Source organism: Ochotona curzoniae, unplaced genomic scaffold, assembly GCF_017591425.1.
Source record: "Ochotona curzoniae isolate NIBS_2020 unplaced genomic scaffold, NIBS_Ocur_1.0 scaffold_4812, whole genome shotgun sequence".
Classification (NCBI taxonomy): Eukaryota; Metazoa; Chordata; class Mammalia; order Lagomorpha; family Ochotonidae; genus Ochotona; species Ochotona curzoniae.
This window is the reverse complement of record NW_024467124.1, coordinates 742,856-814,090: the sequence shown is the minus strand read 5'-3', so window position 1 is coordinate 814,090 and position 71,235 is coordinate 742,856. Positions and strand designations below refer to the sequence as shown.

Below are 71,235 nucleotides of genomic sequence, written 5' to 3'. Positions count from 1 at the left end.
ATGAAAATAAATTTTTTAAAAGTATCTGTTCCATTTTTTTTGTTAATGCATGTAAAATGTGTGGAGTTCAGTGGCCATAGTGATGCTTACAGGGAGGGAATGGCAACTGGACCAAGACCCAGACACCCGGTCCTGAGGAGCACTAGTCCGGGGCCTTGAGGGGTGCCACATGCTCCTGGGGTGGGCAGGTACCAGCAAAAGCAGCCAAGGAGCCTGGCGGAATTATGGAGCACTTTGCAATTTTGAGACCAGAGTTGAAATAAGAGAAGACACAACTCAGTCTTGACCCCATGAGTCAGAATCTAACCTGAACCCATTCCAGCCCTGGTCACCAGGCTAGGGGCCCCCTTATTATGTCAGCACACTGCAATGAGATGAACCACCAGAGCAAAGTAAACAGTCATTACAGCCAGGGCCACACGGAATCAGGTGAGCTTGGAACTCCGGGGTCACTTGTCCCTCGGGCGGAGGAGGAAGAGGAACAGCTTTGACTTTTTGAATCCGTACACTTGATTGAGGTCCTGGTAATCTGCCCTTGGCTTGCTCAGATGGACCACAGGGCTGGACATGACCCCATTCCCACCTCTCCCAGTCCCTGGCACAGCCATCCCAGGAGCCTGGGCTGGGGTCAGATCCTGGGTTCCAAGAAATGTGGGCAGCCACTATTTTCAAAGGCTCTCATCCCTTCAGTCCAGCCAGCCAGCAGGGCCCAGCAGACACAAGCATTGACCATTGGACATGTCCCCTAAACGGTGGGACAGCTGACAGTTATTTCACTGTCTTAATCGCATCCTTTTCCTTGCAATTACAAGTTGAGCATTTCTGTCTCAATTGTTTGAAATCCGTAGTTTCAAATCTGAAACTCGGTTTTCTGGATTGGGAAGGCTCAGCTGCTTCCCCCCGTCTGTGTAAATACTCCAAACTCTGAAACCCATCAAACGCAACAGACTAATTGGTCTGAGCATCTAGGATAAAGGATGCCCAACCTGCCTATGCATAGTCCCAATAAACACACCCTCTCTTTGCAACTCTAGCTTTCTGTGAAACTCTGGTTTTCTCTAGTTTCGCCTGTGGCAACGTTTGCAGCAAGACAGTCCAATTACTCTGAGAGTGGATCAGACTTCGTTTCTCAAGCAGGAAAAGCTTCTCAATGCTTCTCCTAAATTAGAAAACTGTTTATACCTCATTTGTGGAATAGTAGGAGGTCTCTCAGAGCAAAGCAATTTCTTGCTAAGCCTTACTTACCATTTTCTTAGAAAATCCTGACATGTGGGGATAAACATGACTAAAATGTATTCAGAGGTCATGTTTATTCTAAGCAAATTGGAAACATCTACAAAGATTTCTTGAATTACTCTCCCCTCTGTCAACATTTTCAGTCCTGTATATCAGCCATTTACGCTTGATTTCGCGTAACTGACAGATTCAAAGGCACTCACCCCCGTGATCTGCTTTTGCAATCTGCACTAGTAGCAGCACCAGCAGCAGTGCAGGCCACTCAGGATTCTTCACGCATCTCTTTTCAGCATTTCTTAAATGCAAAGAGCATACGTGTGTAGCCTCCCAATAGATGGGCGAGCTCAGTTGGGTTTTGTTGTTATTGTTGGAGAGGCAGAAAAACAGAGTCAGGCACAGAGAAAGACCCCCCTCCCTCCCATTTGTTGATATTCTCCTCAAATGTCCACAAGAGCCAGGGCTGGGTTGGGTTGAGGCTGAAAGCCAGAAGCTCAGTCCAGGTCTTCACAAGTGTGACAGGGACCCAATTACATTGGCCATCACATCCTGCTTTCCAAGATGTGTGTGAGTAGGAATCTGGGACTGGGAGTGGAGCCAGACCCCAGATCCCAGATACCCCAATACAAGGTGAATGCATCCCTACAGGCAAGACAGCCACAAGACCAAGCGCCAGCCCCACAAGCTGAGTTTCCAAAGCATTTAAAAAGTTATATTCCAATACATATACACAACTGTGAGAACTAATAAAATCAGCAAAGTTGCATGATACAAAACTGACAAAAATTTGTTGGGTCTCTAAACTAACAACGACCAAGCCAAAAACAAAATTAATAGAACAATTCCTTTCATAATGGCAATAAAAAGGATAAAATACTTGGCAATAAACTTGACAGGTGAAAGACTTGAACACTTCAGACTACAAAATGCTAGTGAAGGACATGTGAAACGACATTGATATGTGGCAAGACTTCTTGCGTTCATGGCCTGGAAGATTCCATGTTCTTCAGATGTCAATAGTGCCCTCAGAAAAAGAAAACTCCATACTGGGCCCAGCATGGTAGCCAAGTTCCAGCTGTCCCTCTTCTGTTCCAGCTCCCTGCTTGTGGACTAGGAAACCAATAGAGGATGACTCAAAGCCTTGGGACCCAACACCCATATGGGAGACCTGGAACAAGCTCCTGGCTCCTAGCGCCTAGCTTCAGATTGGCTCAGCTCTGGACATTGTAGCCATTTGAGGAATGAACCAGCAGATGGAAGATCTTTGTCTCTGTATCTCCTTGTCTCTGTAAGTCTGCCTTTCCAATAAAAATAAATACTTTTTAGAAAATAGCCAGAGACCTAAATGTAAAAATAAAATGCTTAGAAGAAAGCATGAAAAAAAAAAGCTTCAGGATTGAATCTTACTATCTGCCTTATATCATTTTTGAGCAGTTTAACAACTATTTCCTTGACATGAAACCAAAAGTACAAACAACCAAAGAAATAGATAAACAAAACCACATGAGACATAAAAACATCTGTGCATCACAGAATGAGAAAAAAATATCTGCAATTCACATATCTGAAAAGGGGTTAATATTAAGAATATTTAAGAATATCTACAACTTGGGCCCGGCGCAGTGGTGCAGGGGTTAAGGTCCTCGCCTTGCACGCCCGGGATCCCATATGGGCGCCGGTTCTAAACCCCGTGGCCCCGCTTCCCATCCAGCTCCCTGCCTGGGAAAGCAGTCAAGGACGGCCCAAAGCTTTGGGACCCTGCACCCGCGTGGGAGACCCGGAAGAGGCTCCTGGCTTTGGATCAGCATAGTATCGGCCGTTGCGCTCACTTGGGGAGTGAATCATCAGACGGAAGATCTTCCTCTCTCTCTCTCCTCTCTGTATATCCGCCTTTCCAATAAAAATAAAATAAATCTTAAAAAAAAAAGAATATCTACAACTCACCAGTAACCACAATAAAATTAGAAAATAGGCAAGGAACTTAAATAAACATTTTTCCCAAGATGACATACAAATGGCCATCACACTAAGAAAAGGTGGTCACCATCACTAATCATTGGGGAATACTTCCTCTCAACCCATTACCCATATGATCAAACAAAACAGTATCAAAAACAGTCGACCCTGGTGAACATACAGCGAAATCAGAACCATTGTGAATTTTTGATGGGAATGTAAAAGTGGTCTAGCCACTATGGAATACAGTCTGATAACTCTTCAGAAATTGAAAAATACCATCATTACCTGATTCAGTAATTGCACACCTGGGTAAATACTCAAAAGAATGTCAGGGGAAGTTTCAGAGATGCCTGAACCCTCATGTTCAGAGCAGCATCATTCATAATGGCAGATGTGGAAATTACGCAAATGTCCACTAGAGAGGTATGTTCAGCAAGGCGTGACAAGGTGTGACACCAAGCCCCTAAACAGAACGTCCAGTGCAGAGGACAGACGCCAATAGGTCCTGGCCACCTGCACTCTCCCAACCTCACTCGTATTTTACAGTTCCCTTGTCCTGAGCTTGTGATTGCAAATCACTCTCTTACTAAAACCAGTTCTCTGAACTGAGGGAGTGGCACAGCCAACCCTCCATGGTCATTGCACACCAGACTTGGGACCTCCTTTCTCTCCACATGGATAACTTCTTTTTTTTTTAAAGATTTATTTTTTATTATGTTTTTGTTGGAAAGGCGGATATACAGAGAGGAGAGACAGAGAGGAAGATCTTCCATCCAATGATTCACTCCCCAAGTGAGCACAACGGCCGATGCTATGCCAATCTGAAGCCAGGAGCCTCTTCCGGGTCTCCCACGCGGGTGCAGTGTCCCAAAGCTTTGGGCCGTCCTCGACTGCTTTCCCAGGCCACAGGCAGGGAGCTGGAAGGGAAGCGGGGCTGCCGGGATTAGAACCGGCGCCCATATGGGATCCTGGGCGTGCTAGGCGAGGACCTTAACCACTTGCGCCACCGCGCCGGGCCCCACATGGATAACTTCTTGATGTTCAGTCTGTTCTTGAGGGCTTTTTATTTCTTCCCGTAAAATGTAACTACCACCCTGGGACCTCCTGAATCCACTTTGCCATCATCAAAAATTCCTCCAGAGCACAATGTCGGGGCTGGCACAATGGCTCAGCTAGTTAATTCTCTGCCTGCAAGTGCTGGCATCCCCTGTAGGCATTGGTTCGTGTCCAGGCTGCTCGACTTCCCAACTAGTTCCCTGCTTATGGCCTAGAAAAGCAGTGGAGGATGACCCAAAGCCTCGGGACCCTGCATCTGTGTGGGAGACCCAGAAAGAAGTCCTGGCTCCTGCCTTTGGATCATCTCAGCGTTGGCCATTGCAGCCATTTGGGAAGTGAACTAGAGAATGGAATTGAAGATCTCTCTCTCTCTCTCTCTCTCTCTCTCTCTCTCTCCTCTCTTTGTAAATCTTTCACATGAAAATGAACAAATCTTAAAAAAAAAAAAAAAAAGAGCCCAATGTCATGGACAAATGAAAGAAGGACCATGAGCAGACAAAAGTGTATCAGAATAACTTGTTGTTTTTTTCCCCTCTAGAATAGAAGCTCTATGAGTTCTGATACTTCTACATCCTGGAACCCAATATTCAGCAAATATAACATGAATGAGTGACTTAGCTAATGGACAACCCACTCAACCCAGTGTTCAACTTTGAGGACAGCAACTGATTCTGCCCCAAGTTAGAGTTAGGTTTGTGCCTCTAAGTTTGGGCCAGTTGTCCCTTGAGCACAGGAAAATCTATCATGGCAGCTTGATTGAGCATGGCATCTCAGCTTGGCACACACAGCACAGTGATGGTCCCCTCCCTGCTCCATGTCTCTGACTTTGGCCTTCCTTTTTCATTCCTTTCTTTTCTGATAACCTGGATGCCAGATTTCACACCTTTGGAGAGGTGCTAGTGGCACCATCCAGACCAGCTAACTGGGTCATCCTAGGGAAAGAGCTTCTCACAGCTTAAGAACCTGCAGATGTCTTCTGGGCAGAGGACGAGGGAGAGGGGTGAGCACCTAAAGAGGTGGGGAGTCAGGCCATGCAGGGCTTCAGCAAAAAGTTTGCTGGCAGTCTGAGCTCCTTTGCTCGCTACTGACTTCCTAGCCCACATCATTAGCACTCTGCAGCCCCACTCCTGCCTGGCAGCCAGCCAGCTGTCAGCAGGGTCTGTGGTGAAAAGCACATCACGTGGTTATATCTAACAGCCTAGGCAGGCGCCCGCACAGAGTGGTGGTTCAAAGGGCTCCTGAGTACAGCAGGGAGGGTTTGAGTTCCCTCAAAGTACCCACCTCCCAGCTCTGTATCCTTACCAAAAGCCCCTTGACTGCTCTGTGGTCCATCAGCTGCAGCTGTTCCCCAGCTCGAATTTAAGGCCAGGCCTCAGGTATTGAAAAAGGATTCCAAGTTCTTGCCCAAAAGTATTAAGAGAAATGTTTGCCCTGAACCAAGTCCCTAAATGCTCATACACAAGGACTCCCTGGCTGTGGGCATATCTACACACAATAGCGCTTTGTTCGCACTAATGTGAGCATTCATCATGGCCCTCTCTAAGTTTTCCTAATAAATGCTTCTGACTGATCACTCTGGTGTTTAGTTGGATTCACATCTCAAGAAGGGCTTGGGAACTCCCTGGCTGGTACTTTTGGAGTGACTCCAGTCTAGACTCAAAAGGCAAAGCATATGCACTTGGCTTCTTGATAGGGTTGTTGCAAAAATCTGTTTCAACATATAGAGGAGCATCTGTGACAGTGTTGTAATATCCCACGCTGGTAGCTCAGCCAAGTGCCACATCCAACCAAAGCACAGCCCAGTTCCCCCAGAAACCCTAAATTGCACAATTACATTTCCTCGAATCTGCTTACCCATCTTTGAAGCCCCTTTTATCCATCTCAAGGTTACAGGCAGAGCCTTGTGTGAATCTTAGCCCCAGATCTCCCATCCCTCGACTCTCTTCCTTTCCCTACATTTCCTTACACTGTCAGCCCTCCTCTTGCCTTCCACATCTTATTTTATCTTTCCCCTTCTTCCCAATGGACTGCTCCCCTCCACCCTTGAACCTAAACAGCATCATAAATAATGAGCAGCATGGAGAGGAACACTCAGAGTCTGTAAGAGTGATCAGGAAGGATGAACGGCTGTCCAAGGTCAAAGTACCATCCCTCTTGGTTGCGAGGCTGTGACGCTCAGGCCCGAAGCCGCACTGAGGCCCTCTGGGACTCCCTGCTGAGAGCTCCGTGCTTGTGGGCCTCTGTAAATCATCACCGGAAGCTATTTAAGCACAGCATTTCTTCTGACCCAGCCCAGGTTTAAGTCCACGATGGATAGTTCTGACTGACTATGGTTTAATTTACATGATTTTTCAACTGTGATCAAAAAGTGTACTCAGAAAGTCATGCTGTTTCTCACTGCCAATGTGGGCTGCTACTAAACTGTGTGAGATGTTCAACGTTCTGTCACAACATTGGCTTTTGTGTGAGACGATTCTGCCCAACTGTAGCCTACAGCAAGTGTTGTGAGGCTAAGCTGGGACACATATTAGAGTAAGTGCATTAAATGGATCTTTGACATAGGGTTTCAGCTTACCTTGGGTTTATTGGGATATAGCCTCACGGTCAGTTGAAGAGCAGTCGAAATTGAGTGGAGTCCCCTGCCTTCTAATATCTCACCTTTTCAAAAGTTAGGGGAACATCATTCAAAAGATACAAGATGGTTACAACTCCTAGTGACTGAGACCCGACTGGGTGCTGGTCTCTGTATTAGCAGCAAAGTAGCTGACATTTCACTGAGGATTTTATAGGGCAGGAGACTGCTGTCCAGAGAAGTGGAAGGCTGAGGGACCGGCCTCTTCTCCTGATTGGCTGAGGGACCGGCCTCTTCTCCTGATTGGCTGAGGTCGGGTTCCTTTGAAAGGAATGCGGTCTTGCTTGTTGGTAGAGCTTGCAAGGACTTGTGAATCTTTGGTGCCTGTTGGAAAAAGTGGCCCGAGGGTCCTTCAAACAGCACTTGGAGAAAACGGAAGTAAAAAAATAAGCTTATTTTGATGCGAAGCATTTTGAAAACCATGCAGACACAAGGTGTTCATTCATGAGAAATGTGTATTATGCAAAAAGCATGCGTGGCTTTCAAAAAATGTTTGTGTCCAAATAAACTTATCTTTTAACTTTGTTTTTCAGTAAACTTTCTGAAGTGCCCTCACATCGCCTAGGAGCCTGCAGTGCTCATAGCAAAGAAGGCTTTCTCAGGGACACTTCCTCACTCTGTTCCCTCTGACCACTGACAATCTCCTTGGGGCTGCCAATGACTCTAGGGGCAGTCATGAAGAATAAAACAGAAGAAGGGTCCGGCGCAATAGCCTAGTGACTAAAGTGCTCACCTTGCATGCGCCAGGATCCCATATAGGTGCCGGTTCTAATCCCAGCAGCCTTGCTTCCCATCCAGCTCCCTGCTTACGCTGTGGGAAAGCAGTTGAGACGGCCCAAATCCTTGGGACCCTGCACCCGCATGGGAGACCCAGAAGAGGCTCTGGTTTCTTGGCTTCAGACTGGCTAAGCTCCAGCCATCAGACAGAACATCTTCCTCTCTGTGTCTCCTCCTCTTTGTATATCTGATTTTGCAATTACAATAAATAAATCTTAAAAAAAAAAAAAACAGAAGGAAAGACTGGTTATATATTCAAATTCAAATCCAAAATCAACAGTCATTTTCCATGAAATCTTGTACATTCTGAAAAGTCACTTGACCATGAGAACGGTGGTTGTTTCCACTGTCGATTTTTAGCTCGTCTGTGAGGACACTTCCAGATTATTTTGGTTGTTTCAATTTATTACGTTGGCGCTTGCTGTTCTTTTCAGTGTATGTCTCATAATTCACAAATATAGAACATCGATCTGGAAGTGATTCATCATATAGACAAAACAGAATTTGAAAAGAAATGTGCCAATCCAACTCCGAGTGAAAGCAAAGCATGAGCTTAACTTCAGTACCAGAACAAAAGACTCTCCAACTGCAATGATTTATCTTAAGATCTCAAGTGTCCAAGTTACAGATGGGGCTGCAGGGGACCTGTGCTGCAGCATGTAAGGTGTCACCAGGAAGGCCCGTCTCCCCTGGTGGAGTGCTTCCGTCTGAACCCTGGCACCATTCCCAATCCCACTTCCTGCTGATATGTGCCACGGGAGGCAGCAGAGATGGCTTCGTTGGTTGGGCCCTGCCACCCACAGGGCAGACCCAGCGCTCACGCCCCAGCCCGGCTGTTGTGAGCAGTTGGGAGAGTGAACTGGAAGATAGGAGATGTATCTGCATCTCTCTTATCTTTTACATAAATAAAAGAGATAGAAAATTTAAAATTGCAAGCAGACGATGTACTGCATGTGCTAAACTTTACCAAATGGAAGCATGAATCCACTGAGTCCGTCATTTCATCATTAAGGTCCTATGATCTCTTGAAAAACCTCAACAAATTTCCCCAGGATAAGCTCAAAATAATGGTTTTCAGTAAAGACAACAAACAAACAAACAAAAAATGTTGCTTATGCAGAAAAAAAAAGGTAGAACAAAATGGTGCTTTTGGAACTGCATTTGAAAGACCAGTCTTCATAGCAAAAGTAGATGCAAGTCACAGGGTTGTTGAGAAGTTTGGGGAGGGCAATGTTAGAGTGAATGATATATGTTATGCTCAGGGGAGAAAGGAAAGCTACTTGGAGAACCCCTGTATCAAAGGATGCATTCGAGGGTGGCTCGTGTCAAAGGCAGCTGGTACAGAAAAGTGTTTGCTTCAAAGTTCCTTCTAACAAACATCACATTCTACAATTAGACAAGGCCATTCATGAGCAAAGAGTGAGCCAGCACTTGTATATACAGGCAGGACACCTTCATGCAGAATTATTGACTGGCATTTTGTTGTGTTTCTCACTGGAAGCACACAGCAACAGCAGACATCTTTGTTTCAGTAACTATTATAAGGGGAATTAAGGACATTGAAAAACATGCATCAGTGTCTTGATTTATAGACACTGGCACCTGTGGCTGTTGGCTTTTTGATTATTACAATGAAATACTTGAGACAAGTTCGTAATGAAGGAAAGGTGGCTTATTTCAGCTCACTGCTTGGGAGATTCACAGTTCAAGATCAGGTAGTCCCACTGGTGTGCTAATGACAAGGGTAGCTGCAGTAGAAAGCAGCAAATCAAAATTTGATAGCAAATCAGAAAACAAGGAGAATAACACTCAAACTCAACTCAGGCTTTCCTCCACAACCCTCTCTCAGGAATCACCTTCAGAGGGCTTTCCCCCACTGACCTGAGGTCCTACCATAGGCCCACTGTCTAATTTGATTGGATTATGTTTCCGCCCTCTTAGTGTCATTTATTTATGACTTTGGAGTCCAACTGTCTGTACGGGTTTGGAAGCCAACTCTTGTTCAGTCCCCATTAAGTGCCCTGTGTGCCAGTGGGGAGCAGTTGGAAGCAGCCTGCTCTGTCACAGCCCTTTAGGGCTCACAAAGTCTCAGGATCCAAGGACACCCCGAAGATGCTCAAGTTCTGTTTATAAAACAGAATAGTAATTTTTTTTTTCATATATCCTGCACACATCCTGTAGTTACTGGATTACTTAAAACACCTAGCGCAATGAAAGTGCTATGTAAATAGTTGTAATGCTGCACAGTTTAGGGACCAATGATAAGGGAAGGTTTGTACATGTTTGATTGCAGACATAATCTTTTTCCAAATATTTTCAGTCTTCAGTTAGTTGAATCTACAAATGCAGAAACTAACTGTACTTTCAACTCTTGGGCACAGAACCAAACATTATCTACTCTCCCTTCCTCCTCTGGACCTCGCTGGTGATTGAAGCAAGGAATGAGATTACCCTTGGGTTTCTCCAGAGACTAGTAATACCAAAAGACCAATTCCATGGTTTCAAGAAGCAGTTTAATCAAGTGACACGGATCAGCTTTACAGACAGAATCTCAAGTATCCCAGAACGCTCACCTTTGGGCTGGATGCTATGGTTCGTAAAATTGGGGGCAGGATATATAAAAATCCCTTAAAAAAGACAAAGGAAAGTTTTGCTGGGTATGTTATCCTAGGCCGACAATTTTTTGCTTTTAGAATCTGGAGTAAGTCTCCCCGTTCTTTTCTGGCCTGTAGAGTTTCCCGTGAGAGGTCTCTTGTGAGTTTAATTGGCATTCCTTTATATGTCAGTTGACTTTTTTTCACGTGCACACTTAAGGATCTTTTCCTTAAGTTCAATTGAAGAGAGCTTGATGATCATGTGTCTTGGTGAAGATTGCTTTTGGTCAGGCCTGTTGGGAGTTCTGTGTCCCTCCTGGATGTTGTTTCCCAATTCTTTCTCTTGATTAGGGAAATTTTCCCTTATTATTTCATTCAATACATTTGTCAACCCAGCTTCTCCGGGCTCCAGTTGGTATAATTCTAAACACAAAGTGGGAAGAGGGGCTGAAAGTGGAGCAGAGTCAAAGTACTAAATCCTCACTTGCAGATCAAGGAGTTTAGCAAGGCTGTCTGCGGCCCATCAATTCAGAAATGCTCAAGAGTATGCCATCCTCTGCTTCCCCTGCATCCCTCCTTCCTCCCTGCGCCTCTTCCTTTTTGAGTCTTTGTCATCTTCAGTATTTGCTTCATTAACTGAAAATATTTTTTAAAAAACAGCATCAATATTGTAATATATGCTGCCAAAATCACATTATATTCATTAAAAATAGTCAAAATAGTAAACGCTCTGAAAAATAGAAAGGAAACAGGGCAGTATTAGAGCTGGAATCGTCTAAGGGCAGAGCACTTAGGTGAAGGTGCTGGAGACACTGGGAGTTGCTGGTGCTCATGAGGCCACTGAGTAGCCATTTTCCTTCCCCAAGGGCCCCTGCTACTTGACCCATCATCTGCTGCCTCCCAGGGTATATACTGGCAGGAACCTGCCAAAGGCAAAACTGGGGGCCTGGCACAGGAGCCTAGTAGCTAAAGTCCGAGGACATGCACATGCTGAGATCCCATATGGGCACTAGTTCTAATCCCAGCTGCTCCACTTCTCATCCAGCTCCTTGCTTGTGGCCTGGGAAAGCAGTCAAGGATGGCCCAAAGCCTTGGGACCCTGCACCCACATGGGAGACCCAGAAGAAACCCCTGGCTCCTGGCTTCGGATTGGCTCAGGTCTGGCTGTTGCAGAGTGGAGTGAACCAGCAGATGGAAGATCTTTCTGTCTCTCATTCACTCTATAAATCTGCCTTTCCAATAAAAATAAATAAACCTTAAAAAAATAAAAGCAGAGCTGTGTCCTACTGTGAGTGTGAGAACCAGGACTGGGGGCAGACCTAGCTAAACATTCAGTGGCACACCGCTGGCATGAGTGTGGGCTGGAGGGTGGAGTCAGTTGGGTTGAGTTAGGTTCCAATGCTCAGTGATGTGTACAAGAACTGAATAGGAAGTGGGACAGACCAGACCAGTCCAGTGCGCATGCTGGCAGGCATAGGAACTAGGCTGGGGGCTGGCCAGTGGGGGTTATTGGAGGTTACTCTGACTGGGCTGCAGCTCTTAGCGGTATATGTGAGGGCCAAGTCTGTTGTGGGCAGGGTTGGGCAGGGCTGTGACACTCATTGGTTTGGCAAGAGACCTGGCTGGAGATAGATCTGAGCTAGCAACTGCAACTATCATTGTGTGTAAGCTGGTGTGGGTGACAGAATGAGAGACTCTGTACTGGCAGACACATACAAGAGTCAGGTCTGTGATCACCTCGGACAAGGTTTCTTTGAGGATCTGCAAAACTAAACCGAACTTAGAGTGGAATGAAAGTGTCAGAACTGAGCCTCCTCAGTGGCTAAGATGGAGCAGTAGACAGCATACCCAGATGCAAATGGAGGATATGGTAGTCCTTTGGGCCTCGCAAAGGGCATCTAGTACCATATCAGAGGAAGGAGGGCAGAACAAATTGGTCAAATACCCCAGTCAAACATTGACAGCAAATATCTGGGCAAATGCAGGTTGTAAGATCAACTCTCAGCCAATGGACCTTGGAAGGATTTACTCATCCTTGGATTGGCAAGATAAACAGCATTTCAGAATTATTGAACTATCAAGACCACTTGAACGTAACCCTCGGAGCATGCTCCACATCGGGGACCCTGGGATGACATCAGGTGACCGTTCTCCATCCGCAGGTACTGAGGCAGTTGGGAGGGTGGGTATGGCTTCTCCCCTTATCTCTTCCCTCCCCCCAGATACAACAAGAAGAAAAAGAATATGTGGAAATAATGATTTCACCACTTTCCCCTAATCCTCAACCCTTCCCACTCTAATTACCTATGTAAACATCATCAAAAATAAAAACAAAAACAAAAGCAGAGCTGGCACTAGAACTCAGGGACCCTGATATCCAAGGAGTGACTTAGTCACCATGCCAGATGTTCATCCTGGTCCCTCTGTTTCTAGCTTCTCTGACAAATGGTCACTATAGCCCTGGCCACTTGAATGGTACATGGGGTGCTGAGAGCACGTGACTGCTGTGGGATTGCAAGGTCTGCATCTCAGTTGGATTTCTTTCTTCGTTCTGCAGTGCAGCCCCTGCTCTACAGCCTGTTCCTTCCCTGTGTGCTTTAAGAACACAGGTGCCCTTGTAACTGTCAATCAAGGAAGGGACTTCAAAAACTACATGGAAAAATGAATTGAGTAGTAAGTTCATTTTTTTAAAAAATTATTTATTTATTTATTTATTTGAAAGGCAGAGGGAGAGGAGAGGAGAAGTGAGAAGTGGAGAGTGAGAAGAGGAGGGCAGGGGAGGCAAGGCAAGAAGAAAAGAAGCACAAAGATATTCCACCTGCTGATTCACTTTCCAAAAGGCTGCAACGACCAGGGTCAGTCCACTGAATCCAGGACCCTGAAATTGTACCTGGGTCTCCCACGTCAGTGGAAGGGGCTCAAGTACTTGGGCCATCTTCTGCTGCCTTCCCAGATCCATAGCAAGGATCTAGATTGGAAGTAAAACAGCCAAGACTCTGACCAGATGTCAATATGGAATACTGGCAATACAAGCATTGGCTTAGCCCACTGAATCTTAAACCAGTCTCAATACGTCTATTTTGGTGCAAAAAAAAAAAAAATGCATGCATAGTGCTTTTTGCTCATACACATATTCCATGGATATTTTGGAAACTTTTCATATGCACAGATTTCAAAAAATTGGCATCAAAATAAACTTACCTTTAATTGCATTTCCTACCATCTTTTGAAAGGACCGTTGTATTGAAGGGTATTTTCTCCCCACCACTGTTCAAGGAGGCCTTGAGCTCCCCTTCAAAGCATCATGAGGCATTGCTCTTCCAGGCAAGAGACTGCTCTGCAAAAAGGGAGAGATAGTCGTGGCATCACATCCACAGACGCAGCCGTCGGCTGTTATTTAGTCACAATTTTCATTTGGCATCAGTTTCGAACAATGAGAGATCTCATTTATTTATCCAGATCTGTAAATAAGTTTTTAAAAATAAATAAATGAAGCCGTCAGGTTGCATTGCCAGTGAGCTGCCAGACTCTCCCTGCACCATGGCCATGATGGGAACTGCCGGGGCAGTGGGCAGGCCTGCCAAGGGGTGCAGTGTAGTTAACGCCTTAATTATGATTCAGGCGGGAGCTGTCATGGGCTCACGGGTCTTGTTTCTGTTTGCCCAGAACACAGCTTCCTTTGGCCTCGTTTCTTCTGGGCACCAAGCCCTCTGCCCTCTGCTAATTGACTTGGCTGTTTGTCTGCCTTTTGATGTCGGAGTGTTTCGATTTGTGCTGCACTATGCTGTTTCACATTTAGATCTTCACCCCGCTTGGTGGCACAGACTACAGCAGAGTTTTCTGTATTTCAGAATGAACATGAACACTGCCAAAACTTTCCTTCAGTTGTGGATTGCCAAAAACACTTTCACTCCAAAAATTAGTGGAAGCTACAGGCATTTGCAAGATGATAATGATAACTTAATATTAAAAAGAAATGTGTGGATTTGGATTAGCTATGTTTTATGGTTGGAAAATTAACAGATTGAGATTGTGGGGCGGGAGGAAAGGAGAGCCAGTGTCTACGCTCAGCAGCCAGGCTGGGTGGGAGGCAGAAAGCTGAGCCTGTGCCACTGACCAGGGCTAGATACTAAAGGGACTGGAAACCACACTGGCCTGGAAAGCCACAAAAGAAACTGGGTTTCTTTTGTTTCCCATACTACTGGGAGGTGGCTGGACTCAGAAAAGATGGAGCCAGTGGGCAGTCACAAGACAACTCCTCCCCCACTCCCTTTCGGCCTCCCCACATGACCTCTCCCGCCTACAGGCACTCCTGCCATTCACCAAGAGATGACCCTGTCCTGGGGCCCTTCCCAGAGCTGGTGCTGTGCTGTTTGGATGCTCAGTCTCCCAAATGGAGGAGCAGATAAACATATTTTCTCTGTAAGAGCACAGCCTCAGGTATTTTGTCATGTGACAGGAAGCAGATTAATTCAGAGGACAGGCTGAGCAGTCCAGGTCCCAAGCCCTGGGTGAGGCCGGGGACAGGGAAAGGGGAGGCCAGCAGCCCTGCACACCCATCCCCTGCAGGATCAGAGGTCCAGCTTTGGCTGAATCCAAAGCACAGGTGCGCACTCCGCATAGATTCAGCTTAACCATGTATGAGGGTCACCAGGGGCTGGGAGTGGGGTAAGATGCTGATGAAAGAGCACAGAAGTCAATAGAAGAATAAACTTTAACGTAGTGTGGGGACTAATGCATAACAGTGCAGTGCACCTTCAAAATGGCGGAAACAGGATTTTCAATGGTTTCAGTACAAGTAAGGTAACAGTATGACAGGTGTGTTATCTGATTTATTCATTTCCCATCAAAAGCATTACCAAAGCATCACATTGTATATACTGTAATTACATACAATTAGTATGTGCTAAATTTTTTTTGTTTTTATTTTATTTATGTATTTATTTGATGATGTTTACATAGTCGGGAGAAGCCGGTATGATCACTGTTTCCAAGCTTTCTATTTCTTATTTACGTTTCTATGGGAGGGGAGAGATAAGGGGATAGTCCATACTCAACTTCCCTACCATCCCAGTACCCAAGGATGGGGAAAGGCCACTCTATATCAACCCAGGGCCACAATGGTGCATGTTCTGAATGGGCTGCCCAGGTGGATGCAATCGTTTTGCAATGCCGTTGATATCGCCGATCTATGAATAAAGAATTCCTTTCAATGTCCATTGGCTGACCCCATTAACCTTATAGTCTCCAATCATCCAAATATTTGCTATCATCGTGTGGTTGGGGTAGTTGTCTATATGTTCTGTTCTCCATTCTCCACTATCATACCAAATGTCCTCTGCAAGTCCCAGTGAGTTACCCTGTCCTCCATGTGCACCATGGTCTGATGTCCAGTACTCCATCCTCTACACTGAGGAGGACCAGTTCTCCTAGGTGGGTTCATGGACCTGAGCCAGGAGCCCTGAGCCATGCCAGACCTCCCACCCCTGGGGCTCATGGATCCAGCAACCATCTTGCAGGTGGACCCATGGCCCCAAGCCATGCAACCTGGGACCTCCTGGAACCCCCACCCCTGGGGCTCACAGACCTATCACCCATGTTGTAGGCAGGCTTGGTGACCTGGACCAGGAAACCCAGGCCCTTTCAGGCCCCCGCCCCTGAGGTTCATGGATCCAGTGCCCTCCTCACTGGCAGGCTAAAGGAACCCTCTGTCCCTGGGGTTCATGGACCCGACACCCACTGCCCCAGACTGACAGGGCTCATCTTCCCTAGGCATCCACCAGTGGGTGCTTCAGCAGCCCCCAGTTCTGGCTCGAGTGTGAACTGGCTGGTGATGTTGGCCAACTCAGCCACTCCCACATATCCCGGTTCTTGGACCTGTCAATGAATATTAAGACCTGGCCCAGCCTGGCCTACCCCATGACCTCACCCACATGTATGCCTCTGGATACTGTAACCTGGTCTGATTTGGTCCTTGGTTCTATATTTAGCTGCAAGGACTGCAACCTGACAAAGGAGTTCCCCAAGCTCCTCTGTCTGGTCTCTTTCCAGTGGCAGATCTTGCACATATAGTGGGTCCCTGGCCTGGGTTGACTTTCTCCACCTATTGACCTGGCAGGAACGATGTCCCTGCCCAATCAGCCCATACTCTTTCTAGTTCTTACTGTTGAGTGTTGCAGCCCATCAACACCTGGTCCATGCCCAGACATAGCTCTTACATGGTTCAGCGGGAGCCAAGACCTAGCCCAGCTCATTCCATACCCTACCCTGACTCTCACAAGTACCTGTAGGTGTGGAGTCTATCCCAGCCTAGCCCTCCCCAGACCCAGGCCACACTTGTGCCAAGGGAGATTGTAGCTATGTTCAGCCCAAGATAATGCACCAATTTTGTCTCTCGCATTCACCAATGGAAATTCCAGTCCAGCCAGGCATCCCCTTAACTGCCCAACCAGATCTATTCCTAGCCACAGTTCTTGCACATGCCAACAGAAATTGCTGTTCCACATGGGTGAGCCCGCATGTTCCCGTGCAGATTCTACCCCAAGACCTGATTCACTCACATGTTTGTCAGCCTCATAGAACCTGTTCTCTTTATTGACATTCTCTGGTGGCTTCCATATGGCAGCCTTTCAAGTAGAGTGGCCTTGTCCGTGGAAATTCCAGAGAAGTCATTCCTCATCTGGACATGAACTCTAAGCTCCCTGTTCATCCCCACCTGTGCCTTCTCCCAGACTCCCTGTAAGCCCACACCCTCAAGTTTCCAGAGTGCAATGCTGGGCAGCTCGCAGACTTGGCTCACCTCCATTGGGGTCCAGGCCACCTGGCCCGGATTCTCCCAGCCACAGCCACATGGCTGAGAGATTCAGAAACCTGTGCCTCAGCCCAGAGTCACCTGGACCCCACCCACCAACATGGTGGTGGTGGGCAGAGCCAGGGTCCTGAGCTTCCTTAGAGTTGCCTGAGATCCTCCCACAGTATGATTGCTGTGGACAGAGGAATTCTTGGGCCTCTGGCCTGGACAAACTCAGGACAAGCTCAGGATGGAGCTAGGATCCCCAGCAGGAAGCCTGGCCTGGGTTTCCCCAGCCACAGCCACATGGCTGGAAAATTCAGACACCTGTGCCTCACCTGGACTCCTCCAATCAACATGGTGGCCTAAAAAATTTTCTAATTAATTTATTTTTATTGGAAAGTCAGATCTACAGAGAGGAGGAGAGACAGATAAGAAAGATCTTCCTTCCACTGATTCACTCTGCAAGAGGCTGAAATGGCTGCTCTGGCTGAAGCCAGGAGCCAGAAGCCTCCTCTAGGTCTGCCATGTGGGTGCACAGTCCCAAGGCCTTTCCCAGGCCACAAGCAGGGAACTGGATGGGAAGCGGGGCTGCCAGGACACAAACCAGTGCCCATATGGGATCCCACGCACGCAAGGCAAGGACTTCAGTCACTAGGCTACCATGCCAGGCCCAGTGTTAAAATTTTTTGGTAAAAAATACTAGGCTGGTGCTGGCATTGTGTAAGCCCACTAAGCTGCCACTTGTGACGCCATCATCCCATGCCAGTTCGAGTCTTTGATGCTCTGCTTCCAATCCCACATTCTGTGATGTGCTTCGGAAGGTGGCGGATGATAGCCACAGTACTTAGATCCCTGTCACCCATGTGGGAGACCTGGATGGAGCTCCTGGCTCCTGACTTCAGTCCGGCCCAGACCTAGCTGCCGTAGCCATTTGGAAACTGAACAAGAGGAGAGAAGAGCTCTCTTTCTTTGTCTCTTTCTCTCTCTGTAGCTCTGCCTGTCAAATAAATTAAAAGTATATATTTTTTTAAATATTGGACTGATACACGAGGTTACCTCAAAAACAGGTTTTGTAGGGGAAAATGGTATTAAAGGACAATTTCTCAAAAACGAAGTGTTGTTTGTTCCCTAGCATGGAGCAGTCACAGGTGTCTTACCCACTGCCTCATGGCCTCCCTGCTGCCATCAGATGGAGGGAAACCCAGAAATCCTCCCTTGTGATAAGGAACATGTCCACCAGCGGCCTATGATCTCCCCAGAAGGTAACCAACCAACAGTAGGATGTTTAGCCTGTACACTGAACAAAAACACCACACAAAACACTTGTTTCTTTTTATGAATATCTTTTGTGTTCCATGATATAAATATTTATTTCAAAACTGGAAATTTTGAATAATTATTATAGCAATTTTCCAGGAGATGATAGTCATGTCTTATTTTAGCAAGATTAGTAAGCATTGAAAGTCATTGATAGCAGAAATGTGACTTATTCTTGTAGTGTAGAATATGACTTTTCATTAACTTGTGAAAATGGAGACAATAATGAAAGACTTTTGATCTAATTCATCAACATAAACACATACTTTCAAAAAAGAAATTGTGCTCCAATCTGATGTACTAACCAGTGAGCATTTTAAAAAAGTTTTTTAGGGTGGGTGTTGTGGTATAGCAGGTTAAATTGTCACTTGGGAAGCTTATATCCCATGGCAGAGGGCTGATTCCAGTCCCAGCTGTCCCACTTCTTATCCAGCTTCCTGCTAACGCACTTAGGAAGGCAACAAATGATGGCTTTACCACCTGCATTCTTGTCATCCAATGGGAGGCCTGGATGAAGCTGCAGTTGCTTGAGAAGTGAAGCAGTGGATCAAAGACTCTCTCTCTCTCTAACCTTGTCTTTCAAATAATTAAATAAAACTTTAAAAAATGAAAAAGCACATACATACAAACACAGAGAGACACAGAGGGAGCAGGGAGACAGAGAGAGAGTATTAGAGAGAGCTCCCACCCAAGGGTTCATTCTGGGCTGAAAACCAACAAACTCAATCCAAGACTTATGCAGGCGCCCATCTACACAAGCCATCACCACTCCCTTGCAGAGTCTCCATTTGTGGGAAGCTGGATCAAGGAGCTGAGCTGGGACTGGAACCCAAGTACATGAGATATGAGTCTCCTAGGTCAAATCCCGCTCCTGCCTCATCTTTGGTTTCCACTGATGGGAGATGCAAGGGGTAACCATGCCTCCTCAACCTGAAAGAGGGTATTCCTTCTTTCCCCAGACCACTGGACCCCTAAAATCTTTGCCTTCTTGCTTTGACCTCTCATGTTGAGAATTCTTGCCAGTTCATACCCAGCAAGTTCTCAGCATGATGTGGGGATCAACTTGACCAGATTGTCACCATTTTGGATGTCACCATTATCTTGCCCTTTAGTTAACCCAAAACTCTGTGATGAGGTAAACAAAGTTATTAAGATAAACTACAGGGCTTATCTGGGCTTGGCTTGCCAGTCCAGACCCTGGACTGTCCTTTATATAACTGTTAGAATGTTAATATTTCTTGAGAAGGTGCACTTAGGTGAGCCCTGGCCTGTCTGGTTGACATAAATACCTTACACAGAGTGCAGGAATTCCTTGTCTTATGACAGCCAGGGTCCACACTTCCATCTGTAAGCATCCCTTGTGTTAGTGAGCTACATGCTGTGTAGTCTTGAGTACGACTTCCCTCTTCAGTCTGTTGGCCTCTTCTATCTTTGGTGGCCAGGTCTCCTAGATTGGGCTTCCTATTTGTTCCTCTGGATTCTCTTATGAAAGAGAACAAGATGGTCACCACAGCCCAGTTCAAGAACATGTTGGTGTGCCTCCTTTTCTACTATGGTGCAATTTTAGTATCATTCTAATTTTATTAATGACCAATGGGAGGGAAAAAATCCCTCAGCAGACAAGTGGTTGCATCCAAGTGCTGAAAGAGGTGTTAATCTGTTATAAAGAAGATTTCACATCCAGCAAAGCCCATGTAATTCAGTACCATTTGTTTATGTTCCCATGATCTTCTGGCATCAGCTATGATCTCTCTGGGTTGTACAAGGGCCACATCTATCCTGTCTTTGTCTTCGTTGGTGGTACAATACCCCCAGGTTGTGGTGATACTGCTTCTGATGTCTATCTTACTTCAACAATGGACTAAGCTCTTTGCATCTAGATCACACATGCACAGGAGCTAAGTAGGTACCTGTCATGGTATCCAAGAAGCCTTGGGATTGGAGGTGCAGTTCTTTCCGTGGACCTGTGGAGAGGCACTGCCTTGCCAGGCTATGGCTTTTCAAGGCCATTCAGAGCCTGCATGGTCCAGGGAGCTGTACAGTAACAGGAGAATGATGTGGAACTGAGAAGATTTGAAGTGGCTCCAGGGACATTCAGTGCCCTGAATTCTTAGCATGCTAGGGCAGTTGCAAAAAGAAACCAGTCTCTCCCCCCAGCTGTAGGCAACTGCCTAGGTTACCTTGTACCTAGGCAAGTGTTATACTGCTTGGAGAAAAGTGGCCAACACCTGGAGGGCGTTCTGGGCCTGGGTAATGCCAGATTTGTGTTAACTATACCAGTATGCCAGCATAGTTGCTGCTGCTTCTTCTTCTTCTTCTTCATCTTCTCCTTCTCCATCTCCTTCCTCTTCTTCTCCTGATAAGTGGGGAAGGCAGGGAACTCCATGCCAGAACATGCCACACTGGCCACCAGGTAGAGTGTGCTGCAGATTGCTCAGGGAAGGGGTTCTGGAAACATATTGGAGTGGAAGCAACAGAGGGTGTGTTTGACACAGAAGGAATGATTTCTGGGATCTTCCACTGACCAAGCCACTGTACTTGCAGGTAGGTAAGAAGGCTGAGACAGACTGGTTTAGAGGGGGAACAGTAGAGGGAATGTCTGGGTCAGGCCGAGGCATCCACCCACACGGGAGACCTGGGCTGGGCTAAACAGCATCGCCCACCACCAGCTTGTGGGTTGCAGAAGTTGGGACTTGAGGGATATGCCTGGCTGGACTAGGACTTAGTACCCAGCTGCAAGTGTCGGGGCAGGGGGTGGGCCACATCAGGCTGGGCCACATCACCCACGAGAACACGACAAAACCAGATCTGGGTACAAATTCTGTAGTATTGTGGGCTTGCCTCTGTGGGAATTCAGCACCCACAGGTTTACTTGGAGAGTTGGGGTGGTGATGGGCTGAGCCGGGCTGGACCACCTAATACTCGCTGGAACTGGGACTGGAGGCCAGGTCAGGCTGTAACACCCTCCCCTCCACACAAAGACTAAGACCAAGGACAAAGGAAGCCAAGCAGAGACTGGCACACATGAGATCCTGGGCCTGGAAGTAGAACTAAAAGAACCCCCGTATTAGTCCACAACTCCTTCTGGGAAGCACAGGAGCCAGGACACTGGAGCTGGGCCAGGCCAGGCAAAGCTGCACTACTCATTCAACATCTGTGTAGGTCAGGTCTGGGAACAGGCCAGGTTAGGCCAGGTCTCAGTACCTGCTGACATGCAAAAGAACCAGGATAGGGTGTGGGCCATGCCCAGTTGGGCTAGGCTGCAACACCTGCCAGCAAGAGCTGAGACTGCAGGAGGATCATGCCAGACTGAGTCAAAGCATTTGCCAGCATACACAAGACTCAGGAACAGGCCTGGCAGGGGAACTCTGGGGACTTTCCTAGTGGACTGCAACTCCTGCTGGGGAGTGTGAGAACCAAGACTGTGGGGAGACCAGGCTAGGCAAAGCTGCAGCACCCATCAACATGTGTGTAGGCTAGCTCTGGGGACGTGCCAAACTAGGCTTGACTCAGCACTGGTGGTACTGACAACAGCCAGAATGGGGATGAGATGAGCCAGGCTAGGCACAGCACCCTGCAAATCACATGAAAGCCAGGCCTGGGAGTGGGCCAGGCTGGGCTAGGCTTTAACACCCATCGGTGAGAGCCAGAATGGATGTGGGCCAGTCAGGTTAGGCTGCAGTGCCCACTGTAGTGAGTGCTAGAATTGGGGACCACATGTCAGTCTGGGCAGCAGCACCCAGTGTCACACATGGGATCCAGGGCTGGGAGTGGGTCTGGTCAGGGAACTCGGGGAACTCTCCTGCTAGGTACAGCCCCCACTGGTGAGCACAAGAGCCAAGTCTGGGAGCAGGCTAGACCAGACTGTGCTGCAGCAACTGTTGTCACATATAAAGGCTAGGTCTGGGCGTGGTTTGGGCTTACCTAAGCCACAGTACCCATGGGTGTGCACAAGCCAGATGGGATGTGGGCTGGGATAGGCTAGGCCACAGCAGAAGCTGGTACATAAAAAAACTGGGGAAGGTATGGGCCTGGTGGGTTATTTAGGGCTCTCCCTGACTAGGCCATGGCACCTGCTGGTATGTGTGAGGACTGGGTCTTTGGACCTTGGTTCATGAGAATTGGAGCCCATTGGTGTTAAACGTCACATAGGCCGTTTGGCCTGCAAGCTCGCCTAGTTGCTTATTAGCAATGAGCCATGAACAAACGATTGGGATTTTGATTCTGAGTTTCCTCAAAGCCAGGAGCCCGGTGCACAATCCAGGTCCCCCACATGAGCGCAGGGCACTTGGGCCATCTTCTGCTGCTTTCCCAGGATCATCAGTAGGGAGCTTGATCAGAAGCAGAGCAGCTGAGTCTTAAACTGGTGCTGACACAGGGGACTGGGGTAGAGTCAGAGTTCAATCTGCTGTGTCACAATGCCAGCTCCTCTCAAATTTGTAAAAACATTTTAAAGACATAGAAAATAGGGGTTATATTATGTCCAATAACCTTGAAGGAAAAAACACCACTGTTAAGTCATGCTAACTTGAGCATCTCTGCATGCAAATTAGAAGTGACAGGGATTTCCATCCCCACAGACTTAAAGACCACACCTGAGGGACCCCAGCCCTGAGAGGGTTTCGAGGCTCCAAGTTACTCACGGAGAACCCATTGTTTTCTCTTGTCAAATGTCTTAAGGATGTAGTCAGAGTTAAGATGTTAATAGTTGGGAGACAAAGGCCAAGGTTGGCCCCTCAGAAGATGAAGGACTCCATGTGTTGAGAAAGCAGAGCTGGGGTGCTGCGCAGAGCCACAGGGGAGACCCACACAGAGCAAGAAGGTCCCCAGGCTCTGACTGCCAAGGCTTCCTGGGAGAACAGTCAGCAGGCAGACACCGAGACAACAGGCTGGTCCATCTAAGGGTGGCGCGACAGGAAGTGAGGGTGGGAGAGGACAAGAGCGGGACGCGGGAGAAGGGGACCCTGGAGGTTGGCAGAGAAGGAGTAAGAGGGAAGAGAAGAGGAGGCAGAAGGAGTGGGAGAAGGAAGTGGCTAGGGGTTGAGGAAGAGAAGGAAGTGGGAGAGTTTATTCGTCATGAACTTGTGTGGGAGGGGAGGGAGTAAAAAAAGCCACATTTCAGTCATTAACAAGCCTTTAGTCCAAATGAAAAGAACCAAGTCAGTGGGGAGCAGCAACTTCAGCTTTCACAGAAAAAATGAAGGCAAGAAATCAAAGAAACAGGGATGGCCTGCGTAATGGAGTGGCTTGGGCCAGGACACGAACACCCAGGGGAGGCAGTGTCCCCTCCCGACAGGAGTCAGTCTGGCAGAACCAGGGCCCCTGAGAGTGGCCATCTCACGCCATTAGCACCAGAAGTGTGTGTAGCATTCAAGTACAGCCTCGTTAGCTGCCATTTCCAGTCTCACTGCCACTTCAGGGCAAAACAAGAAAAATCTGAATGTTCCCTTTTAGCAATATGACAAGCAATGAGGGCATCCAAATGAATATTTGAAATGGATCACAAAATTGTCACCTTGACAGAGGTCAAGTTCTTCCAAACTTTTCAACACTTTCAGGGACTTTCTCACTTGCTAATGTCCTTGAGGTAGAATGGCTTCTTCCAAACTCCATTGTTTTCCAGCATTATTTCCTTTTGTGTCGCTTCATTGTGAACAGTTGAGTGTAGAAATAAGCACCTTGAAAGAACTGCTTTTTAAGCTTCAGAGTGTTTTATCAATCAAAGGCACTGTCACTTTCAGTTTTAAATGTAGAATAGAGTGATGAAATTTCTCACTGGTCTCATTCTTTTTAAATGACTAGATTAGAATATACCTGCACCTTGAAAATTTCCTAAAGTCTGCTTTAAAAGATGAAGCAAGATTCTTCTCTTAAAATTAAAACAAAGCGGGGGTGTGGGTGGTTGGCTGCGAGTGGCAACGAGGTGGCTTAATGGCTAAATACTTGCCTTGCATTCACCAGGATCCCATATGGGCACCATTCGGCTGCCCCTCTTCTCACCCAGCTCCCTGCTTGTGGTTTGGGTAAGCAGTAGAGGATGGACCAAAGCCTTGAGACCCTACACCCACATGGGAGACCCAGAAGAAGCTCCCAACTCCTGGCTTTGGATCAGCTCAACTCCAGCCATTGTGGACACTTGGGAAGTGAACCAGCAGATGAAAGATCTTTCTCTATCACCTTCTTGCTCTGTAACTGCCTTCCCAATAAAAATAAATAAATCTTTAAAACAACCAAAAAAAAGTCGGTGGTGAGGGGAGCAGCACTTGGCTCAACAAGCTGATCTTCTACTTGCAAGCACTGGCATTCCATATGGATAGTTTGTGGGATGGCTGCCCCACTTCCCATCCAGCTCCCTGCTTATGGCCTGGCAAAGTAGTAGCTCAGCTCTGATCATTGCAGCCATTGGGGAATGAACCAGCCAATGAAAGATCTCTCTGTCTAGCTCTTTCTCTCTATAAGTCTTTCAAATAAAAATATTTTTTTAAAAAAAAAATTAAAACAAATTTAAAGATAAAAAGTAAATACAAAAGGAGGAGCCCCATATAGTGTAATCTAGGATATGAAAAGGAAAGTCTTGACCTTGTCCCTAAGGTGTGAGATCATACACCTAGCAAAGGTTCCAAATTAGGATGCTAATTGTTAAGGTGGATGTGAGAAAGGAGTTAGAGTGGGTAGTAGGCAGTTAGGGTATTCTGGGTCCCTGAGTAAAAGAGAATTTCCCCCACCATGTCTTGGATTCACCAGAGCATGACTCTTCCAAGGGACAGGTCTACTATTAGCATATCAAGTCCCCACCTGAAGTATTGGCCATTACCTCAGCCATTGTGGGAGGGCCTCAGGCTGATCTCTTTATCATTGAAAGGACAGCAGGAAGAAGTAATACACGTCTGCCTAAGGCCTGGAATGTCCTATGTCTGGTATCTCTGTGACCTTTTGTCCCAAGGCCAGGTACCATGGGAAGCCAGGAATTTTCTTTGTTTATGGAGAAACATCTTTGAGGGAAACCTTTAAAAGGTGCATTCCCCACCATTGATATGGGTTATTCTTCTCTTCCTGCCATTATGGCAGAAGGTTATTCTTCTCCTGCCACTATGGCAGAAGACTAGGGTTTTGCTTCTTGTCCTCCTGCCACTATGGCAGAGGACTAGGGTTATTCTTCTCCTCCTGCCACTATGGCAGAGCACTAGGGTCTTCTATTTACTCTTCCTCCTGCCACTATGGCAGGGGGTAAGTGTCCTTTCTATCTCAAAACCCCCTCCCGTCACTAGGACGGGAGTCTTCTCTTCTCAGCTTTTCTAATAAATCTTGCGTTAAAACTAAACTGTGTCCGCATGAAAATTCTTCTTTCCTGCGAGACAAGAATTTGAGGTTGCTGCCATACTCGGAGTCAAAAATCCTGCAACAGATGATGGTGGGACTGAGCCCTCAGAATGTAAAGGTAGGACTCAGCTCTCCTCTGTCTCCTTTAACAGAACGGATTCACTGACTTGAAGGATGGGTACAGCTGGTCCTACAAGGATCTAATTACCAAACTCAGGAAGTCATTTTCCTCTTCAACAGATAAAACCATGTTGGTCAATGTTGTCCAAGAGAGTTTGTTTAGGGAAATCCCAGGCCCAAGCAGGGAAATTCCAAGCCTGGGGCAGAAGAGAACCCAACAATAACTACTTCCAAGCCAGACTAGCCAAAGCCCAACTGACTATTATCAATTCCCTACAGAGCAGGACATCCATCCATCAAAGGAAGGGTGTGGGCACCGTTCGCCAACCAGGAACTTGAAGACAAGCTGACCACACAGCCCTCAGCCCCAATTTCAATCTGCAGGAACCTTCAATCCTACCTTCTCACGGAGCCCAGAATTGAGTGGTCACTTCCCAACTTTGTGTTTCACAATAAACACCTACTTTCTTCCAGCTCCCTGAAGCCAGTGATGAAGTTTCTGTGAATTGAACAGGTGGACTGGTTTGAGGGTTCTGCAGCAACACTTCCCACCAGTCTAGGGTATTTTTCAGCAACACTGAGAAACTTCAGCCTTCACTGGCCTCAAGACCACAAAGTGTGGAAATGGCAGGCTTTGTGCAGAGCTCTTTCGAGAAATGTCGATACACGGGGACACCTGGGCTCAATTCCATCTGCTAACAGAGGTATTGAGGAGTCCACACAGGGATAGCCACTTTAGAATAGGAAGGTGAGCCATGTTGTGTCTCTGGCTGAGTGCAGGAGGGGGTGACTATGCAGAAGGCTGTGCCCCAAGAAATCTGTGGTGATGTGGGTCATGTAAATGCTTTCTGTTGGCTAGACAGAGACTGCGCCTATGAAAAAGTCATTGCCAGTTCCCTTATGGCCAAGAAGAAGCGAGAGCCCTGTGGGCAAAGCACCAACACTGGGTAGGAAGGAAACCATTGCCTGCAAAGAGGAAACTGCTGCCTCGGGCTGCCCGCTCACAGGGGGCAGAGGGGAACCTCTGAGGAACCCACACCAATCATGCTGCAGAGAGAGTCAGCCTTGAACTTCTGCCAAGACCAGAGTGCACAAGGCAACTCGAAACAGCCATGGACTGTCCATGTCCTGTCTCCCTGTCAGCCTCCATGCAACCAGCAACACGGTGAGTGTGAGAAATCAGGGCAACCAAACCGGAGGGCCTTGGGCAGGTGTAAAGTACTGAATGGGGAAGCAGAGAAAGCTCCATTCTCTAGGCCCATTCCTCAGCTGCAGGGTCCCCAGCCTACCAGTGAGGAGAGACGATGCCTCTACTGCCATGAGGTTGGCACTTAGGCTATTGCAAGGATCTGGACATACTCACTGTTATGTCAAGAATGATTAGATTACAGGCCTGCATGAGTGTTTATCCAGGGACAGAAATAAACTAGCCCCACTGAACAAATGTAAAGGAATATTGACATGCAAAATAAGAGGGTTCCATGGTATCAGTCCACATATCAGTCAGATGTGTTCAATGAACATGTTATGCATATTCAGGAAACAGAAATGAAGCTTCCAAAAACTTGGGGCCTCCCAAATTATCTCTATTATTAATACAGATAAATTTTTTATCTAATGGTGACAGCAGACTTGTAGTACTTAGAAAGTACATGGGTGGATATTGTGCCACAGGGTGTTAAGCCACTGCTGGGAACACCTAAACCCCATAGTGGAGTGTTGGTATGAGTCTCAGTTATTCTACTTCCCATCCTGCTCTTTACTGATGTTCTTGGGAAAGTAACAGATGATGGCCCAAGGGCTTGAATCCCTGCCATGATGCAGGGGACCTGGATGGAGTTCTTGGCTCCTGGCTCCTTGGCCTGGCCCTAGCATAGGTGTTGCAGGCATTTGAGGAATAAATCAGAGAATGGAAGAGCAATCCTCTTTTTCTCTCTGCCTTTCTCCGTCAGTCCACCTTTCAAATAAACATAAATAAATAAATCTCTTTTTAAGGCAAGAAACTATAAATATTAAAGCATGTAAATACTCTCATAGTCCTACCATTATGCTTTCTTAAAGCACGAGCAGAAAGTGTATTTTTTTAATATTATTTTTTATTGATTACATTGCATTATGTGACACTGTCTCATAGGCTCTAGGAATTCCCCAGTGCCTCCCCTCACCCCCTCCCATGGTGGATTCCTCCACCTTGTTGCAGTATTACAGTTCAAGTTCAGTTAAGATTCTTTCATTGCAAGCACAGAGTCCAGCATCTTATTGTCCAGATAAATTCAACAGTTTCTTGGGGAGACCATCTCTGGTCTGAAAGCAAAGCTGGCAGAATATCATCCCGATCAATTAAAAGCCACAACATAACATCAACATCAATTTACAACATTATGGAATTAGTTGACATGGGATTGAGTAACAAATATGTTAAAAAAAAAATGCAAGTTCTTAACCACATCCTGTGACTACTTCATTGACATTTCATTTTTGGTTTATACACAGAACCGGCTGCTATACACCTTAAAATGGCTATAGGGGGCCCGGCGCGGTGGCGCAAGTGGTTAAAGGTCCTCGCCTTGCATGCCCGGGATCCCATATGGGCGCCGGTTCTATCCCGGCAGCCCCGCTTCCCTTCCAGCTCCCTGCTTGTGGCCTGGGAAAGCAGTCGAGGACAGCCCAAAGCTTTGGGAACCTGCGCCTGCGTGGGAGACCCGGAAGAGGCTCCTGGCTTCGGATCGGCATAGTATCGGCCCGTTGCGCTCACTTGGGGAGTGAATCATTGGATGGAAGATCTTCCTCTCTGTCTCTCCTCTCCGTATATCCACCTTTCCAATGAAAAAATAATAAAAATAAATCTAAAATAAAATAAAATAAAATAAAATGGCTATAGGGTACTATTCAGCTGTCTCGTGACTATTTCCATTTTAGCATTCAACAGTTTATAGTGTTGAAGCTTAATTTTGCTGAACTTGGCAGATTTGGGGATAGTCTTAAACTGGCTTATAACTCTAACAAGGCATATGTCAACAATTGAAGTGCAGAACAGTTTTAGGAGAGGTGTGCAGAGGAATCTTCAATACCTTAGTAAGGAGTAACTAATTTTTGTGTCCTACCTGGTAAGGTATGTGTGAGTCCACACTGACTGTTTCCTGTCTGGTTCCAAGCTTTCCTTGTTGTTCTCTATCTATTCCAATTTGTGTGTGTGCGTGTGCGTGTGTGTGTGTGTGTGTGTGTGTGTTTTCGGGTGGGGGGCGTCGGAGCGACTCTGATGGTCATTGCAAGATAGGGTGGGGATACAAACTTGGAACTAAGTGAGGACCAGAGAAAGCTCTCTCCCTAGTCCCGAAGGAAGCTTACTGTTCTGATAACCTTGGATCCTGCAAGGAAGGGTTTGGGCTTCTTCCATCCCATGTGGTAGATCCAAACGGGGTGGATGACCTCAGAGTTCTTGGCCTCCGAAGGCATTCCAGTTCCCCATAGTCTGCTTGGCAGTTGGGATATAGTCCTTGGTGAGGATCCTGGAGTCCCAGGGTTGGGATACAAGCCTCCTCCTGTCCACCTGCTCCACCCTGGGATCTCCCCCTACTTTGTACATATAACCTCCTGTTAAGAGGATGTCAGGATCACTCTTGATTCCGCCTGTATATCTTTGTAGTTTTACTATTGTCTAATGCTGATTCGAATCTGTTGTCCATAAGTTACCTGTTATGTTCCTGGTAGGTTATATTTCAGCGAGCAGAGAGTGCCTTCCTCTCTGGAGACCAAAAAGATACTGAAATGATTCAACTGGGGGCTGGTGTTGTGCTTTAGCATGCTAAGTTGAAGCCTACAATGCTGGAATCCCACATAAGTATCAGTTCGGGTCCCATCTGTTCCACTTCTGATCCAGCTTTCTATTAATGCATCTGAGAAAGCAATGGAAAGTGCCCCAGGTACTTGCACCCACGTGGAAGACCCAGCTGGAGCGCCTTCGGGGTCTGAATCAGCAGGAGGGAAACATTCTCTCTCTCTCTCTTTCTCTCTCTCTCCTCTTCTCAACACCACTTCTCCTCTGTAACTCTGTTAAATAGATTAAATAAATCTTCTTTGAAAAAGAAATGTTCCAAGCGTTATTTTTAAGTACTATATTTGTTATTTCTCTTGTTCCATGCCTGGATGTGGAAACAGTTCTCATTTTGCCTCCTTCACTCACCACCCATACTTTCTCCCGAACCCCTTGCAGCCCACCCTCTCTCCATTGCCACTCATTAACATGGTCGGTGCTGCCATATTCTTATGTAACATACTTTGAAATTCATTGTTGGTCTGCAGATGAAACACTCATCAACTGATCAGTAAACTTAGGTTCTTTCTTCCTTAGAGCTATAGGAGACAACTGTTTTCTCCAATGAAGCAGAGAAAAATTTTTTAAAAATTTAAGAATGAAACAGTCATCTTCAGCAAGGCATAAATGAAAGGTCTGAGAAAATCCTGCTGGTGTTTGAGTCTCTGTTACCAAGCCCTCCGTGCCCTACTTGTATTTCTCTTTTTGGTTTCTGTATGATGCACCCACATCCTAAAAACAAATTTCCCCTTTTGCTAAAGTCTGGGACGTCTAAATTTCTAGTTCGTTTGTTTAAGAAAAAAAAAAACCTAGGACTATTCTTATTGATAGCTGGAATCTTTGTCCACTCACAAGAGACATAGACAGGTGAAGCATATGGGATGTTTTCTTTCCATTTCATATGTGGTTGAAGTAAAATAACAGTATTACAAAGGGAAGAGAAAATCACAAGACAAGAGCTGAGACGTGTGTGAATGATTTGTTTGTGTGTGTTTGAAGGGGCTGAGAGTCAAACCCGCACCCTCTCACCGCCCTTTCTATGTCTGCTTAAAGTCATCACTGACTTGCAGGTCTTACACACTGCAGGCTTTTGGAATAAGTTGCGGAGTCACATCCTTGCTTGTCTCCATTTTATATTTCAGCTAAAGATGGAGATACATGAAGTCTGGTGCAGCCCCACCAACGGCCCACACTGTGATAACTTGGTGTGACAGCTGCACTTTCAACTTGCAGGCTCTGCTTAAGGTCACTGCAGGCCATCACCCCTAGCTTGCCCGTCTGCCCCCAGACTCCTCGTGTGAGTCACTCATCACTGCATCTCAAGCAGGTGTGGATGGTTTCCACATCTCTTTCATGTAGTTCTCCTCTCCCTAAAGCCACAGCTCTTACAATACCAGGGTAGCTACTGGGACCAACAGAATTAGTAAGATTTTCTCTTTGGGAAACTCTACCTGGTTGGTCCAAGGAGAGTTAAAGCTAAGAAGATCACTTTTGTCACATGCATATCACATCAGATAAGGCAAGTCTGTAGATGGAGATCATGGAGAGAAATGAATAAGAAGAGCTAGGAAGGGAGACCTCGGGCTCTGTAGAGATGGGCTTGGCACCTGGTGCTCTCCATGTGTCCGTTTGCTCTGGCTGCCAGAGCACAGCAGCACAGACCAGGGTGGCTTAAACACTGGAAGTGTTTTCTCATAGCCCGCGATCAAAGTGTGGCAGGGCAGGTTCCTCAGGAGAACACTCTGCTGGACTGACAAATGGCCGTCCTATTCATGTCTTTACTTGGCCTTTATTTGAGTCTGTGTCCTAAGCTCTCCTCGGAATGTCAGTCATAGTGGCTCGGGGCCCTTTTGTAGGACCTCGTCTTGTCTTAAATTCTCTTTAAAGGCCCTGTTTCTAAAGGCAGACACTCAGCTCCTCGAGGGAGGGAGGAAGACAACACAGATCAGAGGCCTCGGTTTCTGACCTTCCAGTTCCTGATTGCAATATCTCATGGTCCTGGTTAGACCTCCCATTCCGAGGGCATGAGAAAAATCCTAACTTCTGACTCGTGATGCCTGAAATATATGTCTACTCCTTCTGGACAACTCCTATCATGGATAATTACTCTTCAGGCAAAAGCCACTTTGATAGTTCTGGAGTGTGAGGACCGGAGATGCTAATGTTGCCTTTATACATGAACTTTAAACCACAGTGATTTTTGATATTTCTTTCAAGTTTCCCTCTATCTCCTCAAAGACTCCCCCGCTTCCAATTGCAACCCATATTCAGGCTTCCCTATAATATTCCCAATCCCAAAGGCTGCCGCTAGTGTTGCTAAGGCCAGCTTCATGTGTTACAGTCACCCTGAGGCTGCTGTTGAGATTTTCCTCTGCCAAATGTACTCTCCTGGATAGGTGCTTGATTTTCACAAGGAAAATAGAGGATAACACTTGGAGAGAAGGAATTGAAAATGCGATCAGTAGAGAATCAGTAATGATCGAGCTCAACTCAACAAAGTGATATATCGATGTGATGTAATGACTGTATGCGCAGGCTAATCCATCACAGCAGAAGACACATCTTCTCAAAGTCACATAGAGCAAATATGAGCTGGCTAAATCACATTCTGGATCATGAAACACTTCTTAGCAAGCGCAAAAAAAAAAAAAAAACCAGAAATCACACCATGTCCATTCATAACCTACAGTGGAATTAAACCAGAAATCAATAACAAATGGTGAGAAGGTCCCCAAATAATTGGAGATTAAACTATATGCTTTTACATAATGTCTGGGTCAAAGAAGATTAAGCAATGCCCGGAAGAACATTTACAACGCTAAACACAGAGATCAGAAAAGAACCAAGACTTAAAATCAATCAGCTAAGCGTCTACCTGAGGAAACTAGAGGGGTAAATTCTATCTAAAAGAGATAAAAGAGAAGAAGCAGAAATTAGAGAAACTGAAACAGGAAATTAACAGAGAAAGTCGAAGAAATGAAAAGCGGATTCTTTCAAAAGATTCGTAAAATCAGTAAGCAGGCTAAGTAAGAAAAAAGAGGCGCAAAACACGATTCTCGTGACTCGAAGTGGAAAATCACTGCACGTCACAGGGACACCACAAATGGCTGTGTGCCTACAAAGCCTTCAAAAGATTCATTCATTTTTATTGGAAAGGCAGAATTACAGAGAGAAGAGGAGACAGCGCTGGAGCTCTTCCATCCACTGGTTCATTCCCTGGATGGCTGCCACGGCCGGAGCTGGGTCTATCATACAGGTGCATGGGCAGGGGTACAAGTGAGGAGTCTCCACTGGCTTCCCAGAGCGTTAGCAGGGTGTCGAATTAGAGGTGGATCAGCCGGGAACTGAACAAATGCCCATATAGGATGCCCACATCACCAATAGAGGCTTAGCCTGTTACAACATAGCTAAGGCCCTCTGCCTACAAATTTGACAGTCCAAAAGAAAAAAGTTAATTCCTTGAAAGACCCTGTTCACAGGCTTGACATGATAGCCTAGTCGCTAAAGTCCATATCAACGTTGGTTCTAATCCCAGCAGTCCTGCTTCCCATCCAGCTCCCTGCTTATGGCCTGGTAAAGCAGTCGAGCACAGCCCAAAGCCTTGGGACCCTGCATCCATTTGGGAGAACCAGAGGAAGCTCCTGGCTCCTGGCTTTGGGTTGGCTTAGTTCTAGCCACTGCTGCTGCTTGCAGAACGAACCATCGGATGGAAGATCTTCCTCTCTGTCTTTCCTCTCTGTATATCTGACTTTGTAATAAAAATAAATAAATTAAAAAAAAAATAGTACTAGTTCACTCCAGTCTCTTTCAGGTGGTAGAAACAGAAGGTATATTATTTTTATTTATTTCTTGTTTTTGGAATGATACCCTCTTTACTTTTTTTAATTTAAATTTTTTTTATTTTTATTTTTATTTTTATGATGTTTACATAGTTGATCAGGGTGTAAAGGATTCAGGGTTAGGGAAAATGGGTGTGATCATTGATTCCTAATTTTCTATTTCTTCTTCCTGCATCTAGGGGAAGGGTGAAGATAAGGTGACTGTAGTTAATAGATGCAAACATCCTTAACAGCCTAGGCTGAGAACCATCTTCCAGGCCTGCCCCACACCTAGCCTCATGCATGCCAGCTGGTGCTGTGACCTGGTCCGAGACCCCCAAGAACCCCAACCAAACCCACACACAGATCCGTTTTTTGTGTGTATGTGCACCAGTGGATGCTGCAGCTTGGTCTAGCTCACCCCCAGACTCAGCTCTTATATGTACCACCTTGTACTGTGGCCTAGCAGTTAAAACCCTTTGGGACGTTACCAAGTCTGCCCCTAGCCCCAGCTCTCACATTCACTGGTGCTACAGCCTAACCTGGTCCAACCTGACCCCCAGTCCCAACTGTCATACGCCCAGCAGTTGCTGTGGCCTGGTCCCATAAATAAATAAGTTTTTTAAAAATAATAATAATTGCACAAAGCTCTACATATAACATGCTACTTGCAATGAGACACTCAAAGGTTGCCCACTAAGATGAGGAACAAGAGGGGGTTGTCATTTTTCCCTGCCATTTTGTAACATTGTACTAGAATTCTCAACCAAAAAGAAAGGACAGGGCCTGGTGCAGTGGCTTAGTGGTTAAAGTCATCGCCTTGAACACACTGGGATCCCATATGAGCACTGGTTCTAGTCCCGATGGCACCACTTCCCATCCAGCTCCCTGCTTGTGGCCTGGGAAAGCAATCAAGGACGGCCCAAAGCCTTGGGACCCTACACCCATGTGGGAGACCTGGAGGAAGTTCCTGGCTCCTGGCTTTGGATTGGCACACCACCGGTCATTGCGCTCACTTGGGGAGTGAATCATCGGATGGAAGATTTTCCTCTTTGTCTTTCCTCCTCTCTGTATATCTGACTTTGCAATAAAAATAAATACATCTTTTTAAAAGGGGGGCAGGGAGAAAAGAAAGGACAACAGAAGAAAGGCTGGCGGGGAAGGAGAAAATGAAACTGCCTTTATTCATAGTTGACATGATCATTCATGTGGAATATTCGAAAGAATAAGCCAAAAAATAACTTGGAACAAAGAGACAATGATCAAAATTCACACGATACAAGGCCAACATTCAAATTCGAATAAGTAGAAGCCAAAATTAAAAACACAATGCCATTTATGTTAGTATACTCCCTTCAATGATGAAATGCTTAGATATAAAGCTAACAAAATATGGACAGGATTTATATAAGGGCTCCAGCTGTGGGCAGTTGCTTAGGCTACCCTGTACCCAGCCAAGTGTTACACTACTAGGAGAAAAGCAGCCAATATCTGGAGGGAATTCCAATCCTAGTTAATGTCAAATTTGTGTTAATTATTCCAGTATACCAGCATAGTTGCTTTTTCATTATTTTATTATTATTATTAATTTTAAAGACAAGTGGGGAAGGCAGGGAACCCCAGGCTGCCTTCCTCACCCCAACACCCGGCCAACAGGCTGTAGATTCCTGGGAAAGGGCGTCTGGGACATATTGGAGAGGAAGCAGCTGAGGGCCTCTTCAGGGGTCTTCCACGAACCGGATCATTGCACTCATAGGTAGACGAGGTAGCTGAGACACAGTAGTTTACAGGGGGAGAAACCAGAGAGCATATCTGGGCCAGGCCAAGGCACCCACCCACATGGGAGAGCTGGGCTAAACAGTATCACCCACTGCCTGATGGTAGTCACAAAAGCTGGGATCAGGGCATTTCTGGATGAGCTAAGCCTAGTGCTCACCTGTTAGTGCTGGGGACAGAGGTGGGTTATATCAGGCTGGGCTGCATCATTCACTAGAACACGACAGGACTGGATTCTGTAGGAGACAGATTTTGTAGGAGACTTGAGGGGCTCACCTCTGTGGGACTGTAACACCCACTGGTTAACAAGAAGAGCTGTGTCAGTGACCAATCAAGCCAGACTAGGCCATAGAACTCATATGACAGGAATCCACCTGACACTCGCTGGAGCAGGGGCTGGTAGGAGGTTGGGCAAGCCCTAGTTGCAACACCTCCAGTTCATGCAAAGGCTGAGATTGAGGGCAGACCATGCCAAGCAAACTGTGGCACCTGCTGACACATGTGAGATCCAGCACAGGGAACAGTCCTGGTAAGAGAACTTGGGGAACTCTCCTAACTCCCCTACTAAGCCACAACTCGCTCTGGAGAGCACAGGAGCCCAAGCTGAGGTTGGGCCAGGTCAGACAAGGCAGCACCACTCATTGAACATCGGTGTGAGCTGGGTCTGGGGACAGGCCAGGTTAGGCCAGGCCTCAGCACCTGCTGACATGCACAAGAGCCAGGATAGGGTATGGGCCATGCCCAGTTGGGCTGAGTGGCAACATCTACCAGTGAGAACTCAGACTGAAGGAGAGCCGTGCCAGGCTAGGCTGAAGCACACACCAGCACATGGAAAACCTGGGACTGAGGATAGACCTGGCAGGAAAACTCTGAGGACTGCCCTGCTGGGATGTAACTCTTTCTGGGGCGTGCAAGAGCTAGGGCTGTGAGCTTCTAGATCAGAGTAGGCAAGGCTGCAGCACCCATCAACATGAGTGTTGGCTAGCTCTGGCCATGAGTCACACTAGGCTGAGCTCAGGACCCATTGGTGCTTGCAAGAGACAGAATGGGGATGGGATGAGCCAGGCTAGGCACAGCACCCTGCAAGTCACATAAAAGCCAGGCCTGGGAGTGGGCCAGGCTGGGCTAGGCTTTAACACCCATCGGTGAGAGCCAGAATGGATGTGGGCCAGTCAGGTTAGGCTGCAGTGCCCACTGTAGTGAGTGCTAGAATTGGGGACCACATGTCAGTCTGGGCAGCAGCACCCAGTGTCACACATGGGATCCAGGGCTGGGAGTGGGTCTGGTCAGGGAACTCGGGGAACTCTCCTGCTAGGTACAGCCCCCACTGGTGAGCACAAGAGCCAAGTCTGGGAGCAGGCTAGACCAGGCTGTGCTGCACCTATTGGCATATGTGTGAGCCAGGTGTGGGAAAAGGCTGGGCTGGGCAGGGTTAGTCCACAGCACACACTGGCACAAGTGAGAGTCATCATGGCAGGCCATGCCAGGTTTGACCACAACACCCACCAGTTCATGTAAGGATTTGGGGTGAACTGGATTGGACTAGGCTACTATACCTGCTGGCAAGAGCTGGGACTAGGGACAGGCTGGGCTGGATCAAGCTGTAGCATCTGTTAGCAAATGCCAAGACTAGGGACAGACCATCTCAGACTGAACCACATCACCTGCTAACACACAAAAGACCTGGGAACAGGCCTGGTAGGGGAACTTAGGGAACTTCCATACTAGGCTACTGCTTCTACTGGTAAGCATCAGAGCTGGGACTGGTGGCTAGCTGGTCTGGAGTTGGTGAGGCTGGAATAGGCTGCTGTAACCTATGGCGCACATGAGAGGCAGAATGGGTATCAAGCAGCCAAGCTAGGTCACAGGAGTAGGCGGCCAGTGCCAGGGCTGGGTGTGAGTCATGGTGTGCAGTACCCTGTGGTAGGCAAAAAAGGAAGGAAGGAAAGAAGGGAGGAAGGAAGGAAGGGAGGGAGGAAGGAAGGAAGGAAGGAAGGAAGGAAGGAAGGAAGGAAGGAAGGAGGAAGGAAAGAAGGAAGGAAGGAAGGAAAGAAGGAAGCCTATGGTTAAATCCTCACCTTACATTTGCCAGGATCCCATATGAGCACCAGTTTGTGTCCGAGCTGCTCTGCTTCCCATCCAGCTACCTATGGCCTGGGAAAGCAGTCCAGGATGGCCCAAAGCCTTGGGACCCTGCACCTGCATGGGAGACCCACAAGAAGCTCCTGGCTCCTGGCTTTGGATCTGCTCAGCTCCAGGTGTTGCAGCCACAGGAGATGTTTCTCCCTGCATCTCCTTCTCTCTGTATATTTGCCCTTCCAATAAAAAATAATAATAAAATGAATCTTTTAAAAAATAGACTCACAGAAACACAGTCAGCTGATCTCTGGCACAAGACAAACAGCAGGACGATGGGAAAAGATAGGCTTTTATGTTTTAAGAGATTGTTTATTTGAAAGGCAGAGTTTAAAAAAAAAAAAAGAGGGGAGAGACAGAAGTCTTCCACCTACTGATTCACTCCCCACATGGCTACAGTGGCCAGGAGTGGGCCAGCAAAGCATCAGGACTATAATTCCATCTAGGTCTCCAGATGGGTGGCAGGGGCCATCGTCTGCTGTGTCTATCAGTACATTAACAGGGAGCTGAACTAGAAGCCGAGTAGCCAGGACTCACATCAGTGTCCACTATAGAATGCCAGAGTCAATGGCTGTGGCTTAAACCACCACTATGCAACACAATCCCAGAAGATAGTCTTTTAAATAAAGTCTGTCCAAACCCAAAGAACATCCAGCACCAAGAACAAGTCCTCATCTGACAATGGTGTCAACATAGCCTCATCTGTTTTAACTGGCAATGGAGCGGCTGTGCAGCACCTTCCAGGACTGGGTATTGAGTAGACCTCTGCACCTCTGCTCAGTTGTGCTGTGATCCTAAAACTACTCTAAAAAATAAAATCTGCTTTGAAAACTAATTGTACGGAAGTTCTGGGTGACTGGGAGGTTGTAGCACAAGGAGGAAGGAACAACATCAAGCACTGGGTCACTCCCTTAGCTCTGCTGTGCCCTTGTGGGGCTCCCTCCTGCAGGATCCAGCTCCAGTGACAAAACCCTCCCGTCTCTGAGGACACTGTTAGCACCTAGGGGCAGGGAGGGGCTCTGCCAGATTGATTTCTGGAACTTTGTGGTGGTGGCTTTCTGGTCTATGATTGGTGTCTCTGTGAGGACAGCCAGCCAGCACATCCTCACAGCCACAGAAAGAAAAGAACTGCAGTTCCAGGGGGAACCAGAGCAGACCAAGCCCACAACTGGAGAGGCACCACCAGCAGAGAGACACAGAGTTCTACGAGAGAATTTCAGCACCAGCATTGTGTTGTAGTGATTTAGGCCACAGCCTACAATGCCGTTGGCATCCCATATGGTGCCAGGTGAGTCCTAGGTGCTGATTTTTTTTTAAAAAAGATTTATTTATTTATTTATTTATTTATTAGAAAGTCAGATATACAGAGAGGAGGAGAGACAGAGAGGAAGATCTTCCATCCGATGATTCACTCCCCAAGTGACCGCAACGGCCGATGTTATGCCAATCTGAAGCCAGGAGCCAGGAACTTCTTCCGGGTATCCCACACGGTTCAGGGTTCCAAAGCTTTGGGCCGTCCTCAACTGCCTTCCCAGGCCACAAGCAGGGAGCTGGATGGGAAGTGGAGCTGCCGGGATTAGAACTGGCACCCATATGGTATCCCGGCACGTTCAAGGCGAGGACTTTAGCCTCTAGGCCACGCCGCAGGGCCCCCCATTTCATTTCATTTTTTTTTTTTATCTGTGTCCCTCATGGCATGCCTGGGAAGGAGAAAGAAGATGGCTTCACATCCTTGAGCCCATGTATCCACATGGGATACCTGGAAGAAGCTTTTGGCCTCTGTTCGGCTTGGTCCAGCTCTGGTTATTAGCGCCATTTGGAGAGAATGAGCCAGAAAACAGAAGAAATCTCCATCCCATTTCAAATAAATCTCTTTTTTAAAAAAAGAATTTAGTATTTCTCAAAGGGGACAAAAAGACATTGAGGTAAGCATCATGACAAAATTCGCAGTCCCTCAGCACTTCGTACAAGTTTCCTTGGGTTTCCAAGTGCCTCCGATGGGATGGCTGAGAGCAGAGGAAGCATCTGGAAATGGAACAGGCAGGTGTCCTCAGGGCCGTGCTTTCTCTGAAACCTAGAGGGAAGCCCTGTCCGTCCCACTCTTCAGGCTTTTGCTGGTAATCCTTGGCTGACAGTGGTAGAATGTTCTTTTGGCCTCTGTGGTCACATCACACTCTCCTCGCTCAAGTCTGTGTGTCTCCGTCTCTTCTCTTTTAATAAGGACACCCATCAACAGTTGGGCCCACCCTACTCCTATATGACCTCATCCAAATATAACTCTTTCTTTTTTAAGATTTATTTATTTCCGGGCCCGGCGTGATGGCGCAGTGGTTAAGGTCCACGCCTTGTACGCCCAGGATCCCATATGAGCGCCGGTTCTATCCCGGCAGCCCCGCTTCCCTTCCAGCTCCCTGCCTGTGGCCCGGGAAAGCAGTCGAGGGCAGCCCAAAGCTTTGGGGTCCTGCACCTGCGTGGGAGACCCGGAAGAGCTCCTGGCTTCAGATTGGCATAGCATTGGCCGTTGCGCTCACTTGGGGAGTGAATCTTCGGACAGAAGATATTCCTCTCTGTCTCTCCTCTCTGTATATCCGCCTTTTCAATAAAAATAAAATAAATCTTTTTTTTTTATTTCCATTACAAAGTCACCGACGCGGGTGCAGGGTCCCAAAGCCTTGGGCTGTCCTTGACTGCTTTTGCAGGCCACAGGCAGGGAGCTGGATGGGAAGTGGAGCTGCCGGGACCAGAACCGGTGCCCATATAGAATCCCAGTGCGTTCAGGGCGAGGACTCTAGCCACTAGACCACGCCGCCAGGCCCCCAAATATAACTCTTTATATTACAATGATCCTGCGTCTAAAGGAAGCCCCTGGAGTGTGGATATCAGTGAGGACACTCTGACAGTTTTGTTAAATTTGTGTTGAATTTTGACTGCCTTCTCCTTCATTTATTCCATTTTTTTTTTTCAAAGGCAGAAAGACAGCTCTCATTTGGTTTGCTCACCCAGAGACTCACAACAGCTGGGCCTTTGTGCATGAGGGGCACAATCTGAGTGTCCTGCCTGAGTGGTAGGGATCCAAGTACTTCCATCGTCAGCTGTCGCCTCCCAGGATGCATTAACTGGAAGCTGGTTCTGAAGACAGCCCGGGTCTCCAATCCAAACCCTCTGACACAGGACACAGGCACCCCAAGTGGCTGGTGTACTGAATGCTCACTGTTGCTTTTTCTTTTAAATTAGCGTTGGAGAGAGACAGCAGTGAGGGTGTCCTCTCTGGTGCCTGCAGCTTCCCATGGTTTTGATCCATCCTGCGGTGACACAGACACATTGATGATGACTGTGGAGGACTAGTTACTCCCATCTCTGTGATATTTGGCTTCCTGCAGCTGCAGATTTTGCCCAAGTCAGGAGGCTAGAACAGTGGGCTGGGGGCCCTGCCGAGCTGGGAAAGGGCCCCAGCACTGTCTTCGCACGGCCAAGGGATGTTTGTACATCTTGCAGGAGGATAATTTCACTGTGATTTGTTAAGGTTCCTATCTCTTCTTGTGTTTTCTCTGGCTACCACACTGCCTTTTCTGTCAGGTATATTTGAGTGGCCCCGCCTAATCAGAAATTAAACTGAGGATTCTTTTAACTTAGGCTCAATAAGATGTATTTTATAATTCACAGTCATTCTATTTATAGCCAAATTTTCTGCTGGCAATTCTAGCTGGGAAAGAGCTTTCTGCCCACTGCGCCAGCTGACCCAAGTGCTATGGTTGGGAGGCAGTTTGAGTGTTCTCTTTTCTTCCCACCCCTGCCACGATTGACTTGCTGGAAACTTGGTCCATACTATAGCAGTGTTGAGAGATGAAGGGTCTGGTGGAAGGTGGGCAACTAGGAGTACTGCCCTGTTGGGATCCCAGTTAGCTCTTGAGAGAGCAAGTTATTCAAAAAGCACAAGCCTGCCCCTCTGACTCCCTCTACTTCCTGTCTTGCCAGCCAGTCTCTGCGCATGCTACCACCATGGGCATACCATTACCGTGAAGTCCTCGCCAGGGCCCAGAGAGAGCTGCTCACCCTTGGACTGCCAGCCTCCAGCCCTCCCAGTGCTTTTCTCTTTAAAGTACCCATGCTTGGGGGGCTTTGTTCTATCAACAGAGCTGTGGCTAAGACACCACAGTTATGACACAAAAGTCATATTCAGAGGTATGTGGATCTAGAAACTTCTTCCAAGAGCCAGAAGCAGCACATTGTAAGTGGAGAATCAGTCATCACAGTGCCTAGGCAAAGTAGAACTCTGTCCTGGAAGGGACAAACTTAATGACAAAGCACAGGAACTGTGGTGGCCCCACAGGTTCATGTTCTCGTAAGGGCTGCTTCAAACAGGGTAGACTGTGCCAGAAGAGGCGCGGCCACAGCTCGAGGGTCAGCAAGCCAAAGAAATCCAAGAACCACGTTTGCTCCTTTTCTAACGACTTGCTCTCACAGGAGCTCACTGGGGGTTTGCAAGAATCATATTAATTCCTTCTAAGGGTAGTGCTTCCAGCACATGCCCCCCAGTAGATGCCCCCTTCCTAACCTCACCATACTGGGGATCCTGAAGCTTTCTGGGGACCCACTCAACCTGTCTTCAAACCATAGCTCAAACTGACAGCCAAGCCTGAAGCATGCTTCCTGGTTTCCTAGTACTAAATCCGTGCAACACCCTACAAACCTGCAAACTCCAACGAATGCACTGGCCAAGAAAGAAACAAATACAGCAAAGATGCAAAGAACGATAACGCTGGAAATGAAACTCAAAGCTACCATTAAGTGGAGTTGTCGATGAAAGAGCCTGCAGTGGGAAAGGTGACCCTGCCACCTGCCAGAGCCTCGTGAGCGGGGGGAGCTCCCTGGCAGCGAGGTGAGGAAACGGTGCCAGCAGAAAGCTCCACCCCAGGCAAGCCTTGGCAGTCATCTCAGAGCACCAGCAAAGGACAACATGCAGAAGCAGATCCTAACTTTCAGAGAGGAGCACGAGGCTCGCACAGGTCTGTGGACCCGTGTGCCTCAGACAGACGTGCAGTTAAGGCAAAACGGAGGGAATCTGGACTCTCGAGGTTATCTCTGCAGCTATGTCTTGCTTTGTGAGATCTCATTATTTCTGAAAATTGGGCATGGATGGGTTGCTTTCATTTCTAGCATTGATATGGTGAATTGTTCGTCCCCAACATCACTGCAGGGAAAAGGCGGGTGGGGTGGGACGTCCTGTTCTCCCTCCTGTAGAATAGAAGAGAAACTCTGAGTTAAGAAATGTGCTGTGACTACGAGAATGGTGGAGATGAGTTTAAAATAACAGAGATTAGAGCCAGCTTTGTAGCACTGGTTTAAGCCCTGGCTGCTCCACTGGGGATCCAGCGCCCTCCTAAACCTCCTGGCAAGGCAGCACAAGGTCTGCCTGGCACTCACATGGAGACCCTGATGCAGCTCCTGGCACCCTGGCCCTGAATTCCACCTCGCCCAGTCCCAGCTGCTGCAGCCGTCTAGCGTGTAAACCAGCAGATGAAGATTTAACTGTTCGCATTAAATAAATAAAACTGTAAAATAAAACAAAATCATAGGGCTCAGACTTGTTTGAGATATCTTGGAAAGGCTGAGATTGCTTCGGCAAAGAATTCTCTTATAAACGGGAACTTTTTCCAGTTTACAGCGTGGCCCATGAGGGATTTTCATCATTCAGGTGTGTGGCATGGCGTGCGCCGGCAGTAGGCTGCCACACCGAGTGCTAGACCCAGCCCGAAGCAGGTGGGTAACGCGATCCTTCTGGGTGACCGCGCCAGCTCCTCCTACCACGTTCAGAACCCGGTGTTCTTGGGTACACGCTGGGGAATTGGCTAAACAAATCCCTGGCAAGCGACGGGCACAGGGATAGTTCTACAGTCCTGAGTTCTTTCTGGCTGAATCGCACTCTCTGAGCACGGGGGCGACCGAGCCAATGGGGGCAAGCAAGTGGCAGGGGAAAAAAGCCCAGGCAGCCGGGGTGGCACCCCCAAAAACCAGGCGGCAGCAGCAGCAGCAGCACCCCGCTCGGGGGCCGGCCAGGCGGTCCTCCGGCAGGCAGGGGGCGCACGCACGCACGCCACCGCGGCCCCGCCCCCGCCGCGCGCCTGCGCTTCCTGCCCCTCCTCGTCCGGGATGCTGCTGCCGCTGCTGCGAAGTAGCTGCTTCCCTTCCTCCTCTCCCGGCGGCGGCGGCGGCGGTGGCGGCGAGCGGGCGCTGGGCAGCCAGCCGGCCGAGCAGCTGCAGCGCGGGGTCGAGCTCGGGGCGGAGGCCGAGGGGGCGCGCGGCGGCGGCGGGCGCTGGGCCGAGCGGGAGCCGTATGCGTGCATGGATCCGGGCGCCGCGCTGCAGAGGCGGGCCGCGGGCGGCGGTGGCGGCGGTGGCGGCGGTTTGGCCGTGGGCTCCCCGGCGCTGTCGGGCGGCCAGGCCCGCCGGAGGAAGCAGCCCCCCAGGCCGGCCGACTTCAAGCTTCAGGTCATCATCATCGGCTCCCGCGGCGTGGGCAAGACCAGCCTGATGGAGCGCTTCACCGACGACACCTTCTGCGAGGCCTGCAAGTCCACCGTGGGTAAGGGCGCGTGCGGGGGGCGACCCCCGGGTCGGGGTCCTGGGGGGAGCCTCGCGTGGAAGCCAGGGGTCCGGGAGGGGGTCCCCACGGCAGCCGGGCGGTATCCTCCGCCTGGGATTTTTCGCTGGGCGTCCTTGGGGCGCCCTGGCCTGCGTCCGGGCCGGGGCCGGGTTCTCGACCCCTCCGGGCGCCCCGGGAATGCGGGATGGGGGAAGACGCTAGCTTTATCTTCACGTGAAGAACTCCCGACCCCTGCTCGGGCCCGTCCGAGGAGGAAGGCATGGTCGCGGGTCCTTGAGCAGGAGGCGGCTGGGCCCGGGGCCTCTTAGGGACCCCTTTTGCTGACAGCACTGAGATGGCGAGGTCCAGCAGCGTCCCCCACCCTCCCCTCCACCGGGCTTTTCAGATACAAACTCGGAGCAGAAAGGGCTTGAGCTGTTTTTGTTTTTAACCCGTGACCTCAGATAACCCGCTGCCCCGGCCCGACTGGAGGAGAGGAAGGCCGGGAGGTAAGGGGACAGACCTCGGTCTGACACACAAACTGCGTGGCAGGTTTTTCTGTTTGCTAAAGGCAGACTTACAGAACGAGGGGATCTGTCAGGTGGGTGTGGGTTGCCGAATGAGGGGACCTGTGGACAGGGTGGCTAACTTGCCCAGGTGGACAGCCAGGGCTTTCCCTTGGGGATACAGAATTCTCGTGGACTCCAGGTCCTCGCACGCAGGCGCAGTGTCCTCAGATCCCTGCTTTCAAGTAACAAGTCCTGCATTTCACGCAGTCTGTCTGGAAGGTTAAACTTGCTAGTCTTTTATCTTTGTATTTCGTATCTAAGAACTTTGTTTCCTTAGTACACTTTTTTTTTTCCCTGAGATAGATTATTTCTGAAAATATTTGTGCTCTCGGGGCTCTGTTGAAAGTAGTGGCCTTGGAAACGAGATAATGAAATTGAGTGGCATGATTACACCTGTTGCAGATATTCCATGTTGGCTGATACCCCGGTGTGGGAATTACTAAACCATCCTGTGGTGGGGACACGGGTTTAGTACCTGACATAAATCAAGTGGTGTTAAAAAGAAGATTCTGAATTATCAGCCCTTCATAGCACCACATTTAGAGATGTAAGCTTAGAACTAATACGAGTGTGTCATGTGACCGAGACATCAGTGCAGTTGCTAACAGGAGGCCTGGCAGACTGCGGGTGAGGTTGGAGATGTGCAGGTGGCAAAAGGTGAGAAGAGGAAGGTTCTTCTAGGCCGGTCCACAGTGGAGTGGCACCCCGTGTCTGCAGTAGGTCCCTTAGGCAGCCTGGGACCGAATGCTGTGGGGTGCTGAGTCCTTTGGGCCCCACGGGCACCTGCAGCCACAGATGACTATGAAAACAGTTGAATGGAATTGGGCAGTGTACAGGCTGTTGGGGAATGAAGAGGCCACAGGGAGACTAGGCAGGTGGACTTAGAGCAGCTTCTTTCCTCGCCTTGAATAAGGCTGTGTGTTTGTCTTGTTCGCCTGTGTTTTCTGTATGTACAGCCTTATGATGCTTGGCTGGGTGAACGTTTCCAACTGTGGGAGGCTCAGAACCTGAAGACTCACCTGAAAGCCCCAGAGAGTTGCTTCTGGCCATTACTGGCTTACTTGTTGAGCACCCGTTCTGGGTCAGACGCTAGGCTGCCCACCAGGATTAGGGTGGGCCCTGTCCGAAAGTGGGGCTGAGCTCAGGGCAAGGGGGGTGGTGGCAGGTGGTAAGGGCAGTAGCAGCGATTGTCTGTGGTCAGAGTGAGGGCAGGTCAGAGGCAGGTGTCTCAGCTCGGAGCATTGTGAAGGTGTTAGAAGGCTCACCCCAGTGAATGACAGTGGTCTGAGCAGGTAGCTCGCGGGCTCCTTGGGAGTGCAAGGCTCAGTGAGCCCCCACAGAGAGCACGGTTCTCCCCCATAACAGCACCACTGGTGGAGGGATGGCTGGCACTCACCAGACTCAGGGAGAGAACCCGCTCCCCAGGCCTGCCCTGACCAGGTGGGTCGCTGGCTGGCAGTGTCTCCCTAAAGCCCCTTTTTAAGGTGAATCATACTCACTGGACTTTTCCTATAAAAGATCAAAGTGGAATTTCCTACGATTTTGAGAGGGTGAACTACCATGTAAACATATAAACAAACACAATGCTTATTTTTAAAACTAATCAAAAGTTTGGTTTGCAAGAGGCACAAAATTCACAAGTATATGAAGAAGATGTTTTCATAGTTGACCTATTTAATGAGAATCGTCAGAGGAGTGTGATTTCCAAATCAATCTTGCATTCATGGAGTTGAATTAGTGTGCTGCAGCTGTCTTAATTTTGACAAGTTCTCTGACAGTTTGAGAAATGGAGAAAGGTAGCTGGCAGTGGACATGTGGAACTGTGTCTAATAAGCCAGGTGCAGCCATTCTCTCAGTGCTGCCCAAGAAGTAAGCATGTGTGATTACCTGCTTCAGTCAGTGTGTGGGCACACCTTTATGCCATAACTTTCTCCCTCCAGTTTTTTTTTTTTTAATTGTTGTTTACATTGTATTATGTGGTACAGTTTTATCTCCCTCCAGTTTAATGCCACAGGATTTAGTGGAAGCAGGGAAATGAGACTTTTTAGAAATGTATTTCAAAGACAACTTCATCAAATTAGATTTTTGTTGGCCTTTGTTTTTCGTTGCTCTGCAGTTATTGAAAACTCACTATTAATTTTGCCTGTGTGGTAGTGGTTTCACTCACCCTTCCTCAGCCTTACTTCTAAGAAGAAAAAATATATATGTAATCATGCAGAAAGAATGAGGAGCCCAGTTCTTGCCTCAGGCTCTGCAGCTACTTCTCTGTCATTGTGGAAGTAACTTAGTTGTCTGGGCATGTGGGCGATGACGTGCTATTAGCAGGCAGTCCTATTCGGTGAGCACTCACTTTGTTTATTGCACTAAAAAGCCTTGCCATTTCACAGGTGAGGATAGCCTTAGAGGGGAAGACTTGGCCCTGCAGTGCAGTGAGTCTGCAGGCCAAATCATCGTGTGTGTGTGTGTGTGTCTGGCTTGCTTCAGTGTTTAAATTGATTGCTTTGTCAAGAACGCGTGGGCCACACATGGGAAAGCCACTTGTGGGAAGCCTCTCTTGGTTTTCTGATTTGGTCCTTGGAGCAGCACTGCTGTAAGATGCTGATGTAAGGTGTGTCAGTGAGATGAACCTTCTTCAGGCTCCTGGCGTCACATGCCCCTTGCGTTGGGATGTTAAGATCAAACACCATGAAATGGCATCTGTTACCTGTGGACGTTGAGTATCCCTAACCCACAATGCCCAGAATCTGAAATTTTGAGCTCTGGAATGGGAAATTCCACACCTGAATTGGTGTGACAGGTAGCAGTCAACACACTGTGCCCTGAAAATATTGGGTAAAAATTACCCTCTTACTCTCTGTGTAAAGTGTGCATGAATTAGACGAATTGTTTAGGATTGTGTCCCATCTGCAAGATGTGTGTGTGTGTGTGTGTGTGTGTGTGTGTGTGTGTGTGTGTGTGTGTACACGTGTAATATGATTCTAAATTCCAAAAAAATCAAGATCACAAACACTTCTGGTCCCAAAGACACATTCAAGCTATATAATCTTTTAAATAGCACATTTTATATATTTCTATAAATTATTCTGAATTTTTAGCTCATGTGTTGAAATATAGGAAAGACTGAAGTACGGCAATCTAGACTAGAATTCTGATTTTCATGAACAGTAAAATTTCTCCCAGAAAGCTGGAGGCCAACATAGGATTGTTATTTTATTTTGCCAGGCAAGAATAGTTTTGTTGCCGCTTTGACTCCACTGTCGATGTGGGTGTTGTGATGAGGGTTGAGCCATGTTGAGGATACCCACATGGCTTCTGGGAGTGCTGACTTCCTGTCCAGTTTCCTGCTGAGAGGCAAATGCTGGACCAAGGTGCCTGGCTCTCTGCCAGTGATGTGGGAGATGCGGGTGGAATTTTAGGCTGTTGGGGCCATTTAGGGAGAGACCCAGCAAATGGGAGAGCACAGTCACACTTGTCATTCTGCCTTTCAAGTCGTTGAAAATAAACAAACATTTTTTAAAAAAGAGTTCAAACATTTTTTTAAATATATCTTTATTTTAAATTATGTAGTACAATTTCATATAGGCTGGGATTCCCCCCAAACTCCCACCCCCTGACAGTTTCCCCATTTTGTTACAGTGGTGTAGTCCTTCATAAGGAATCAATTCTATCAGTCTCTTATTTAAGTGTACCCCAGCATTGTTAGTACAGTGTCAGACAGTCCATCCTATTGTCTACACATGTCCAACAGTCTCATTGGGAATCCATCTTTCGTCTGGAAGCAGATATGCATGTTCCATTATACCTCCACATCTGTATATGATAGACCCCAGTACTCCATCACTATACATTACCATAAGTGAGAAGCCATGAAACAAGGTCAACAACTGGTATGAGTTAGAACAGCCACATCAACAACAAATTACAGCACCATGAAAAACCGCACCACTGAATAACCAATATGAGTGACAAAAAGGAAACACAAAAGTCTCCTGGAAAAATGATGCTCCCGTGTAATCCATGAGCCACTGATGAATTCGACAAGAAAAAAGAAATTATTTGGAATAAATAAAACTGAAATAAAAAACTTCAAAACACATGGGATATAGCACATTCATATTTCAAAAACAGAAAAAAGCAGAGAAGGCCATAGGAAAGACAAGATAACAGAACCAAGACATTCTTAAGATTTTGTTCTGAGAGTCTTGCTACTTCATTTTTCCCCCCAGCCTAGCCCCTGAGCATGCTTGGTCCTGCAGGGCAGTGTTGTGCCCTTGTCCAAGCCCTGCTCTGGTCCTTTGGGCTGCACCGAGGGTGTGCTCAGCATGCAGCAGCTAGGGACACTGGGATGTGGGAGACTCTCACCAGGACCAAGGTGGAGGCCTGGGAGGCTTGGGAGCCCCCACCCTCTGTGGGTTCTTCATCCAGTGCCAGGTGAGGCACTAGGTGAAATGGAGGCAGGCCTGTCTTCCTAGAAGCTGTAGCAGGGACAGCCAGCAGAGTTGGCTGCTTGCTGTCTCTCTGGGACAGTCGGAGTAGAGAGATGTGCATTAGAGTGGACCATTACGCTGCACATTGCATTTTTCCCTTTTCTGTTAATGTTCTTACAGGCCGTGACTGATCTGCCCAAGTGTGTGGCTTAAAAGAGCTGGGGAAAGTCCTCCAGCATCCCCACTGCCAAAGGCCGAGCTGGGAAGCCCTCCAGGGCCATCCGCTCCGCCTGGAGAGCCCCGCACAGCAGCCCTGCTGAGTGACCTAACGTGATGGCTTGGGGAGATGACAGTGAGGAGCCAACATTGGGGACTTGCCAAAGGAGTGCTGGGCACTGGGTGATGAGGTTCCTTTGGTGAAAATTAAACTGCTCGGGTTTGTGGGAAAGTGTCCCACATGGTGGAATAAGGTCATGGAGAGAAAGCATGCAGATTTAGTTGGGGTCCGTTATTTACATTGAATAGAAATCTATTTCAAGACTGGCTTAACTACATGCAGTGTCTGTTTCTTGCCTGAAGAAGAGAGACTTCATTCTGTGTGATAGAGATCCGAAGTCCTAGACATTGCCACTTACTCTGCAGTCGTGGTGTCTGCCAGAGGCGATCTGTTAATAGATCTTGGAACTGGCTGCAGAAGACAGTTCCTTTGTGAATGGAGAGGTCCACATTATTCTAGATCCTCGGGTGGCAGATCCGTGGTGCCAGTGAAGCAGTGGATTGAATTTGTCAAGAAAGCGTGGCCTTGTGCAGCAGTCACTCAGCAAGTGTGTTTGAGAGGCTCGTGTGTCTGTGTAAGATGCCACTCTGCTAGCCTTTGTGTAAGGCTCAGGGCTGAAGCCTGCATGCCCAGCTTGTCCTTTGCGGAGGGGAAGTGAGTCATGCAGGTGGCCATGATGAAATGGTAGGCAGGAGGGAAAATGCCCTTGTGCCCTAGCAAAGGAAAGGGCTGGGTGTTTTTCTTTTGATTGCACATCTTTGACATTTGGAAAACCCAAACTATAGACCAAAAATAGTACTAGTGAATGAGTATGATTTTCTCTCTTTTTTCCTCCCTCCTTCTCTCCCTCCTTTTCTTCCTTCTTTCTTAATATGGTTTTGTTTTGTTCTTTTCTCCCTCTTTTTGTTTAATTATCACAGAAACCCTTTCCCCCATCTGTCTTGGATTTCTGTTGCTTACATAGTAATACCATCTTAGCTTACAAAGCAAGCTGCAAGCCCATGACAGAAGTGACTGCCAGAGACAGCTCTGCAGGCCAGGTCCAGCCTCCCCTCCTTGGAGGAGCAGCAGGCCTCTCCAGAGGGGGGTCTTTGTTACTTTTCGCTTCATCCTGTCTTCTCATGCCTGCAGCATGGCAGTGCCCCAGCACTCTGGGCTGGCTAAAGAATCACACCCCTGTGGACAGCAGCTGCTCGGAGTACCTGCAGTCCCTTCCTGACGCTAGCTTCCTGCTAATGCTCACCAGTAGCAGGTGTGCGCTAGTGCTGGCTCCCTGCCGCCTGCATTGTTCCCTGCTCCTGGCCCCGCCGCATCTGGTGAGTGAAGGCATTTGGGTTGTAACCCCGCAGATGGACGGCATGGTCTGTGCTTGTTTCTGTCCATCACGTGCCGTCAGTGCAAGAATAAATAAGGGTAAAATACCTCTAGTGCCTGACTCAGGAAAGTCCATTTGCAATTCTCATTCCAGTTTGTGCTGTAGACACTAAAATCCTGAAACACCTCACAGAAATTCTCCTTTGAAGATACACTCAGAAATACATGATTGAATATGCATATCGAAATGTACATTTGAGGCTGCTGTTACCACAGAGGGGTTCAGTTGCTGCCTGGAATGCCCGCCGTCCCCTATCAGTGCACTGATTGGGGTTCCGGGTACCTCGCCTTCAATCCAGCTCCCTGCTGAAGCACCTGGGAAAGCAGCAGAAGATAGCCCACCCATGTGGGGGACCACGATGGAGTTTGGGGCTCCTGGCCCAGCTCCAGCCATTGTGGCCTTTTGAGGAGTGAACCAGTAGATGGAAGATTTCTCTCTTTCACTTCTACTCTGTCTTTCAAAATATATATAGATAGATAGATATTTAATATTTAATATTTAATCTCCTTACATGGCCTGGCTAAAATATACTGTCTACTTGGCAGTCCCAGTGTTTACAATAGTAAAGTTATTATTTTTTACTTAGAAGAAAATGTTAGTGCTTCGCTCTTTGAATAGCTGGATTCTTCGCTCCACACCCTAACATCCTTGACTCCTTCTCTCCCTTTAAATAGTTTCTTCCTCTTGTGACCAAGATCTTGAAATGGCAGATAAGTGTTCTCTATGGCCCAGAGTGGAGGGAATCCGGGCCAGCCCGCGTGCTTGCTGTTAGTGCTGTGATGTTTGCCAGCAGCACAGCGTTCTCTCCCCCATGGGGGTGTGTCCCCACCCCTTATCCAGCCACTCTCTTGTCCAGGTCCACATGTGGGCACCCTGAGGACTAGCCTGCCCAGTGACCTGCACCCCCAACCTCTCTGACTGCAGCAGTATACCCCATGAAGTCAGTAAGAGCAAGCGTGAGTTCACGTGGATCAAGCCTGTCGAATAGTACCTGAAACACAGCAAATGCCAGACGAGCTCTGAAGAGAATAAACGCCACCTGTCTCTGAAATCCCCTCCCGGGTGATGCCGGCCCCTTGTGAGAATGGAATGATTTGGTTGTTCTCTGGGGCCCTGGAAGTGCCCCAGTGGATGCTTGGAGCAGCCCACCTGCACTCCCCCGACGGCTACAGTCCAGGCCCTGTTGTGTGCTCCAGTCACGTTCGAGGCTGCCTCTTGTGCTGCCCTTGTGTCTGTTTGGACGGGAGCTGCAGGACGATCTTATTAAACTTAGGGTGAAACCTGAAACCTGAGAAGCATTTTCTAATGGCACTTGGTAACTTTTACTCTGTGTATAGTACCTACTTCCAAGGTGATCAAAATAACTTACGGTCATAGTGCTTGGTTTCAGATCCACAGAGTAGCACAGCCAGGAGCTGAAAGATGGGTGTGCCAGCAGAGTTCCTTATGCCTTAGCATCCAGAGGGTGATGTAGTTTAGGCTGAGAACCAACCCACTCTTCCCACTTGGATGACTCTTGTAACTTTACTTGTACAACTGTCTATGTGACCTTGACTGAAGGCGCTTGAAGCCCTCTCCCTTAACAGGAGTCTGTGTGAGCTATAACCTTGAGAGGACTGCCTCCCTGCAAACTGTACTCATCACAAAACATGTTGGAATGCGAGGTGAGTGAAGCCTGAAGGCCAGACACAGCTCCAGACCTTGGGCCAAGGTGCAGATGAGCCCTGAAGTGAAGAGGGAGAGGGGACAAGCAGACACACACACACCTCTGCCACCACCATGAACACAGCTCCAGACCTAGAGAGGCAGACATACACTCCACCCCGCTCACGGCCCTGAGCCCTGGCCGTGGGCTTGCCTTGTGCCTTTGACCCAAAGCAAATACTCCTGTTGAGGTCTTTGAGAAACAGTGATGGTTGAGAAATGTTTTGCTTCCCAGGGGCAAAGTGGGGTTGGGGGCTCTGAAGTTCTGAAAGAATGCCAGAAAGAAGGCAAGGAAAGGCAGAAAGAAGGCCATGGCCTAGCAGCTGAAGTCTTAGCCTTGAACACGCTGAAGTCCCATATGGGTGCTAGTTCTAATCCCAGCAACACCGCTTCCCATACAGCTCCCTGCTGTGGCCTGGGAAAGCAGTCGAGGACGGCCCAAAGCCTTGGGACCCTGCACCTGTGTGGGAGACCTGGAGGAAATTCCTGGCTCCTGGCTTTGGATCGGCATAGCACCAGTTGTTGCAGTCACTTGGGGAGTGAATCAGTGGATGGAAGATCTTCCTCTCTGTCTCTCCTTCTCTCTGTATATCTGACTTTGCAATAAAATAAATTCTTAAAAAAGGGCGGCAAGGTATGTGGATTGACTTGTCTCCAGTGGCTTCATTGTGGGCTGCATTCATCTCCCTCACCCAGCTGACTACATTGCAGCAGATTGCGTTGTAGGCCGTGGTAGAAACTTGGCTCTGGGTGTTGCTACTCGGCTAGTACAGGTGTCACTGTAGCTTCTCTGCGCTCTGATGCAACAGGGCCCATGTTGCTGGGCTGCTGCAGGGCCCAGTGCTTTGGGTATAAGATAGCATTTTTACACATTATGTTCTCTGATGATTGCTAGAAGAAATTAAGATCAAGAGTCAGTCATGAGGGCTGGCACTGTGGTATAGCAAGCTAATCTTCCACCTGTGGCACTGCCATCCCATATGGGTGCCAGTTTGAGTCCTGACTGCTCCACTTCTGATCCATCCCTGCTAATGGCCTGGGAAAGCACTGGAGGATGGCCCCAGCACTCAGACCCCTGCACTCTGTGCGAGGCCGGGATGAAGCTCCTGGATGCGGGCTTCCGACTGGCCCAGCTTCTGCTGCTGTGGCCATTTGGGAGTGACCCAGTGGTTGGAAGATTTCAATCTCTTTCTTCCTCTCTTCTCTGTCTCTCCTTCCCTGTGCCTTTCAAATAATACTAAGTCTTTAAACCACAAAAAAAGCAAGTTACAGTGACTCAGGAGGCTTAGCTCATGCATGTGAGGGATGTGGCCCTGTAACCTGTGTGCCTTCAGAAAAGCTCCATGAAATACTTGTTAAAGTACGTTGTTCCCGCAGGTTCTTACAGACAACCCCAAAGTCTTAGGTCATTGGCTAGTACCTTCGTGTGGGTTGGGCGACCCACTCTAATCATGGCTCCTGGGGTGGGGGCCTACTGGGAGGTCTTCCTTTGTCCCCTCTGTAGGCAGTTCTCTCACTGTCCTCCTCTGCTTCCTGGCTCATCTTGTCCTCTTCCCTCCACCAGCTCCAAGTGGAGGGGGCCACCCAAAACTGGGGCTCCGGTAAACCTCTGTGCCCTAGGACACTCTGGGATTTTTAAAGTAACAAAAACTAGCCTGGATAAGGAAAGATAAGCTGCGCTAAATATTTGAGACTGGATACTTAACAAAGAGAAGTGTGTCTTGGCCGCAGTTCTGGTGGAAGGCCAAGGGCCTGTTTTGGGGACAGCCTTCTTGCTGGCGGAGTGCTGAGGTGGTGTGGGCGTCACATGGCGAGTGTGTGTGTGTCCGTGTGTCCTCTGCTCTCTGTGCTGCTTCCTGGACAGCCAGTTCCGGAGGCCCCACCTGATGACCTGTCTAGTCCTGCTCACCTCCCAGAAGCCCCACTTCTTAACAACACAGTTGAATGGAATTTCCACCTTCTTAATGCCTCACAGTGGGGTTAAATTTCACCGGGAACCCTTGGGTGCCACCCAGGCCATAGCATTCCTTGAAGAGAGATTAGCTTCCCACCCTCCCCCTTTAAGTTTGTTTGTGTATTATGTAAGGCACAGTTTAGAGAGAGGGCAGTCTTCCATCTGCTGGTTCACTTCTCAGATAGTTGCTTTGGCTGGAGCTGGACCAGTCCACGGCCAGGATTCTCCCCCAGTGTCCTGTGGGTGCAGGGCCATCTTCCACTGTTTCCCCAGGCGCGTTAGCAGGAAGCTGGATCAGATGTGGAGCAGCGGGGACTCACCAGTGTCCGTGTGGGGTGCCAGCATTGCAGGCGCCGGAACACTGACTCCAGTCAACTCCTGAATGAATGACTGCAGAATCATGTGCTGTTGTAGTAACCATCAGGGCGGTGTAGGGAGAGGGCACAGGCACATCACCAGCATCCCATGGGAGCCTTGGTTTGAGTCTCTGCTCTGCTTCCATACAGCTTCCTGCTCACCAGACCAGGAGGGAGTGCCTGCCCCTGAGCATTGTCGCTGTTTAGGGAGTGAACTAGTGGATGCAAGCTCTCTATCTCTGCATGTCTCAGTGAAACTCCACCTTCCAAATTAAATAGGACACACACACACACACACACACCTCGTATTCCTTAAGGAATTGCAGGACAAAGGCAGCGCTCCGTTTCATACCTGTCTTTTTTTTCCTTTTTTAAAAAAAATTTACTTGACAGATCTTTGCTGCTTTGTTACCCAGGTGGCCACAACAGGTAAGCAGAAACCAGGACCTTCTTAAAGACCTCCCACGCGGGAGGCAGTGCCCTAAGCATTTGAGCTGTCTTCGACTGTTTTTCTGAGGCCGTAAGCAGGGAGCTGGATCAGAAGTGCAGCAGCCTCAACATAAACTAGTGCCCATATGGAATGCCAGTGCTGCAGGTGATAGCATTTTCTACTATGCCACAAAAAGTTACCCCCCACCCCCGTGTGTGTGTGTCTTTCTGCATTCACTGCTCCCATTACACATGTGCTTGGCCTGTCTGCTCAAAGGTGTTTGTCTTTTTTCAATGGGTCAGTCCTGTTTTGACCACATTTCCTCCAAAAATAGGAGTTCTCCTTACAAGCGGGCAGCTTTCAGTCATCGATTCTTCTGAGTGGCTATTGAGTGGCAGCCATGTTGCAGCTTTCCAGGAGTTGGAGATGCACACTTTCTCGGAGGCACAGAGTCCCTGAGGGAGTGCAGCCAAGAAGAGACAGAGTGACGAGGGTCAGAGGAGTTGAGTCCTAGAGCTCGGAGCACAGAGAAAGGCAGAGGGCAGGGGCAGGTGTCCTCGGAGAAGGGTGAGCTGTGGTGTGTTGGTTTGGGACAGTGTGGTGACTGAGCCTGGTGAGGATGGCTGCTGGCTTCTCTGATGGTGGCTGGTGGTCAGCAGGACCGTGGGTGCCCCATACCGGGTCATAGGCCGTGAAATGCTGTTTAATCCTCCCACACCTGAGGCTCTCAGTGGCTTGATTGCTTTTGGGAAGTATTACCATTATCTCCGTGGTGTTGACACTAATAACAGACACTATTAGCAATTGTTTTTATTTGTGGTATGAGAAGATTTTGGAAGTGTTCATTATATATATCGATGCAAATCCAAGGTTCTAAGACCATAAAGTGGGTTAAGCTCCCAGTCATCATGGGCTACTTGGTGGCTGTTAGTTAAAGCCCAGGATGTCACTTAGGGACTGTTCTGTTGTCTTTGTTGGATTTTAGATTTAGCCAATTTTTGATTATACAAATGTTATACTACATTTATTTCACATAATATTAAATTCTTCTTATTATTATACAAATATTACATCAAATACATAATATATCAAAAAAACCCAAATATACAATTACCCAACACTACATATCAACCATATACTCACACAAAAATAAAACACCCAACTCAAATCTTCATCCCCACTACATAAATATTTTTTCCCCACATCCTAATTCCCCTCTAATACCTACATATCCCCCTCTCCCACATCATACCCTCCACCCCTAAAACTCCTTCCATCCTATACATCACCCCCCCCCCCCCCCCTCCCACAATCCCCCATTCCACCATGTACCCCCTCATCAACAAATTTCAAAATCCTCCCCAGATCACCCTAAAACTCCCTTACACCCCCCAACATCATAACTTAATAAAACAACACCATCCATACCTCCACCACTAAGGCCTTCTTTCATACATACAGACAATTGTTTATATAAATGCACCCCGAGGGCAGTAACGGTGTTGGGAAGAAACCCTCGGGTGGCCATTCCAAGAGGGCAGTGTGTGGTCCTTAAGCTGTGCCTGGTCAAGTCATAGCTGCTTGTGCCTCTTACACGGCTGCTCTGCTCGGCCATTTCCTCGGGGGTGGGCCCTTGAGAAGCTCCAGGGTCTTAGTCATGCGCCACAGGCTTCCCCTTTCATGGCTGTGTCATTTGACTTTGAGAAGCAAATCCCTTCCAGAAATGAAAGTGAAATTGAGAGAGCTGACCCTAGCTCAGCCCTGCCTCTGGTTGCTGGGAGGGACAGGAATTCAGAAGTAGCGGCACCTTCTCTGGCTTCTTTCCTGTGACACTGTCAGTCTGTGCGGTTTCCTTATGGCAGGAGGCTGCCCCCCACCTCCCTGACCCCCGCCGCGGGCAGTGACCATGGCCTTGCTCTCCACACTGCGTTACTAATAATAAAAAGCAGTCACATGTCTTTCTCTTCTCCAGGCTGGTGCCGCCTTGGTGTGCCCCAGTGGAGAGCCATGGCACAGACAGGTTCCCTGTGGCTCGGCGTGGCTGCTACACACTTGCCCGTAGTGCAGCCTGCCTGCCAGCCTGACCTGGGTCCTCACGCGGTGGGCCCATGGCTGCAGTCAGAACACTCCGCCAGTGTGTCTTTCATTTTGCTTAGTTGTGAGAATTGTATTTAAAAATCACCTTGAAATATTTAAGCTTTCTATCAAAGGTAACACATACAAATTAAAATTTGGTTTCGAGATCTGTCTGGAGCGTCACAGGCTGCATGGAGGAGGAGAGCTGATGGGTGATGGTTTGCTTGGCAATGCTAAAACATGTAAAAGTGAAAATTGCCCATGTTGATTTGTATGAGTTAATTTTTAAAAAATAATTGCTCTCCCCCCCACTGTTGATTATATACTAAGTCATTTTTATCTTCACTAAAGTGTTTTGTGAGCATAGAAAATTTTGATAAAATAACTTCCAAGTTCAGGCTAAGGTGGTTTGAAATCAAGCTAAGTTTCCTATATCCTGCAATAAGCACTGTCTCCAATGTAATATCTTTTGAAAGCCATTTATTTGTCATTGTGATTAGTAAATGTGATTTTTAAAAATGGATTTCTAACTGAACTGTGGCGACAGTACGTGACCTTGTGAGTGGCAGGAATGCTGGATAGGTGGCTGGGGATCCAGCAGCACATGGTGACCTGTCCAGGTGCGTGGAGTGCCTCGAGAGCTGCAGGTGCTCGTGGGCGTCCGCCCGGCTTGAGCGGAAGCATGGGCCGGGGCTGTTTCCCAGGACAAGGCCCATTTTCACCGTTTCTGCCTCACACTTGTTTGCTTTATTCATAGGTGTGGACTTTAAGATCAAAACTGTAGAGCTAAGAGGAAAGAAGATTAGATTACAGATCTGGTAAGTGGCAGAGTCCACGCCCCACTGGCGTGCTTGTGTGTCTAACAGTCCCCACGCTTGTCTAATGAAATTAACTGTGTGAGCTGGCACACGCCTCCTGCTCTCTGCTCCTGTGCCTGCGGACAGCGCTTCCGTAAGGGAGACTGGAAGCCTGGTCATCGCACACTCCATTCGCAGCGGGGAGTTTTTTCAGCCGTAGCCGGTCTGGAACCTTTGTGCCTCTGCACGCGGATCATCTGAATGCTGTCGCAGCTGTCAGCACTGATGATTGTTCACGTACTGGTCTTCAGGTTACTTTGTGTGAGCCAGATTTGCAGGCCTGGCAGGCAGAGCAGCCGCCAGGCAGCCCTGTGTGCATGGCGAGGGGCAGGCTGGCACCTCCCGGCTGTGGCAGAGCACCCACTCAGGCCTGCCGGACGAAGCCAGAGGCCCCTCTCTCAGGAGAGGCCCCAGTGAGACAGACAGCACCAGTGTGCGCTTGGCGATGCTCGCGGCCAGCGTAGGCAAGCGGCAGAGGCGAGGTGAGGTGGTAGTTGGAGGAGTGGCACTGGCGGGCTCTTCTGTGTGCCCTCGCTCCCCGTGACGCGGCCACGGCACACTCAGCTCACTAACTCCTCTTGGCAGGTCGCCCCCAGCTCTGTCTGTCCACCATGTGTGTGTGTGCTTTCATCTGCGTTAATCGCTGCTTCATCTGTGACGTCACCGGTCACCTAACGCTTGAGTGTTAGTGCCATGTCTCCATCCTTCACCGCGCCCGCGGGGCACTGCTGCAGCCCTGCAGAACCGTCTGAGGTAATGTCTTCATTTGGGAGCCCACCCAGAGAGCGTTTTGATTTGGGGTTGGGGTCTTCTTGGCTTGGGGTGAAACCTGAGCAGTCCAAATACCAGAAGAAAACTTACTGTTCCTGCAGCTCACGGCCCGGGGACAGCAGACAGAGCCTTCTGTGGTGCTGTGCCCGTCACTGCCACCCAGCCACTGTTTCTGTTGTAAGCCTTTGCAGGTGAGGGTGGGAAGGTGTCTGTCTCCACCCCCAGCACCGGAGGTAAGGGGCGTTCTGATGGGACCACCTCATGGGGTAGTGCCACTGATGACAGGCCTGTGTGCCGCAGGGACTAGGCCCGCCTGAAAGTTAACACTGAAGTGTTTCTGACAGTAGTGAGTCCACTCCCCCCCCACACACACACAAAGCATGGAAAGACCCAAATACCACAAGTTTCTCTCAAAACTGGAAGCTAGTAAAGCACAGGGGAGTGCCCCAGGTGAGAACAGAGTGTGCTCTCGACCACCTGCTGCCTGGCTCCAAACACAGAAATGTGAATTACATCTCAGAATACACCTGTATCTGGAGATAAATACATTGAGTATGTGTTCATCAAAAATGTGTGTAAAACTGGGGTGGGTTGGTTTTAAAAAGTGGAAATTAAGGGCCAGTGCTGTGGCCAAGCTTCTACCTACAGCGCCAGCATCCCACATGGACACTGGGCGGAAACCTGGCTTATCCACTTCCAGTCCAGCTCCTTGCTTACAGACTGGAAAAGGCTTCAAGAAGGGGATTCCAGTGACTCCCTTAGCCAACCCAATGGCTATCTTCCTGGAGGGATTTTCAGCAGTGAATTCCGTATCAACAATAGCTGCCTCGTTAACCGTAGCATGCTCAGTAAGATTTCTACCTTCTCAAATGTTTATTTAAAAGGTGAGAAAATAGGGCCCAGTGTAATAGCACAATTGGTTGGTCTTTCCCTTTCAAGCACCAGGATCCCATTTGTGTCCCAGCTACTCCACTAACCATCTGGCTCCCGGTTTATCATCCGGAAAGGCGGTAGAGGACAGCCTAAAGGGCTTTGGGGCCACGCACCCATGTGGGAGACTCAGAGGAACATCCTGCTCATGGCTTCTGGCTTCTGATTGGCTCAACTCCAGCCATTGAGGCCATTTGGGGAGTGAACCAGCAGGTGTAGGATCTTTCTCCTTGTCTCTTTTCTCTGTGGATCTGCCTTTCCAACAAAAATAAGTAAATCTTTAAAAAAAAAAAAAGTGAGAAAATAAAGCCTCTTTTCTTCATTGTTGCATTATTGTTATCCAGCAGGCAGGACAGAAGTATTTTATACTGGTTGATTTTGGAGATAAGAGGTGTCCTGGTGCTGTGGCTGTTAGAACCTGCTGAATGACCAGGGGCAGGCAGCAAAGGAGCAGAGTGATGAAAAATGGCTCTTTGAGGGTTCTCAGTAGGCAGCGGCATTGCTGGTTGGCTGCCAGAGAGAACTCTCATTAGAAGAAATTCATGTTTTCTTTGCTTCTGGATACAGCCAATCGAAGATAGTAGTATTCACGATAGATTCCTGAAGGTCTTAAGTATCAAAGCTACAGATATCTTTGTCACATTCGAAAGGCGCAGAGAGGAGAAACAGATCTTCCATCTGCTGGTTCACTCCCCCAAATAGCCACAGTGGCCAGCGCTGGACCAAACAGAAGCTAAGCGCGTCCTCCGTGTCTCAAGTATGGGTTCAGGTCCTCCTTGGCCATCTCCTGCTGTTTTCCCAGGCATGATAGCAGGAAGCCGGATCAGAAGCGGCACAGCCAGTGCCCATGTGGGATGCCAGCATTTCAGGGAGCAGTTTCAGGTGCTACACCACAAGTCAGTATCTGTCCCACTCTTAAGGCACCCTTCATGACCCTGCCGTATTTTCTTGATCATCTGTGGACAGAAAGATTAGCCTTTTTTTCTTGTCTACGTAGAGCATTTCTACATGAAAGTATGCAGGATCTTCAAGTATAGCTAAAATAAAATTTATTGGCTGAGCTGTCATTCATCTGTACATATCCAAGTGCTATGCTGGAAGTTACTGTGAACTTGGAGCCGTTGTGTTGCAGTGGACTTGAGACATGAAGTGTGTCCCCTGCTTGTAGGCAAACAGTAAGTTCAAGGTCACCTTCGCACTGCCCATCCTCCACCACCTCACTGTTGTAGAATTTTGTTTACCCAGGTTGACATCAAGCTCTTTGCTTCCATGCTTGGAAGTTGGAAGCATTTCACACACGGATACTGATTATTGCCCCCACAACAATTAAGTATTTGAATAATTTAGTAATTGCAACATTATTAAATAGGTTAAATGCAGTGGATAAAAATCTTCACATTGTGTTGATGACCAGGAGAGGCAGAATTGAAGGAATTTTTCCGTTTGCACCCAAATCAGGACAAGGCCTCTTGCCGGCTGCAGTAAATGGTGATTTAGTTTGTTAGTCACTGGAGATCTCTAGACGTGAGCCTGTCACTGACAGGAAGCTCGGCAGAGGAGAGGGCCACTGCGTGTCGCTAGGTGAAAGGCTGACCCGCGCGACGTGTCCCCTGCCGTCCTGCACGGTGGGGACTCGCCTTGGATTCCTGGGAAACACTTAGTAAACACGTGTTGAACGGAATCAGTTTCAGAGGTCGAGAAGTGAAATGAAGCAGAGCTCTGGAGTAAAAAGCCCAGATGTTAGGGTACTGTGAAGCTGTCGCTGGAGAAGTGTGCTCCTCTGCTGGAAGCATCCAGGGCAGACACGAAAGACAGCATTGAAAGGAGTCTTCAATGGGCAGCAGCGAGTGCACTTCCCTCTCTGGAACTTTCATCAACTAAACTTATTTGTTCATTTATTTGCCTCCAGTTTTAGCCCTGTTTTCTCATGGCTCATTAAATGGACAATGACCGTTCACCTGCTGAAAATTCCTCCACTCACATAACCTTCCCTTAAACCACATCAGAAGTACCTTTTTTTTTTAACCCCTGTGCTTTGATTGTAGAGTCTTTATTGAAACTATTTTTATCTGTTTTTTCTTTATTTTTGAGACCAAATTTCTGGATATTAAATTCAATATATATATATATATATATATATACAGATGAATGTGGATTCATTTAAAAGCCGGATTAAAATTACTTGCAGTAAAGATTCAGTAAAGCATGTAGTTTCCAAAATGCTCCAGGAAGCAGTTACGTGTGATTGCTATTTAAATTTGAGGTTCCAGTACGTTGTGCTAGCTAGATACTGCAGAGTAGAGAAATGTGTGGTGTCTGGCTTTTTAAAGAAATGGCAAGTGTTCCTTAACAGTATTCAGATTGCAGAGTATATTTGTTTAAACATGGAAAACATTTGATCAAATCCCGTGACTGTCTTTTTCTGCTGGGAAAATTTTTCCTGGTTTCCAAGATTCTGGACTGAAAGAAATAGGGACTTAGTGGTGTTTTTGTTTGAATGCAGGATGTTTCTGATAGCAGCTCTGAGCTAATGGCCGTGAGTCCTGGCTCCCTGATGACCTGCCTTCACAGTGCCAGCTCTCCAGCCGGCCCTTTCCCGGGCACGACCCTGCTGATGGTCTCTGGCCAACCAGTGTTGCTGCCCTCCAGCGGGCACGCGAGGACTGTGATGGTGCCCTGCTACCCTCCTCCTCTGAGAAGACGGTGCCAGGGAGCCCAGCTCCATCATTAGCTTCAGCTCGGGCCTGGGAGCAAGGAGTGGGCTCTGTGGGTTGGAAGGGCTTTCCTGGTTTTACTACATTTTGGGGATCTCCACACCTTTCCAGGCAGGGCATACCTACTCTCCTGGGTACAGCGTGTCCTGACCCTCGGGTGTTGTAGGTTGTGTCTTAGATCACCTACAGTGCTAAGGGTTGCTTTGTAGAAGACTGCCTTTTAAAAACTTGTGTCCTTTGCTTTAGTTTTGAGAAGCCTGACCCTGTGTTTCGATGTATTAACATTCCCGCTGCTGATCTCCTGTCTTTCACGTGGGGGGGGGTAATTTATCATTTTTGGTTCGTAGTCCGTGTGTGTTTATCCATTTGAGCAGTTAACATTGTGTCTGGGCATTTCCTCCCCTGAAGCTCGCGGGGCGTGGAGGGGCTGGCTTTGGGATTCCTTGGGAGCTGATATTTGCTGCTCTTTCCTAGGGACACAGCAGGCCAGGAGAGATTCAACAGCATTACCTCAGCTTACTACAGAAGTGCCAAGGGCATCATCCTCGTGTATGACATCACGAAGAAGGAGACGTTTGATGACCTGCCGAAATGGATGAAGATGATTGACAAGGTGAGGAAGGAGGCGTGCACTCCAGACTGTGCCTCCTTTAAGGCTGAGTGCGACCATCAGGGGAAGGTTGACCCAGGGAGTAAGACCGGGGCATTACCTGGGTACCTGGGACATTCTGACGTCAGAGCCCACGCCTGCTACTCTGCTCTGTCTGGCTGCCCCCGTGCAGTTGGAGAAGGGCATCCTGGTTTCTGCAGAAGGGGCACCCAGGCACTGTGTGAGCCCTGCTCTCAGCCTACTCTGTTCTTGGCACTGGATCTCGGGGCCAGTAGTGGCTTTCCCTGGGTGCTGACTGCCCTTCCTATAGAAGCCACAGAAACCCTGGAGGAAATGAGAAAGGGACCATCAGTAGGAATGTCTTAAGAATTTTTTTTTAAACTTACACAAACTAAAGTAGCCCAAATGCTGAGGTCCATGGACTTGAGTTTATGTCTGGTGCTCCCTTGTTCTGGTCCTTCACTTGCCCTGGCAGCTGGGTGCTGCCACTGTTCCCACAGATCCTAATGACAAAACCAGCTCTCCCCGGGCTTGGGGACTCGGCCAAGGTCGCACCATCTTTCAAGTAACCTTTTAGAGATACACAAAATTAAATGAGCTGACCAAAGATTTTAACCTTTTTAGAGTTCCTGTGCCTGCTTCGTTTTTTGAAATGACAAGATTCTTTTCCCTGATTCTTGGTCCATTTTGTTAGGACTTTGAGATTGGCTTCTGTTGATAGCCATTTGACTGCTTTGAATGAATTTCTGAGGGTAGAGTCTTGGGACTTGGTGGGTGGTTCCTCATGCTGCTTGCCCAGTTACTCTGTGGTCCCAGGGGCACTGTCTCACCCAGCCCTGTTACCGGGTGGGGTCTGGGGGCGGCAGAGGAGAAGGACAAGGAGAAGGCGGGCTTGCCTTTCCTCTGTTAGTACACGTAGCGCCCGTCTTTGAAACGCAGCTTCTGCTAAAATTCACAGTATGCTTCGGAAGATGCTGAGCTTCTCCTGGTGGGAAACAAGCTGGACTGTGAAGCAGACCGGGAGATCAGCAGGCAGCAGGGTGAGAAGGTGAGACGCGTGGGGTGTGGGAGGTGCCCACGCTTGGTAACAGCCTGGTGGGCTTTGTGCCCTGAGTGAATTACGCCCTGTCTGCCAGCACAGTAACTGCTCATTCCATCACAGCCACATTTTTCTCATTTGTTGGCTTTTTCAAAATGGTTTGCTCTTTTACATTCTTTTTGGAACTGCATTAGCATGGAGCAAGTTGCTATCCAACCTGGCGTTTCAAGCCATCATACTGATTTTATGATTTTCTCTTAACTCAGATGTGTTTTAGCCTTCCTTGGATTTTGCTAAGGACTCAGTTATAGAGAAGCAGTGATGATCGCATCGTAAATGTCAGTTGTAATTTACTTCATGGTCCTGGCATGCCCTCAGGTTTTTGCTGGGTTGTATCTTGCTATTGTCTTATAAAGTGAGAATCTGCTGCTGCCCCTGTGAGCCTCATGGTTGAGGGTCAGTGCGGCTGCCAGTCCACTGTGCCAGCCCTTCCCTTAACACCGACGGCTCTCTGAGCAGCAGCCAGGCCTCTGCGCACAGGCCGGCCCGTGCTGAGCCGCACGCAGGGAACACACATCGCTGTGTTCTCTCAGTTCGCACAGCAGATCACCGGGATGCGGTTCTGTGAAGCGAGCGCCAAGGACAACTTCAATGTGGACGAGATCTTTCTGAAACTTGTGGATGACATTCTGAAAAAGGTAAGAAGAGTCTTTGATCGGAAACCGATTGTTTCCTTTGTGGGTTCTTACTGAGGCTGTTTCATTCAGAAATGAAACTGCAGTAGTTCTGCTTTAGCTCACAGACCGGATACAGTGGTTAGCCTGAGGGAGTGTGGCTCGGGAGCGCCAGGTGCTGCCCACCCAGGGCCTTTGGGTGTCTCTAGGGTTGATCCTCAACAGACCCACTGAACCTGGAAGTGCAGCCTGGTGGGGTGACAAGTAAACAAGTGGTAATAGTGTTCATTGGAAGCTTGCTTTGCTTCTTGATTGACCTGCCAGAATTGTTCCATGGAGATGGTGGGGAGGCAGCAGAGTATGCAGCTGAGCCAAGGAGAGGTCCCCGCTGTCCCCTGGTACTCTGCCCCTCACCTTTGCCCAGGCCGCACTGTACAGTTTCCTCGAGCAGTAATGGATTCTTCCTGTACCTGGAGGCTTACACTCAGAGGTTTATAGTAAAAACCTGAGTTTGCCCATCCAGTCATCCTTGGTTTCTGAGAGGGCTTGATTCCCGCCTCTCCTAGAGGATATCAGAGTCTGCACAGCTCCGGCCTTCCTGCGAAACGGTGCGGTGTCTGGCCGGTGGCCCACGCACATCCTCTTGGTGCTTCCGTCACCTCTGGACGACCTCTGACATGTGCTGTGGGGCTGGCCGAAGGCACGGTGTGCTGTGGGCAGGCTTGCACGTGCAGAATGCAGATGCAGTCTGTCCCAGGAGGTCGAAGCTGCAGCTGCTACCAGGTATGGTCAGCTCAGCCCACACTTGACTCAGAAGTGTCCCCCAAATTGGTTGTATATATAGTTGCCAAGAGAGGTCCTCTTTCATAAGCATGTGGCTTATTAGCAGATCCCGTGTTCACTGAAACTGGACTATCAGGGCCTTGAATTCAGTCCAGTCGCTGCGTGGGAGGCTGAGCTGGCCACACTGCCGCCACGCGTGAAAGGGTGAGCGGTGTGCTCCTTGGCCCACGCAGTGCTCTGCGCAACCCTGGTTTGGCTCTGTTGCCACCTGAAACCTTTAACGTCTGCCTCACCTTTGGTGAGCAGAGAGCCTTACTTTTTGTGGAATGTTGCTCCTTACAGCGCATGTGCCAGTGTCCTGTAAGGTTGGAATGGCATTTGTCTTTTCCCTGTGTCCTTTAGATGCCTCTGGACATCCTGAGGAATGAGCTGTCCAATAGCATCCTCTCGTTACAACCGGAGCCCGAGATCCCGCCCGAACTGCCTCCCCCCAGACCGCACGTGCGGTGCTGCTGATCCGCTGCTTTGGAAACCACGTGGGCGCAGCTCCTGGAGAGGGAGAACGTGTTCTATCCCGCACTACAATCATTTGACAATTTCCTTTCGCACTTTGTAATCCAAGTCAGAGCTATACACTAACTTGTAAATATGCAATACTGGGTAAGTTTTGGTTACACATTACGTTTTCCCTCCAAATGATTATATTTCATTCATTACCCCAGTGTCTAGTGTACACACACTGGGAAGCGTAGTACTTCTAATATGAAGAATGGGAGAAACGAAAGCTATATTTCTTAAATACTTGTCCTTGTTAATTATACTATAAGGACAGAAGATATTGTGGTAAGAAGAAAGGACATGGTGCTTTGCTTACTGTTTTCAAGAAAACTTGTAGAAACTAAAGACTCGTTGGGGAAGAAAAAGCTATCTCAAGAGCTTTTTCTTTATTTACGCAACATTTCCCCCAGCTGTAGCATCTTTCAAGTGTTGGAGTGTTCCTGCGCCAAGCCAGGCTCCAGCCGTAGCCACCATGGCAGGTTGTTGCCTAGTGACGGGCACGGCAGCGGAGGGCTGCACGTGGCAGGGCGGCCTCTGCCTTGACTCGAAAGCCACCGGCCACCCACGGTTTCCTGATGGACGTCCCCTGTGCTTCTAAGAACTACGACGACTCAAACAAGGAAGAAGTGCTTTTGAAATTACAGGAAAAAAAGAAATTTAAAACAAAGCTGCTGTCCTGAACAAATCCTGTTTCAAGGAGTTTTAAAGAGATGCATTTTACTCGAACAGAGAACACGTGTGTTTGCCTAAGCATCCTGTTTCTTTGTGATGATGGATTCTGCCCCTTACGGTGAGGCTCGTCCCTGTTAAGCCCAGACTCTGTTCGGGATTTTTCGGTTTTTTTTTTTGGTCTGATAATGAATTTGTGAACTTTTATCTTTGGTATATCTTTTATTAAACTGCACTGTTTTGTTTAGTCAAGGTAAATAAGTAATTCTGTATTTGAATAACTTGGCGTGTCTTGAGTGTTGTGGTATGAGAAGCATTGTGGTCTTTCTACACTAATGAAGTGCAAATAAAATTTTGTATTTATGAATGACCATTGGGTTACCCAGATTGTTTATGCAGCTAAAGATTGTGACCATCACAGTGTATTCTTCCTAAACTACACTTGTTAATATGTTGAGCATTTTAGGAAGGAGAGACTGTTCTCTGCTACGGAAAACCCACTTGGTAGTTTCTGACAGGGGTATCCAGAATGGCCACACGCTCCAGCAGCCTGACTCCCTGGGGTGGGCTGAGCACAGCCAGCGGGGCACTGCACACTCACACTCATCGCTACTCACGAGAGGCCCAACGGGGAAACAGGCTGCCGTCACTCACGGGTAGACCACAGCTGGAAGGCGCAGGCAGCAGTGGTGCTCCACCTGCAGGAGACAGAGCTCCTACTTGTGCTGCAGCGTGGGGGCCAGGAGAGAACACTCCCTGCTCTCAGATGAGGTGTGTGGTCAGATTCAGGGAGACATGGAGAGTTGTTACAGGGCATGGTTTCGGCTGGGCGAGTGCGATGTTCTGGATGCAGGCAGTGGTGATGGGAGTCCTTTCCAGCCACTGAGCTACCCGCATCAGAGTGCTTGCGCATATCTTTGTCTTCCTCAGTCGATGACCAGCCGTGCCAGGATCTGTTTTCTCACCGGCAAGGCTGTCCTGTGTTGTGTTCTGGGATGCTGGGGCTGTCGTCTTGGAGGAAGGGAGGAGGGCCAGGCTTGCGTTTTCTTCCCTGCCATCAGCCTGCATGCGGTGACAGGGGACCATGTGCCGTCAGCTTCTAGCCTCCCATAGGAGCCCAATAGGAGTCAGGGACAGGGAGCCCCATAGGAGTCAGGGACAGGGCTCATCCTCGTCCTGGCTGCCGGGCACTCCACCCACAGCCCCACCAAGCTCTGTCCTCTCAGCTAAGCACCCCTACTCCACAGCTGACAACACTTCCCTCTTCACTGCTGTGGGAGTAGGAGCTAGTTCCTGTACCTTACTTAGCATTGTTGCTGTAGTAGTCTAGCCACTCCAGCTAGCTTCCTTTAAGGGAACCCTCTTTGCAATCCCTCGCCTGCCTGTGTCTGCTGGACAGCCAGAGTGCTGGGAGCATGGAATAGCCTCAGGGGAAACATCCTCAAAGAGTTTAAGGAAGAGACCCTGATCAGCTATGTAAGCATAAGGAGGAGGTTTGCATCCATGCCCGTTAGCTGTAGTACCAACACAAGTGTCATTCTTGTTAAGTATAACATCCTGGGGGTAAAGGCAATTGTTTTGTAAGAAGTCTCGGAGTGGTTTAATAGTTCTTGAGTTTGATTGATTGTTGCTCTGTAGTTCTCCAGTAGGCATCTGGGCTGCTTATTTTTTTTTCTCTTCAATGAGTATGGGTTTATGAAACTGGAAGTAGGACTTTGAGTTAATACAGTATTTTTCTGCATTATTTATTTAGATTCATTTATGTGAAAGCCAGAGTTACAGAAAAGAAGCAATATACAAAGAAAGATTTTTGCTCCCAATATGGCCACAGCAGCTGAGCCAAGGCCAAAGTCAGAGGCCAGGAGCTTCCTCTGGTCACCCACTTGGTTGCAGGAGGCCACACGCCTGGACCTTCGTCCACAGTTCTTCCCAAGTCATGAGCAGGGAGTTGGATCAGAAGTGGAGCAGCCAGGACGTGAACTAGCACCCATGTGGAACACAGGGAGCAGCTTCATCCACTACGCCACAAAGCTGGGCGGCACCACAAAGCTGCACAATTTTTTTAGAGCTTTGGTTGTTCAGTATCCATTTTGCCAATCAGATCCAACAGATTGCAGTGAGATAAATTCATTTAATTTCTTGATTTTTAAAGGGAAATTTTTTCCAGAAACAGCTACAGGTAGTATTTTACATTTTTATACCTCATTGCCTTGGGGTCAGTGTCTTATTTGATGCTCTTACAAACTCTGAAAAGTAGGGACGAAATGTAAAATGAATCTTCAGTCAGTCATGCAAAGAGGATGGAATAATTTTTTTAAATGTAAATTAAGATCCCCTGAGAGCAGCAGAGTGTGGTGCCACAAATCATACTCATTTCTCTCCCTTGGCTTCCATGGCACCTGGCCTCAGTGCCCCAGAATATTCTAAGCACCTCTCTCTCTGTCCCTGTGCTCCTCGACAGTAGGGGGCAGCTGGCGTCTGTCCCACAAAGAGCCAATTCCTTGTCACCTCCCCTTTGTTGAGATGTCAGGTGGTCAGGTGCTTCTGAAGGGGCTGCACCCACCTGGCAGTGACCAGCGTACAACCACTGGGACTCCACACACTCCCGCCCTTGTCTGGGCAGGCCATGGGACCCACATCTTCCAACAAATAGGAGTCTTAAGTCTGCTGAGCAGCCTGGGAAATGGGCTCACTAACCTGTGGCTTAAGTCGATGGTAAAGTGTTCCCGATTTTCTTCCTATAGTCATTTAGTGAACTGCTGACCCAGCAGCCAGAAGGTGGCTCTTGCTTTGTTCTTACTGTCATTTCATTTTGCTGGAAATCACAAGTACTGCCTTTAACGTCTTTTAAAAACAAGCCTAAATAAAGATAACTATCCAAATGGTGAGTTGAATCCAGCCCTGTCAGTACAAAGGGCAGCACTGCAGCGCAGAGGGCTGAGCTGTGGTGCTGGCACTCCACATCAGAGCTCCAGTTCAAGTCCCAGCTGCTCGACTTCCAACTTGGCTTCCTGTTCACGCACCTGGGAGACTGCAGATGGCCCAAATGCTTGGATTCCTGCCTCGATGGCTTCGTGGGCTCCTAATTTTGGCCTGCATTAGCCCTGGCTTTTGGGAGCATGAACTTTACTTTTACATTTTTTGTTTTATTCATTTTATCTATTTGAAAGGCAGAGAGTATCTTCCATCTGCCAGTTCACTGACCTAAAACCCGTGTCAGCTGGACTCACTGTTGGCATCCTGCAGGCCTAGCAAACACCCTGAGTCTGTACGGGGCCTGATGACAGTGGCACTTTGGTGGAGTCCATCTTAGTGCCAGCCTACGTGATCAGGCACCCAACTGCAACATCTCTTCTCCTAACCTGGGGCAGACAAGAAGGAGTAAGACCTCAACCCCTGGGAGAGTGAGAAGGTGAGCTAAGGGCCTGAATGCCAGCACCAGCCGCTGTAGCAAGACGCAACACCAAGCAGACGCCACCTTCCGTCCAGTGCTCAAAGATCTAGACCTGCATGAGCATCAGATGGAGACCTGCACCCTGGGGGCACAGATGGGCCTGCATTTGCAAGACTGCACAGGGTTCTGGGGTTGTGAGACTCAGGCGCGACCCAGCTGAGTGTCGGCTTAAGCACCCACAGGTCTGCCTTCACCATCCCGCCTCCAACCATGGTCACACGACAACAAGCACGACTCCAGCCACTGGGGAGTGGCGCCCTGAAGTGAGCACAGGGCTGTGTCCTGAAACACCTAGAACCGTCGCTAAATGGTTCCTGTCCCAGTCCCAAACAGAGGCCACTGTCCCCAGTGTATTGAATTTCAATCCTGGCCAGTGTCACTTATAGTAGGTTACAGAAGTCAGAGACCACAAGTTGCTCTCAGCAGCAGGCAGAACATAGCGAACTGGGCCTTGGCCCTACTCCATGCTGTGGTCTCCCAAGTATGATCTGGCATTGCGTAGGTGGTTGTAGGACTGTTCGTTCCATTCCTCCCCCATCCTAGACAACATAATATGAACTGAGAAGTAGTCCTCTGAGGTTGAGAAAAGTTAGGTAGGTGCCAAGACACTGCCTAGAAACCAGGGACTGGAAGTAATGGATACATTTCTGGACACATGTGACATGCCAAAACTGAACCGTGAAGACAGAAAATCTGAATGAGCTGATCAGGAACGTGAACCAACAGTCGAGTCTCCCAACAAAGAGAAGCCCAGGACCAGATGACTTCCCTGATGAATTCCACCCAACTTTTAAGGAACAAGAGCTAACACTAAGTCTGCTCAAACTTGTCCAAACAGTTGAAAGCGAGAAAACCTTCCAAACGCATCTAGGACCAGGAGATTCCAAAAGCAAGACAAGAGCACAACAAAAGATAAAAGCTGTAGGAGTTTGACCTTGGAGCTTGGGTGGACAGACCCCCCCATCAGTGTGGCGGCTGCTGGGGAGACCTGAGCCAGGTCGGGCTCAATGCTTGGGGCCTTAGCCCCAGCCACCGCTGAGGGGTGTGGGCAAATCCTGAGCTTGCAGCAGCGAGTTTTGG

General features: G+C 48.3%; 1 protein-coding gene across 2 annotated transcripts; it reads left to right on the top strand.

The window, feature by feature from the left end:
- Positions 1-43,495: 43,495 nt before the first annotated feature.
- On the top strand, positions 43,496-67,072 carry RAB12 (RAB12, member RAS oncogene family). 2 transcript variants are annotated; one of them, XM_040970561.1, is made up of 7 exons: positions 43,496-43,573; positions 43,631-43,928; positions 57,854-57,914; positions 62,843-62,981; positions 63,937-64,026; positions 64,611-64,715; positions 65,877-67,072. In XM_040970561.1, exons 1-7 carry the CDS (start codon positions 43,496-43,498, stop codon positions 65,988-65,990), a joined length of 885 nt encoding a protein of 294 aa, XP_040826495.1. In that variant the 3' UTR covers positions 65,991-67,072. The 2 variants fall into 2 exon arrangements, with proteins under 2 accessions (XP_040826495.1, XP_040826494.1); XM_040970560.1 differs by having other exon boundaries at positions 43,496-43,928.
- Positions 67,073-71,235: the final 4,163 nt, after the last annotated feature.

Coding starts and splice junctions, on each gene's coding strand:
- RAB12 (XM_040970560.1), top strand. CDS start 43,496: ATGCTGCTGCCGCTGCTGCGAAGTAGCTGCTTCCCTTCCTCCTCTCCC. Junction 57,915..62,842: donor AAGATTAGATTACAGATCTG/GTAAGTGGCAGA, acceptor GCTCTTTCCTAG/GGACACAGCAGGCCAGGAGA. Junction 64,027..64,610: donor GCAGGCAGCAGGGTGAGAAG/GTGAGACGCGTG, acceptor GTGTTCTCTCAG/TTCGCACAGCAGATCACCGG.